Source organism: Malus domestica, chromosome 02 (assembly GCF_042453785.1).
Source record: "Malus domestica chromosome 02, GDT2T_hap1".
NCBI lineage: Eukaryota > Viridiplantae > Streptophyta > Magnoliopsida > Rosales > Rosaceae > Malus > Malus domestica.
In genome coordinates this window covers 26640950-26713038 of record NC_091662.1, presented here as the reverse complement: position 1 = coordinate 26713038, position 72089 = coordinate 26640950, and the positions used below count along the sequence as shown (strand labels likewise).

At 38.9% G+C, this 72089-nt stretch overlaps 5 protein-coding genes across 9 annotated transcripts in view; 3 read left to right on the top strand and 2 right to left on the bottom strand.

Annotated features, from left to right (window-relative positions):
- Positions 1–18649: 18649 nt before the first annotated feature.
- Positions 18650–21134, bottom strand: LOC103407083 (probable LRR receptor-like serine/threonine-protein kinase At3g47570). Its single transcript, XM_029098837.1, has 2 exons — positions 19870–21134; positions 18650–19691 (listed from the first exon to the last, which is right to left on the bottom strand). Exons 1-2 carry the CDS (start codon positions 21132–21134, stop codon positions 18650–18652), a joined length of 2307 nt encoding a protein of 768 aa, XP_028954670.1.
- Positions 21135–23671: 2537 nt separating this feature from the next.
- Positions 23672–26720, bottom strand: LOC103406773 (10 kDa chaperonin 1, chloroplastic-like). Of its 2 annotated transcripts, none has more exons than XM_008345774.4 (7): positions 26440–26720; positions 26244–26302; positions 26085–26135; positions 24659–24724; positions 24515–24562; positions 24348–24377; positions 23672–23908 (listed from the first exon to the last, which is right to left on the bottom strand). In XM_008345774.4, exons 1-7 carry the CDS (start codon positions 26525–26527, stop codon positions 23840–23842), a joined length of 411 nt encoding a protein of 136 aa, XP_008343996.2. In that variant the 5' UTR covers positions 26528–26720; the 3' UTR covers positions 23672–23839. The 2 variants fall into 2 exon arrangements, with proteins under 2 accessions (XP_008343996.2, XP_008343989.2); XM_008345767.4 differs by having other exon boundaries at positions 24339–24377; positions 26440–26695.
- Positions 26721–27610: 890 nt separating this feature from the next.
- LOC103406763 (uncharacterized) lies at positions 27611–29646 on the top strand. Its single transcript, XM_008345759.4, has 2 exons — positions 27611–28056; positions 28916–29646. The coding sequence occupies exons 1-2, from the start codon at positions 27969–27971 to the stop codon at positions 29515–29517; spliced, it is 690 nt and encodes a 229-aa protein (XP_008343981.2). The 5' UTR covers positions 27611–27968; the 3' UTR covers positions 29518–29646.
- Positions 29647–39683: 10037 nt separating this feature from the next.
- Positions 39684–41078, top strand: LOC103406751 (E3 ubiquitin-protein ligase ATL4). Its single transcript, XM_008345750.4, has one exon. It carries the CDS (start codon positions 39915–39917, stop codon positions 40893–40895), a length of 981 nt encoding a protein of 326 aa, XP_008343972.2. The 5' UTR covers positions 39684–39914; the 3' UTR covers positions 40896–41078.
- A 27297-nt stretch (positions 41079–68375) lies between these two features.
- The window catches only part of LOC103418432 (26S proteasome non-ATPase regulatory subunit 12 homolog A-like), a 7152-nt gene continuing 3438 nt past the window's right edge, over positions 68376–72089 (top strand). For 2 of the 4 annotated variants that reach the window (XM_070817360.1, XM_029093427.2), the window contains exons 1-7: positions 68376–68605; positions 69294–69361; positions 69464–69658; positions 71059–71166; positions 71268–71372; positions 71479–71535; positions 71659–71855. In XM_070817360.1, the coding sequence (XP_070673461.1) occupies positions 69359–69361; positions 69464–69658; positions 71059–71166; positions 71268–71372; positions 71479–71535; positions 71659–71855 (665 nt within the window). In that variant the 5' untranslated portion in view covers positions 68376–68605; positions 69294–69358. The remainder of the gene's footprint in view (positions 68606–69293; positions 69362–69463; positions 69659–71058; positions 71167–71267; positions 71373–71478; positions 71536–71658; positions 71856–72089) is intronic. The other 2 variants (XM_070817367.1, XM_029093430.2) reach the window with 1 other exon arrangement.

Genomic DNA, 72089 nt, shown 5'->3' with positions numbered 1-72089 from the left:
TTCTTTATCTTTTCCTTTGCCCTTGCTCTTACCTACAAAACAAGGAGAAAGAAAGCAATTAGTCGGAACCTGAAATCAAACTTCCGATCTGGAACTGATTGCCTGGAACCTTTACATGGTTGCTCACCTAGCATTGCTCTCGAGTACTCATCCTCAACTGTTGTCAAGGTTACAAATCCCTTCGGCAAATACCTCAGAACAGTTAATACGATACTGGCTATTTACATTGAAGCTGCCAAGCATGGATGAGTAGCTGAGAAGCAATGCTCTGAAAGACCATTTAAATGCAAAGGTTGCGCACTACTTCTACTATGCAAAAGATTGAAGCAGAAGGTTCAACATGAGCTGGAACATATCACCATAACACAATGCCCTTCCTATAGAACCACATAATCCAGACGGAGGAGGCTAAATCAAATCCAAGCTCGGCATCGCTACCCTATCTGAAGAGCTCAAGAAACTTTAACAACCTTTCGCTGGCAACATCACCAAAGAGCAAAGCCTCGCCATACCACATCCACTACTTTGTCAACAACAAAAGTATCCCATATCATCAAGGTCGAACGAACTCTTGATTTGATGGACTTGTTTTAACCCTCAAATTCTTGAGTAGGCCCTATACTCTGGAGGAAACCAGAAAACCCTTCATCCCAATTCAAGAATAAGCTTGTGGAAATTTACTTCTTCAAAAGCAAAAGTATCTCATATCATCTCTTCTCCATGTCATTTTCTTTTTCCTTGTTGATGTCTATAGAACAATCAGCCGGAACACGAGATCAAACTTTCGATCTGAGACTGACTGCTTGGAACTCTGATTGTTTACCTTGTCTGTCGCCTCTTTCGGCAGATCTCCTCGCTCAGAGACTTGGGGGACTCCTACTATAGGGTTTGTATCACGCTTGACCAAGCCTAAAACTACAAGTAAGCTTTAAGTGAAATTGATACATTGCCTTATGCATCTCCAACGGTTAAAGATACCACCCCTGGATTGAGGAAAAGTACTTCCAGAGAAGATGCCACATCTACCTATGAGACAGATAAGGCAAGTGAAAACGATACCACACTTCAGTAGTTGGAAGTTTCATGATTACTCAATGGCTTGGATCTTGCAAGTCCCCAACCGACGAGCTTCCCTCACTCGGGAACTTAGGGGAACACTGTTTATACCATACTTGACCAATCCTGAAACTACCAAGCACCGATCAACGTTATACCGTCAAGGACCCAGAAGAGTTTCCCTCCAAACAGGAGGCCAATCATAGCGCGACATGTGTCAACATCAGAGGCCAATCATAGCATGACACGTGTCAATGTCAGAACAAAGCTAGAAACTCTCTTCTATAAAAGGAGATCATTCTCCCACAATAATCCCTAATGTCATTTGTACTAAATCATTCACTAGTACTCACTAAAGGAGAGCTTGAACCTATGTACTTGTGTAAACCCTTCACAATTAATGAGAACTCCTCTACTCCGTGGACGTAACCAATCTGGGTGAACCACGTACATCTTGTGTTTGCTTTCCTGTCTCTATCCATTTACATACTTATCCACACTAGTGACCGGAGCAATCTAGCGAAGGTTACAAACTTGACACTTTCTGTTGTACCAAAGTCCTCACTGATTTTGTGCATCAACAGAGTACTCTCTAATAATGACTGTCAGATTATGGTCCCAATAGATGGTGGCAAAGAGACAGTGTTAATTATTATTATTATAAATACTAAATTATGCGAGATTATCTTTTCAGTGAAAGTCACAATATGCAAAATGTCCATTGTTAAATCTGAAGGAGCGAAACAACACTTTCGAAAACCCGCCCGCCCCCTATAAAAAGATGGCAAAGTAGATCCCAAGACTTGGACTTGGACTTCATATATAGCCTTTTTTTTCTCAACTTCATATATAGCCTTTTACATTGGTCAAATATTACGGGCCTACCGTTACTTTATACTTGGAATGTATGATAAATTCTCTTAACCAATTGAGCTACAAGTCTCTTACAATTTTACTAAATACATATGTATTAATTAAGGAATAACATAAATAAATCAATGTGTGCGCACAAGAGAAAACATTTCTATTAATCAATTTTGATACTTTATGACTTATTAAACCATGTGATTATTAGCATTATCTAATGGAATGTTTTGGTTACATTGTTTATGATCCTCTTTGTTTATGCGATGTTTGATCCTACGACTAATGTGGCAGTCCCATGCTTGATAACTCCTTCGATTGGTGCTCGGCCTCTGAATTTGTTTTCTTTGTTTTTATTTGAACAACATTCTAATCTAATCAAGACTACGAATACGAAATGATGCAAACAGGTGTAGAAGAAGGCACACTGCCCTCCAAGTTGTTTTAAGATAGACTTGATGATTACAGAAGTTGAAATAGAGGATAGAGGCTGAGAGGCACATTACCAAGCATTGAACCACGTTTGCTTAACGAATTAATTTGCTTTCTTGATAATCGAGGGTGATATAATATATATACACACATTTGCAAGCAATCTCAGCCGTTAATTTGTTTCTCCACTCTGACTCCTATCCATTGGGGAACAAATCCTTTTGAACCATAACCATTCATACACACCCCGAATCTTCAAAGTCTATTATTGTACAGACTTTTTTCTGTGTATTTATGAAATAAAATCAAAGTCTAGCATAACTTTGGGTTTTAGCAAAACCAATTTACTTGACTTATTCCTGTTTTAGTAGTGTTTTACTATGTAGTCTCATATGCAGATGATGTTTTACCACAGTAGTGGAAAGCAATCATGCCTATGCACACTGATGCTAGTTCGATCTTCACCGATACTTCTCCTTCTCTAACAACTAATTATTTAACCCACTAACGCTAACGCTCCACTAAAAAAAATGTAGTGCCTCATATCAAACCAAACTACAAGGAAAGTCCCTCTTCTTTACAAAACTTGCATAGACTAGAGATTTTGTTCTGATCACTTTCAACAATCTAGGAAAACCAAGTACTCGAGCTCTCTTCTTTGCAAAAATTTACTGGAATTATATTTTGGCTGGTTCGGGTGTTATTTGTAGTTCTCTGCTCAGTGCCTCAGCTAATAGGCTAAATCTGTTGACTTTTGTGTATATTTCTGTAATCTTGGGATTCTTAGCATAATATGATTTCATGTAATTATTTCTTTCCTTATTGATATGATTGTAACATCCTATAAATTCCTCCTTGAGAGATGAATAGACACACAATACTATTCTAAAAGCATTCTCTTCTTGGCACCAGAGCCTAGGTTAATAAAAAAATTATATAGAAATTGCGCTGTGCGCAGAACCGAGAACCACCAGTTGCGCAGCCAATTGTGCAACGCACCGTTAGATCAGCAAGGGATGCCGTCGTTGCTGATTCGAGTTCACCAAGCTGATCCTTGCAGCCACCCACCACTACCCGATGTTGCATCACGTGGTGATAAGCTCATATTTATATATATTTTACATAAAATTCACTTGTCTTTTCTTAGTTAGTTCCTTATATTTTTGAGCTATTTACTATGTTTTTGTGTTTTGTGTGATTTATCAAGCAAAGAAAAGAAAAGTAGCACAAGTGAGATATTAAGTAACAAATTCGTCAAAACTTCCTGTGCAGATTAGCTGACTTTGGAAGCATGTTACGAACAGGTCAGAATGAATGAGAGAATGAACCTTATATGCTTGGAAAGCTACGGATGTCTATTTTCTGGAGCAATTTACGGATTGTTAATATCATTTTTCTAGAAGAAGTTATGCGCATTGTAACATTGAAAGGTTCAGAAAAGGGCTAAGCAGATTTGGCTAATAAAATGAGAAAGTAAAGGCACTTGTTTTGTGTTTTGCTTTGTCATCAACACTCAGCAGCAAATGGGGTTATGATTGCACTCATTTGGCTTTGGAGCAAGTGGAAATGCACATGCAAAAGAGAAACATGGACAGCTACACACATGCAAACTGCACAGGTTGGAGGGCATACACACACTCTACATGGACAGCACACACACAACAAGAAAGGCACGGCATGGAGGGCTTGGCATGGGCAGAAAATGGGTGGATTGTTGGCTGAAATAATGAAGAACATGTGTGTGCAAATGCAAAGGAAAGACACACATGGGTAGAAAATGGGTTGATTTGTGGCTGAAATGATGGAGGTCATGTGTGTGCAAATGTAAAGGGAAACATGGACATCACACACACATACAAACTGCACATGCAAGGAATTGAAGTGGTCCTCTCCTTAGCCTATAAATACATCCACCATTCCCCTTCCTAGGGGAGATCTTGATCCATCAAAAGAGCTTCATTCACAAACACAATTTCCTTGCCGTGACCTCCATCCATTCATCTAGCCATACTACATCTCACCAATCCATACACTTTCATCTCTTAGCCGTGCAAATCCATTCCATCCATATATCCATACACATCCTAGATACTTGTGCTACAACAAGGTGGTGAAAACAAAGGTCCTTGGCGTTTCAAGCTTGGAACTTTGGAGCGTTTTAGGTGTACTTCGTTCTTGCTTTCAATGTCTACTTTGTTATTTTCTAATTTTGTTGCAATTATGAGTGGCTAAACCCCTATTTAGTTAGGGGGAAGTTTGAAGCCATGAACATGCTTGAGATATGAATTGATTTCCTCCAATTGTGATTTGATAAGTTGTGATTGCAATTCAATTATCTATTTAATTCATAATTGATTCTTGTATGTTTATTAAGGATGCATACTTAGTTTTCATGCATGAATTAGATGCTAGAATATAAATGAGTTTCACCTAATCGTTACAAGTTTATATTCATAAGTAGTGAAGGTTGTTTATCACAATCGCGTTAATTGAATTCTTGGCAATTGTATCATGCATTCATAGTTACAATTACCTCGTCAACACTTATGATTTTCATTGAACGTAATGATGTCTGATTGCATCTCTATTATGCATTCATATAGCGGACTTTTAGAGAATGATTTGGGTTGTTGCATGCATTCATCCAACTCAATGAGTAAAGGAAAATCTGAGGGTTAATTTGTGCATCACAGATAATCTAGGGTGTTGAGCATCATAGTTTATTGAAAAGCAATTGGAAATCGATTCATGTACAAGTGTGTCATGTGTGAAGAACGGACCTCTAACTAATCCATCCATCATCGCATTTCTTAAATTCGCTTTACAATCTGTCTAATTTTATAAGTTGTTTGTTTGTTTCGAATTCGTCAAAACCAAAATCCCCCTTTTACTTTGTTGTTTCAAAGTGTTAAATTTCTATTTCGTTAGTGTTTTTGAGTGTTTTGATTCAAACCAAAACACTAAATTCATCCAAAGTTATGTTAGAGTCAAATCTGCCCAGTAAGTGTTTTTAGGCAATTTTGAGTGTTTTTAAGTTGTTTTGCGTCTTTAGAATCTGTTTTGAATCCTTTGAGTCTATTCAAACATTTTTAACTTTGTTTTTATGTTTTTGAGTTAGTTTAGAGGTTTTAGCAAGCCCTCCTAATCCCCGGTTTAGAACGATCCCTACTTGCATTTTTACTACAATTTGACAACAAGAGGGTTTAATTTGAGTGCTTAACTTTCACCGCATCACGTGGCCACAAACTGAGGTCCAAAACCCAGAAATTACCACTGCAAATCCCGATTGAGAACCACCACATGTGTTGCCACTGCGATCAGGAACCCAGAACCTGACCCACTGATCTGTATTCATACCATCACCCAGATCCGACTGACCCAGGATTGCATGCCCGCTGCTCATCACATCCTTGTTGCATTGCTGCACAGACAACCATCGCACAGTCGCTATACCACAGATGTTACTGCACGCACGGTCAAATGGTCGCCTGATCAGAACCTTCTCCACACCCGACCCGCTTGTCGCCACCATTGCTCCACACCACCATTGTTGCACTGCTCCACACCACCATTGCTGCTCGACCCGAGAACACCAAACTCGGAACGAGTTCGTCCTCGCCTTATACTCTGCCGCAGACTATCATCACCAGAAGGAAAAAAAAAGTAAATAGAAAGGACCTTGCTGCTGTTGTTTGTTCGCACAGAAGAGAAAAAAAAAGAAAAAATAAGAAAAAAGAAAAAATAAGAAAAAAGAAAAAAGGAAAAAAGGAAAAGGAAAAAGAAAAGAGAAAAAAATAGTTTGTCTTTTTAATTTGGGGTTACTGTTTGTTTTTTCCAGGGTCTCATATTGGTTAACCTAGTTGGTTTGGAATCTTGGCCCTATCAATCACCTCAGATGTTTCACTCAACTCACGCGAAGCAATGACACGCTGGAGTCGTCATCCCCGCTGTAATGAGTCGTGTGCATTGATTGTCGAAGTTAAGGTAGATTCTGATCATCTAAGTAATGATGGTAAGGCTTTAAAAGTTTATCCATCTGTTCCGAATAATATATGAATAATTTATTCTGGTGCTACTGAACATATGACTTGTGATTCTTGACAGATACAAACATTAAACCCATCCACCAAAACTAACGTGAGTATTGCTAATGGTAATGTTGCCCCCATCATTAAGGAAGGTGTTATCTCTCTTTCTGATACCCTTAATCTTGATTTCGTACTTGTTGTTCCTTCTCTTGACCATAATTTATACTTTGTTGCTCAAATAACTGTCGCCCTACATTGCCTTGTGATTTTTTGGCCTTCCTTTTGTGTTTTTAAGGACATTCAGACTCGCAAGACGATTGGTTATGGTATTAGGAAGGGGAAGCTCTACTACTTAGAACTGACATCAAATAGTACCCAAATGTTGACTTAAGCTCTTACAGTGGAAGGATCTCAAGGGGAGAAGAATAAAGCTTCAGATGTTTGGTTGTGGCATCGTCGACTTGGACATGCTTCTTTCGGTTATCTACGAAGGTTGTTTCCTAGCTTATTTGTTCATAACGATGTTTCTAGCTTTAAATGTGGTGTTTATGAATTGGCTAAAAGTCACCGTACTTCGTTTCCGTCCAGTTTGAGTAAAAGTTCAGTTCCATTTATGATAATTCATTATGATATGTGGGGCCCTTTAAAACTGCTACATTTGGTGGTGCTCATTGGTTCGTTACTTTTATTGATGATTGCACACGTATGACTTGGGTTTGTTTAATGAAGTCCAAAAGTGAAGTTCCTTCTTTGTTTCAATGATTTCACAAAATGGTGCAAGTACAGTATAAGTCACAAATACAGGTTCTCAGGAGTGATAATGGTGGCGAGTATGTGAACTCTGAACTTCGTGCCTTTCTTGATCATCATGGTATTGTTCATCAAACTACAAGCCTATATACTCCACAACAAAATGGAGTTGCAGAACTTAAGAATAGTCAACTTCTGGAGGTTGTTCATGCTTCCTTGCTTGAGGCGCGTCTCCCGTTATCCTATTAGGGAGAAGCTCTCACTTCAGCTGCATATCTTATTAATCGTGTTCCATCTCGATCAGTTGATTTTTAGACACCACTTCAAGCTCTCTCTTCACATGTTGATGCTCCTACAATCCCCAATCTTCCACTTCACGTGTTTGGCTGTGTGGCCTTTGTTCATCTCCACAAACAGCAGAGGAATAAGCTTGAACCTCGGGCCTTACGGTGTGTGTTTGTAGGATATGCCTCCAGTCAAAAAGGATATCGATGTTATCACCCTCCAACAAAAAAAACTGTTTATTACTATAGATGTTGCATTTCATGAGCATGAGATGTATTTTGCCAATCTCGAGTATTCACTTCAGGGGGAGAATCAGATAGAAGTTCAAACTCTTGATTATACAATTCCAGATATAGATATTGTGAATGATGTGGAATTAAGTGGTAATGTTTTGGAGACAAGTGGTGATCATTCACATGGAAATAGTGATGTGAATGATGTGGAATTAAGTGGTAATGTCTTAGAGATAAGTGGTGACCATTCACACGAAAATGATGTTAAAAGCCTTGTAAGGGACGAGCCAATGCCACCAGACAACTTATTGCCTTCCTCACCACCGGACAATCCAATGTCACATGCTATCTCACAGTCAGTCTCGCCACTCTTGAGCCCTAATGACCATAACCAATCAGCTTCGATCCCGGATGCACCATCACCACGTCGTCTCCCTAACCGTGTCACCCGAGGTATTCCTAACTTACTTATGAAGCTGACCCTAAATGCAATACTAGATATTCAGTGAACAAATACAACCCTAAGTTTAATGTGTTATACCCGTTAAGCAATTATGTGTCTACCAGTTACCTGTCAAAATCAAACAAGTCATTTGTGCATCAATTATCTACTATATATATTACTAACAGTGTGCAGGAGGCTTTAGCTGATCTACGTTGGCAAGCAGCAATGAATGAATAATTGAAGTTTTTGAAGAAGAATGCTACCTGGAAGATCACAGACTTGCCAACTGGCAAGAAAACTGTAGGATGTAAATGGGTTTATACTGTGAAGCATAAGGTCGATGGGACGGTGGATCGCTTCAAGGAAAGAATGGTAGCAAAAAGATACACTCAAAAGTATGGAATTGATTATACGGATACTTTTGCTCTTATGGCCAAAATCAACACGGTCCGTGTTTTGTTGTCTTTGGCTGCAAATCTTTATTGACCCTAACAGCAATTCGATGTGAAGAATGCCTTCTTGCATGGAGATTTGACAGAAGAGATTTATATGGATCTTCCACCAGGATGTAATGCTCCAGATAAATACAAAAGAAAGGTTTGTAGGTTGAAGAAATCCTTATATGGTTTGAAGCAGTCCCCTTGAGCATGGTTTGGAAGATTCATAAGATCTATGAGAGCGTTTGGTTACAGGCAAAGTAACTCTGATCACACTCTGTTCCGGAAAAAGAAGAAATGGAAAGTTGACTGCACTATTGTGTATGTAGATGATATGGTGGTAACAGGGAATGATCCAGAAGAACGTGTGGCTTTGCAAAGATACTTGTCTACGGAATTTGAGATGAAAGATCTTGGATCCCTAAAATATTTTTTAGGGATTGAGGTATCGAGAAGTAGTTCTGGAATTTTCTTGTCACAGAGGAAGTATATTATTGATTTGTTGCACGAAACTGGCATGTCAGCTTGTCAGCCATTAGCTACACCATTAGATGAAGGATTGAAGCTTTCTATTGAGCCTAATCAAGTACCAGTTGACAAAGGGAGATACCAAAGGTTAGTAGGTCGTTTAATGTACTTGGCACACACAAGACCAGACCTTGCTTATGCCTTGAGTGTAATAAGTCAATATATGCATGACCCTGGAGAACAACATATGAATGCAATCATGAGGATTTTGCAATATTTGAAGGGAAGTCCGGGCAAATGAATCTTGTTTAAAAGGAATAACCATCTTAGAGTTGAAGGTTATACTGATGCAAATTGGGCAGGTTCAGTTGATGATAGACGCTCAACATCAGGTTACTTTACATTTGTTGGAGGTAACTTGGTTACATGGAGAAGTAAGAAACAGAATGTGGTTGCTCGTTCCAGTGTAGAAGCTGAATACAGAGGCATGGCCTTGGGGATTTGTGAAATTTTGTGGCTTAAGCTTCTGTTAAGTGATTTGGGTATAAAGCATGATCAGCCCATGAATTTATTTTGTGACAATAAAGTTGCCTGGGACATTGCACATAATCCGGTACAACATGACAGAACAAAGCATGTTGAAGTTGATCGATTCTTTATTAAAGAAAAATTGGAGGAGAAAATAATTGAGGTACTGACAATAAGAACAGAAGATCAATTGGCAGATGTCCTCACAAAGGCTGTTTCAAGTCAAAAGTTTTCAAGTTTCTTACACAAGTTGGGCATGTGTGACATATATGCACCAACTTGAGGGGGAGTGTTGACTTTTGTGTATATTCTTGTAATCTTGGGATTCTTAGCATAGTATGATTTCATGTAATTATTTCGTTCCTTATTGATATGATTGTAACATCCTATAAATTCCTCCTTGAGAGATGAATAGACACACAATACTATTCCAAAAGCATTCTCTTCTAAATCCTCTAATGCCCTCGTTTTGCCTTTACATTAAAAAATAAATATAAAACATTTTGGGCTAGCTGAGGGAGATTGAACCAAAATAAAATTAAAATAAAAGTTACACCAAGTAAGAGTGACGTAAACCTTACCTCATAATCAATAGAATTTGAAAAGAGGGGGACATAAATTTAACCCTTCTTGAAGAAAAAAATGAAAAAAAAGGAAGATAAAGAAGGGGAACATAGAGCCCATCTCTTCTAGAACAAAGCCTAAAAGGTATAAACTTGCAAACAAAGTTTTGAAACACCAAAAACAAGATGTAGGAAAAAGAAATCATGAAAGAGGGACTAACTTGTAAGTCAAGATGCACGCTAATTAAAAAAAAATCAAAAACCAGGGAAGCTAATAAAATTGGAATGCAAACAACCAAGGTTGAGGAAACAATGCACAGTTAACTTGTCTTTCCTATATTGGAAGTTTCTATATAACTATGTTGTGTTTATTGATAAAACAAAGACGGAAACTTCTTACATGTAAGGAAAACATATTTAAACACGCTATGCGAATATAACAGTATTCTTTTATTCACCTATGCTATTTTCCTAATGTTTGTTTCTGATCCGACACATCTTAGTGATAACTTCACTAATGTCCAACCTTTCTCTGGGTGACTCTGCAGAGCAAGCAACACCAATGGCTAATATTGCAATCAAGCTTTCTTCTACTCCTTCATGAGCAAGAAGGGGATCCACAATCTCTACCATTTGCTCCGGAGAAGCTGCCTTGACAAAGTTATGAAGGTTTAAAGATCCTTGAAACATTTCATCCGTTGGCCTTTTTCCTGTAAACATCTCGAATAGCATGATGCCGTAACTGTACACATCACCTCGTGTCGACACTTCATGTCCAATACCATACTCTGCAATATTCATGAATCGGAAAAAAAAAATTCTAATTAAAATTTCTTAAAGCCCAATTTCATTTGTCAATATCATCTACTAATGAGCAAAAATACTAAATAAAAAGATATTTGAAGAATATATATTCACCTGGAGGAGTATAACCTATTGTCCCTTTTACTCCGACGGAGCTTGAGTAATTACCATCACTACTCTGAGTAGTTTGTCGAAGAAACTTTACCAAACCAAAGTCCCCTACATGTCCAACCATATCATCATTGAGAAGAACATTGCTGGGTTTGAGGTCACAGTGGACTATTGGCGTCTCACAATGATGATGCAGATAATCTAACGCCATAGCAACATCAATTGCAATACTCAACAACAACAACAACAACAACAACAACAAAGTCTTTTCTCACTAAGTGGGGTCGACTATATGAATCCTAGAACGCCATTGCGCTCATTTGTGTCATGTCCTCTGTTAGATCCAAGTACTCAAGTCTTTTCTTAGGGTCTCTTCCAAAGTTTTCCTAGGTCTTCCTCTACTCCTTCGGCCCCGAACCTCTGTCCCGTAGTCACATTTTCGAACCGAAGCGTCAGTAGACCTTCTTTGCACATGTCCAAACCACCGGAACCGATTTTCTCTCATATTTTCTTCAATTTTGGCTACTCCTACTTTACCTCGGATATCCTAATTCCCAATCTTATCCTTTCTCGTGTGCCCATACATCCCACGAAGCATCCTCATCTCCGCTACACCCATTTTGTGTACGTTGATGCTTCACCGCCCAACATTATGTGCCATACAACATCGCTGGCCTTATTGCCGTCCTATAAAATTTTCCCTTGAGCTTCAGTGGCCTACGACGGTCACACAACACGCCGGATGCACTCTTACACTTCATCCATCCAGCTTGTATTCTATGGTTGAGATCTCCATCTAATTCTCTGTTCTCTTGCAAGATAGATCCTAGGTAGCAAAAACGGTCACTTTTTGTGATCTTTGCTAGATTGCTCTGGTCATTAGTGTGGATAAGTATATAAATGGATAGAGATAGGAAAGCAAACACAAGATGTACGTGGTTCACCCAGATTGGCTACGTCTACGGAATAGAGGAGTTCTCATTAATTGTGAAGGGTTTACACAAGTACATAGGTTCAAGCTCTCCTTTAGTGAGTACAAGTGAATGATTTAGTACAAATGACATTAGGAAATATTGTGGGAGAATGATCTCGTAGCCACGAAACTTCTAAGTACCGGAGTGTGGTATCGTCTTGACTTGCCTTATCTGTCTCATAGGTAGATGTGGCATCTTCTCTGAAAGTACTCTTCCTCCATCCAGGGGTGGTATCTGTAACTGGTGGAGATGCACAAGGTAATGTATCAATTTCACTTGAAGCTTACTTGTAGTTTCATGCTTGGTCAAGCGAGATACAAACCATGTAGTAGGAGTCCCCCAAGTCGCCGAGCTGGGGGATCTGCTGAAAGAGGTGACAGACAAGATAAGCAATCAGAGCTCCGGCTGATTGTTCACATTCTCCCTATCTTGCAGGCAGCATGAAGGATAAAGAGAAGAAAAATGAGGAGAGATGATATGGGATACTTTTGCTTTTGAAGAAGTAACTTTCCACATGCTTATTCTTGAACTGGGCTGGAGGGTTTTCTGGTTTCCTCCAGAGTATAAGGCCGACTGAAGAATTTGAGGGTCAAAACAAGTCCATCAAATCTAGAGTACGTTCGACCCTGCTGATATGGGATACTTTTGCTTTTGATAAAGTAGTGGATGTATCGGCACGTGTGCTGTTACGCTTGTCTCCACATGCTTCCTTGTATCCTTCTCACTTGCCCTATCTGTTCCTCAGGCAGATGCGGTATCTTCCCTGGAAGCATAAGATGTTGAAGATGAGTACTCGAGAGCAATGCCAGGTAAGTAATCAGGTAAGGGGTTCCAGGCAGTCAGTTCCTGGCTGGAAGCTTGATTCCAAGTGCTGACTGATTGCTCTCTTTCTCCTTGTCTTGCAGGTAAGAACAAGGCCAAAGGAAAAGACAGGGAAAAAGCATGATATGGGATACTCTTGCTTTTAACCCTGATGATATGAGATATTCTTGCTCTAGTATAGCTTGTTTACAGAAGTATTATCGGGGGGAAAGAAAGCTGAATATTTCGAAAGGCTTTGTTGGGAGTGCCCTCTCAGATAAGAGAAAGGGTTGAGCATTTTTGCAGGTCTGCCTGTCCGTTAGGGATGGAAGTCGACATATATAGGAGTCTCCCTAACATCAAGTAATAATGCTATTCCTTTACCCTGCTTGGTTATAGCACGGTAGTGGGAGCTGCCAACTTCACATGTTTTAACTCTGTCAGAGCACTTTGAAAAAGTGGTTTGTGGTATCTGGAAAGCTGATGTTGCGTGTGAAGATTACAGACCTGTCGGGGGTCTGGCTCTCGAGATTCGGAGAACGATGCCTCTTCGATTTTTGAGAAAGCAATCCTGCTGGGGGTCTGGCTCTCGAGATTCGGAGAGCGGTGTCTCTTCGATTTTTGAGAAAGTAATCATGTTGGGAGTCTGGCTCTCGAGATTCGGAGGGCCGTGCTTCTTCGATTTTGGAGCAAGCAATCTTGTTGGGAGTGTTTTCTCGAATGTGAGTAAAGGTTGGGCATGTTTGCTAGTCTACCTTGCCACGAAGCACAGAGGTTGACACACAGGGACTTTCCAATTATCCAGCAGTGGTACTGTTCCTTTACCCTCTCTTCGATTTTGAGAAAGTAATCATGTTGGGAGTCTAGCTCTCGAGATTCGGAGGGCGGTGCCTCTTCGATTTTGGAGCAAGCAATCTTGTTGGGAGTGTTTTCTCGAATGTGAGTAAAGGTTGGGCATGTTTGCTAGTCTACCTTGCCACGAAGCACAAAGGTTGACACACAGGGACTTTCCAATTATCCAACAGTGGTACTGTTCCTTTACCCTCTCTTCGATTTTTGAGAAAGTAATCATGTTGGGAGTCTGGCTCTCGAGATTCGGAGGGCGGTGCCTCTTCGATTTTGGAGCAAGCAATCTTGTTAGGAGTGTTTTCTCGAATGTGAGTAAAGGTTGGGCATGTTTGCTAGTCTACCTTGCCACGAAGCACAGAGGTTGACACACCGGGACTTTCCAATTATCCAGCAGTGGTACTGTTCCTTTACCCTTGTGGGTAATAATATGGTAGCTAGACCTTCAAAATTTATGTGTCTAAACTTTGTTAGTGTTGTTTCTTTGCAATTCTTTTACCCTTCTTGGTCAGAGCGATGTAGTGGGAGCTGCAAGTTTCACGTGTCTCAACTTTGTCAGAGAACTTTGGTAAAGTTATCTGTGGTACCCATGAGCTACTGTTGCGTGTGAGAAGTGGGTGATTGAACAGTACGATTAATGTGCTTTCTACTTCGCCAGAAATCTTCGACAGAATGCCCATAATTTCCGCAAAGCTGAGTGTGCGTGTGACAGGTGCTGACAAGGCTGGAAAAGTAGGTGCCTCTTCGATTTCTGAAATCGGCCCTCGTGGTCTCTGAGCAGCCCAGCTTTTGAGAAAGCAAGCCTCTTCGATTTCTGAGATCGGCCTTTGTGGTCTTTGAGCAGGCCAGCTTTTGAGAAAGCAAACACCTCTTCGATTTCTGAGATCGACCCCCGTGGTCTCTGAGCAGCCCAGCTTTTGAGAAAGCAAACGCCTCTTCGATTTCTGAGCAGGCGCCTCTTCGATTTCTGAAGCTTCGTCGAGTGCAGATTTTTATAGGGGCTGACATTAAGTTCCAAAGCACACTTGAATATCCACCAGTAGAAGCTCCATTCTTGCACTTCTAAGATCTTGATTTGTCCGACCTCTTCTCTCTTCAACACCTTTGAAAATGTCTGGCCCCTCCGACCGTCGTTTTGACTTGAACCTTGTTGAAGAGGCAGCCCCGCCTTCTCCAGACAACATATGGCGCCCATCCTTCGTCTCCCCTACTGGTCCTCTTACCGTTGGGGATTCCGTGATGAAGAATGATATGACCGCTGCGGTAGTGGCCAGGAACCTTCTCACTCCCAAAGATAACAGACTACTTTCCAAACGGTCTGATGAGTTGTCTGTTAAGGATTCTCTGGCTCTCAGTGTTCAGTGTGCAGGTTCTGTGTCTAATATGGCCCAACGCCTATTTGCTCGAACCCGCCAAGTTGAATCATTGGCGGCTGAAGTGATGAGTCTCAAACAGGAGATTAGAGGGCTCAAGCATGAGAATAAACAGTTGCACCGGCTCACACATGACTATGCTACAAACATGAAGAGGAAGCTTGACCAGATGAAGGAATCTGATGGTCAGGTTTTACTTGATCATCAGAGATTTGTTGGTTTGTTCCAAAGGCATTTATTGCCTTTCTGGGGCTGTACCGCGTAATGAAGCTCCAAATGATCAATCTCTTATGCCTCCTCCTTCTAGGGTTTTGTCCAGTACTGAGGCTCCGAATGATCCCCCTCCGGTGCCTTCTCTTTCTGGGGCTCTACCAACTGCTGAGACTTCTCCTAAGCAACCTTTGTGAAGGCTCCCTCTTGTTTGTTTATTTTGACTCAAGTATATGTACATATTTGTAACTTATCGGGGATATCAATAAATAAGCTTTCCTTCATTTCAACGTATTGTGTTAAATACACCAAAGCCTTCTTCGCTAAGTTCTTTGAATTTTCTTTTGTTGAAGCTTGTATGTTGAAGCTTTGTGAGTGGAGCATATAGGTTGAGGTAGTGTTCCCTTAATTTCCCGAGTGAGGAAAACTTCTCGGTTGGAGACTTGGAAAATCCAAGTCACTGAGTGGGATCGGCTATATGAATCTTAGAACGCCATTGTGTTCTATCCTGTGTCATGTCCTCCGTTAGATCCAAGTACTCTAAGTCTTTTCTTAGGGTCTCTTCCAAAGTTTTCCTAGGTCTTCCTCTGCTCCTTCGGCCCTGAACCTCTGTCCCATAGTCGCATCTTCTAATCGGAGCGTCAGTAGGCCTTCTTTGCACATGTCCAAACCACCGTAACCGATTTTCTCTCATCTTTCCTTCAATTTCGGCTACTCCTACTTTACCCCGGATATCCTCATTCCTAATCTTATCCTTTCTCGTGTGCCCACACATCCAACGAAGCATCCTCATCTCCGCTACACCCATTTTGTGTACGTGTTGATGCTTCACCGCCCAACATTCTGTGCCATACAGCATCGCCGGCCTTATTGCCGTCCTATAAAATTTTCCCTTGAGCTTCAGTGGCATACGGCGGTCACACAACACGCCGGATGCACTCTTTCACTTCATCCATCCAGCTTGTATTCTATGGTTGAGATCTCCATCTAATTCTCCGTTCTTTTGCAAGATAGATCCTAGGTAACGAAAACGGTCGCTCTTTGGTATTTCTTGATCTCCGATCCTCACCCCTAACTCGTTTTGGCCTCCATTTGCACTGAACTTGCACTCCATATATTCTGTCTTTGATCGGCTTAGGCGAAGACCTTTAGATTCCAACACTTCTCTCCAAAGGTTAAGCTTTGCATTTACCCCTTCCTGAGTTTCATCTATCAACACTATATCGTCTGCGAAAAGCATACACCAAGGAATATCACCTTGAATATGTCCTGTTAACTCATCCATTACCAACGCAAAAAGGTAAGGACTTAAGGATGAGCCTTGATGTAATCCTACAGTTATGGGGAAGCTTTCGGTTTGTCCTTCATGAGTTCTTACGGCAGTCTTTGCTCCTTCATACATATCCTGTATAGCTTGGATATATGCTACTCGTACTCCTTTCTTCTCTAAAATCCTCCAAAGAATGTCTCTTGGGACCCTATCATACGCTTTTTCCAAATCTATAAAGACCATGTGTAAATCCTTTTTCCCATCTCTATATCTTTCCATCAATCTTCGTAAGAGATAGATTGCCTCCATGGTTGAGCGCCCTGGCATGAACCCGAATTGGTTGTCCGAAACCCGTGTCTCTTGCCTCAATCTATGCTCAATGACTCTCTCCCAGAGCTTCATTGTATGACTCATTAGCTTAATTCCCCTATAGTTCATGCAATTTTGTACATCGCCCTTATTCTTGTAGATAGGCACCAAAGTGCTCATTCGCCACTCATTCGGCATCTTCTTCGTTTTCAAAATCCTATTGAAAAGGTCAGTGAGCCATGTTATACCTGTCTCTCCCAAAACTTTCCACACTTCGATTGGTATATCGTCTGGGCCTACTGCTTTTCTATGCTTCATCTTCTTCAAAGCTACACCCACTTCTTCCTTCCGGATTCTACGATAAAAAGAGTAGTTTCTACACTCTTCTGAGTTACTCAACTCCCCTAAAGAAGCACTCCTTTCATGTCCTTCATTGAAAAGATTATGAAAATAACCTTTCCATCTGTCTTTAACCGCGTTCTCTGTAGCAAGAACTTTTCCATCCTCATCCTTGATGCACCTCACTTGGTTTAGGTCCTTTGTCTTCTTTTCCCTTGCTCTAGCTAGTTTATAGATATCCAACTCTCCTTCTTTGGTATCTAGTCGCTTATACATATCGTCATAAGCCGCTAACTTAGCTTCTCTCACAGCTTTCTTCGCCTCTTGCTTCGCTTTTCTATACCTTTCACCATTTTCATCGGTCCTATCCTTGTATAAGGATTTACAACATTCCTTCTTAGCCTTCACCTTTGCTTGTACCTCCTCATTCCACCACCAAGATTCCTTTTGGTGTGGGGCAAAGCCCTTGGACTCTCCTAATACCTCTTTTGCTACTTTTCGGATACAACTAGCCATGGAATCCCACATTTGGTTAGCTTCCCCCTCTCTATCCCACACACACTGGGTGATTACTTTCTCTTTGAAAATGGCTTGTTTTTCTTCTTTTAGATTCCACCATCTAGTCCTTGGGCACTTCCAAGTCTTGTTCTTTTTTCTCACTCTTTTGATATGTACATCCATCACCAACAAGCGATGTTGATTAGTCACGCTCTCTCCTGGTATAACTTTGCAATCCTTACAAGTTATACGATCCCCTTTCCTCATTAGAAGAAAATCTATTTGTGTTTTTGACGACCCACTCTTGTAGGTGATCACATGTTCTTCTCTCTTCTTAAAGAAGGTGTTGGCTAAGAAGAGATCATATGCCATTGCAAAATCCAAGATAGCTTCCCCATCCTCGTTTCTCTCCCCAAAACCATGGCCACCATGAAAACCTCCATAATTGCCTGTCTCCCTGCCCACGTGTCCATTTAAATCTCCTCCTATAAATAACTTCTCCATCTGAGCAATTCCTTGCACCAAGTCTCCAAGGTCTTCCCAAAATTTCTCCTTCGAACTCGTATCCAACCCTACTTGAGGTGCGTACGCACTAATCACATTGATAAGTTCTTGTCCTATTACAATCTTGATTGCCATGATTCTATCTCCTACCCTCTTGACATCTACAACATCTTGTGTCAAGGTCTTGTCCACGATGATGCCAACACCGTTTCTCGTTCTATTTGTGCCCGAATACCATAGTTTAAACCCTGAGTTTTCTAGATCCTTTGCCTTACGACCAACCCACTTAGTTTCTTGTAGGCACATAATATTTATCCTTCTCCTCACCATAACTTCTACTACTTCCATAGATTTTCCCGTCAAGGTTCCTATATTCCACGTTCCTAAACGCATTTTGCTCTCTTGAACTCTACCCTTCTGTCCTAGCTTCTTCACCCTTCCCCGTCTAATAGGATCAAAGTACTTCTTTTGTGTGTCCCGTGTAAAGTTGATAGGCTTGGGACCGGCAATGTAAGATAAACTTACACGGCGGAGTTAATTGCAATACTCAACCTTTGAGAAAAATTCAAGCTCCTTGGTCTCTCAATGTTTTCACCAATTGCTTCAGTTGGATGCAACCATTCCTCTAAGCTCCCATTAACCATAAACTCATATACTAAGGCCTTGAACTCACAACCACGATAGTCAATCCCCGAACATACAGAGAGTACCTTCATAAGATTACGGTGTCTGATATTTCTCAAAGCTTCACACTCAGCAATGAAACTTTTGGAAGCGCCACGACGAACGAGATTGATTACCTTGATGGCAACTGTTTCACCTTGTTCGAGTACTCCTTTATAAACAGACCCAAAACTTCCCACACCAATCAAGTTGGAAATGGAGAATCCATTTGTTGCATTTAGAAGACTTCGGTAAGATAGCCTGAGAAATTCTTCTGAATCACTTGAAGTGTGCTCCTTTCTTTCTCTCCTTACGCTACAAAGGTACCAAAACACGATGGCAAACGTGATTCCAAGAAGACCAAAAATAAGAGAGATTACCCATTTGACGGTTAGACTCAATCCTCCCTTCTTGGAACGTTGTAACTTGCATTCTGGCAAATGCAAGTCAGGTATTCCACCGCAAAGTTTACTATTTCCTTCAACTGATATGGCACTTGCATTACTGAAAATCCCTTTCATTGGTAGCATGCCCTCAAAATTATTATAGGAGAGGTCCAAAGATTGCATAAATTCAAACCGCTCCAAGAATTCTGGAATCATGCCTGACAAGTTGTTGTGAGATAGATATAGCCCTATTAAACCTCTTAGTGAACCCAAAGAAGATGGAATATCCCCTTGGATGAAGTTCCCCTCCATGTCTAGAAACTCTAATTTAATACAACTCCCAAGATTTGGAGGAATTTCACCAAAGAACATGTTATTTGAGATATCAAAGGCCTCCAGATTTGGGAAATGTCCTATTTCTTTTGGTAGGAATCCAGTCAAATGGTTTTCAGATAAATCCAATACAGACAATGAAGATGACAGACGACCGACGACTTCAGGGGACATGACACCACTGAAATTGTTAGCACCAAGAGATAACACCCTCAAATTTTCACTCTGCCAAAGTACTCAAAGGGATCTTGCCTTGAAGGTTGTTTTCATGTAAATATAATTTATGTAATCTACTTAAATTTCCAAAAGAGGATGGAACATTCCCTGAAAGAGAGTTCAAACTCATATTTAGTTGATACAAGTTATGAAGCCTTCCAACATCTGGCGGAATGTGACCTGAAAGTCGGTTCCCAGACAGCCAAAGGGTCTCCAACTTAACCAAATTTCCAAACCCGTTCGGTATACTTCCTACTAATTTATTTTCACTCATGCCGATTTGTAAAATAGAAGAAGATAAGTTGGCTATACATTGAGGCAAGGCACCCCCGAAATTGTTAAAATGAATTGCTACCATTTCTAAACCGGTGGCATTAGTCAAATCGCAAAGAAAGCTCAAATCGCCAACTCCCCCACTTCCAAGATTGTTATCAGCAAGAACTATCCACCCAAGCCTACGTAAATTTTCTAACGAAGGGACTTTTCCATGTAGTTTGTTTCTTTCCATTGCAAGATGAAACAGATTTGAAGCGTTAGAAATTGACACAGGAATAGGTCCGCTAAATTGGTTGTTGCCAACAGAAAAATGTTCGAGGCTTGGAAAGGCAATACCTAAGTTTGAGGGCAAAGTCCCCTGGATTTTGTTGAGTGTCACGGCAAAGGTTGTGATAGAAGAGAGATTGAAGATTGAGGGGGGGATCGTTCCGGACAGGTCATTTGCGTCGAAAGAAAGGAACGTAAGATTGGTCATTTGGCCAAATATATCAGGAATGCTCCCATATAAATTGTTAGCAGCTGCAGAAATAAGTTCAAGTGATGATATGTTGGAAAAGGAGTTGGGAAAATTTCCTGTGAGCTGGTTGTCATGAAATGCAAAATCTGTTAGCTTGGACAAGGTGCCAAGCTCCTTAGGAATGTTTCCTACGAGAACATTAAAATTAAGAGACAATCTTAGGAGTTGAGAGCACCTGGATAGGTTGGAGGGTATTTCACCACTCAGTGAATTATTCTGCAATAGTAAATGTTGCAATCTGCGCAGACGGCCAAAATCTGGAGGTATTTGATTGCTGAAGCTGTTGTTGTGGAGATGAATCCGTCTCAAGAAACTCAAGTTTCCGACATGGGGTGATATAGAGCCCGAAAGTTTCGAGGACCGCAGGTCCAACCTCGTGACCCTCTGGTGACGACGACCGCATGAAACTCCATACCAATGGCAGAAGTGGATGGTTTCGTTCCACGAAGTCATGACTCCAAAAGGGTCATTGGTTATGCTAGCCTTGAACTCTAGCAAGGCCAGTCGATCTGTCTCGTTTCCCCTCAGTCTCAAACCAAGGCAGGAGTGAATAACAAGAGCATGCATACAAAAATGTGAGAAAAACACAGTTGGAAAGAACCTGTAAAGCTTCATGGTATCAGTTTGTGCGAACTTAATTTGGTGGCTAGAGATATGAGGGGAGAGCGCAATTTATAAGCAGCAGCAGGCATGGAGAATACATAACTTTGAGTACGAGCTGGTTTATTCAAAGTTCTACAAATGCATGCACAAATGAATAAGGACTTTTGGGATCAAAAATTAGTTTTGTTTTCATATTGTACTTCTTCGTTGGAAATAATGAAAAAAATAAATTAAGGCTGATATGGGGGTTTTTGCTTCTTTTTAATTAACTTTGGTTTTTATTAGTCTTTGAAATAACTAATTGGCCTCAAGTTTGAATTTCGATCCTCCATAGTTTAGATAGATTAATTAGAATTTCGTTCTGATAAAAAAAAATTCAAATGTAGTACACATTCATTTTAACTTCCAAGTGGTTTCATTTTAACTTCCAAGTGGTACATTCACTACTTTGATCATATCGTATGGTCATAATTACTTTTTATTCGTAAGTAGAATATATGTTAGAGAAGTTAGTCGAAAATATCATATTTCAAAGGCTTAATTGATTACTAGTTCCGTGATGATAGAGTAATTGGAAAATAACCCATGTGGTAAAAAATTAGAATTTAAACCTTGGTGGTGAAATCTTTTAGGATTTAAGCTCAAAATTGAAAATGTCGTCAACTCTTCGTTAATTATTAGCACATGAGACTAACATATGAGACTAAAAATATAAAGTTAGTCTCACATTTAAGCATCACGTGCTCACAATTAACTTAGAGTTCCATTTTAGCCTAATATGTGTGGCTCACGTGCTAATAATTAAGGAAGAGTTGACAAAATTTTCAATTTTGGCCATAAATCTAAACAGACTTCATCACAAGGGCTTAAATCTTAATTTTTTTTTACCACAATGACTACTCTTCCAACTACCCTATCACCACGGGAATTAATAATCCAATCACGCCATTTTCAAACCTCTATTGCTGATATTTGCTGGTGATACTGTTGATATTTATGTCATCACAATACAAACAATATGTTATTGATCTTTAATTCAACCAATTAAGAAATTGGGATATGATTTATGATCCTTAATTTTAGCCAACTTCTCTATTTGTTATATAAGCTGATGTGAATTTAGAATGGAAGAAAAAAAAACAGTTAATCCCTCTTATACTTTCTTTGAAAATGAATTAGTTTGGAAAATGCACTGACTTCGTACGATGCGAAAAGGAGGAGGAATATGAGATCATTTTTGCTTATAATCATAAACTATAATGTATGCTCACCCAAAACCTAATTATCTATCACGTGTCGTTTCACGTAACTTTGGTTAATTTTTTTTTTAAATTAAAAAACTAATATTTAATGTGAAAGTAAACCAGAGTCACGTAAAAGAACACGTATTAAATAATTAAGTATATAGTGAACGTACAACATATTTTCTTGTGGTGAGTAAAAACGATCCGAGGAACATTCAACTTCCCAACTTTTAATTATTTGTTGGTGGGTGGAAAATTCAATTGAGATGGGTATGCTTTGCATTTGTCGAGCATGACTCTGTATCTAGTCCCTCCCAACTTCCTAAGTTAGAAAATTATATGCTATACGTCTCTCTAAAACCTTTGACACGCCAAGATCATTGCAACCCCACATTAGGGCCATTCGTTCTCCAACGTAGACTCTCAAACCTTCTTGGGAGCTGGCTGGTCACTTACTCTCTTAGACAAAACCAAGGGGAAGATATGTAGATTGACCCCATGAAACAATCTGCTTCAGCTAAGTTACGACCTTTTCCTTCATGGTTTTTTATGTAACGGAATTTGTGCAAATGTGTTTATAAACGAGAGTAAATTGCCGATCTCCTTTTGAACTTTCACCTAACTTTCAATTTACCACGTAAACTTTTAAATTGAAAAATCAAGGACTTCAACTAATTTTTTTGGCTAATTTTCTCCTACCATTAGTTTTTCATTCATTGCATCTAAATTTCTGTTAAATGAAAATACGTGCACAACATGTGAGAGCTATTTGATCGTTTCATTCTTTAAAATAATTGAAAAACCCTAAATTTTTTAAATGTTGACCTGTATCTATGTGATTCTATAAATTTTGTATACAAAGGTCTAACGAAGTGACCTTTTTGTTCTCAAAAGAGAGTAGCATGGTGTGTACATAGAGTTATCGTTAATTTAGATGAAATCTATAAAAAGAACTACCAATAGGGGGGGAAATCAGCTAAAAAAAATAGTTTTTAAGTCCTTGATTTTTCAATTTAAAAAGTTTAGGAGGTAAATTAAAAGTTAGATGAAAATTCATCAGAAAAATCGGGAGCTTACTTTTATAAACAAACAATAACCAATGTACACAAATCGTTCCTTCCCCACCATCCTTACGATACGGCCTCCATCTTTACGACATGCCCTCTACGTCATTTTTGCATCATTATGTTCGGATTATCATAGCTTGCATTTCACAAAGGAGGTTAAATACGGATAGTGCTATCCACACACCTCTTTTTACCTTTAGCACACTCCTATCAATTTTCGGTCATCGGAGCGAATAAATTGAAGAGTATCAAATGACATAAATTAATGCAAAAAAGTGTTGTCTACAAATTTGAGTTGAATATATAGTTTTGGGAATTGAGAGACACTACAAGGAAAAACATCCTGACAACGAAAAGTCTCATGAAACAATCATGTAAACCATTGTACCTATTCGGAGCTGAAACTTTATTCGACTACGGCCAATAATTCACTCTCTTTGCAGAAGCAATGCCTCCCATCTACTCCCAAATCCACCTGAAACAAAATTTTGAAGACAATGTCAATTCGTTGTGTAAGCATCAATATGCAGCCATTACATGGATCACAGCAGAACATTTCCACAACAGACTTCAGTTTACAACGAATATATTACGTCTCTACTCCGTTCCATATTTTACAGTCGGCAGTTATTGGCTTACACAGCAAGGTGTGGCAATTTTCTGTCAGCTGTGCTCAACACTAAAATTGTGCATGTAAAGAACTAGAAACTAAAGACACTTGAGCTTTACCTAGAAAACTAATGGAAGAAAGGTGGCCCGGCAACATAGGTGTGGAGGGGGAGCGGGAAATTGAAAACCACTAATAATGCTAGACGGCCGGGATTAGGTTAACAGTGTCGTCATTGTCATGGAATAAAGTCACAGGAAAACCAAAAGATAAGTGGAATAACTCAACATGAACTTACTCTATTTACCTCATATGCATTTATGTCTGAAAAAAGAACCTGCAAAATGAATAAGCATTTCCGTTATGATGACATGTTAAGCACCTAACTCAGTACTTCTAAACAACAGAAAACTTCAGTTGGTCAGAACCAACAGAAAATTGTTATCATTATTTGGGAACCTTATAATTACTCACCTTCTTTCCAGCCTTCACTTCCCCAACGTCAGCACCAACAGAAAGAATCTGAGAATAACAATGCTTGTTAAATTATCCTGAGATTCAACTACTTATTTCAAAATAAAGAACAAGAACCATGCAAAAAAGAAAGTGTAGGCATACTTCTCCCATAAGATAGCGTTCAAATTTAACAGCTGACTTGGGCAGCAAAACTCCTCCAGCTGATTTCTGCGGCATAGGGCAATTTATCGTAAGCTAGTGTCCTCTAGTAGACAAGGTATGTACACAACTACAAATATATTTTTCCATTTGATATAATAACTACAAAGGAAAAGTAAACAATTAAGTCCGTTTTAAAACCACCTGCTTTCAAAGCAACTAAATGCCAGCAATTAACATGAAATCTGTTCATGAAATCTGTTTTGAGGTATTCTATGAGACAAACATATTAAATGCTAACCAAAAATACAAACCATTTTCATTTTGAAAGCATCTCATGCGAACTTGGATATAGAAGACTATACCTAAACCCTACAACCAACCCTTAAACTCCAAAGGTTATATCTAATTACAATGCCTCTAATGCGAACTTGGCTTTTAAACCTGATCGAGTTCAAGATTGTTAGTATGGTTTGCACTTTGCAACCCTACTGAAGGTTTACTCCTGGTCGATCTCAAGATCCTCGGTCAAGTTTGACACCTATTATCAAACTACTTGAATTTGAACATCACACGTAAAAAAGAATACACTCAGCTCAAGTGTCATTAGTATGAATCAACCTAATACAATCCGAGACATATCCTGCCAGAATATAAAATTAAGACAGGGGACCTAGTTAGGTGATGCTGTCCCATAAAAAGCTATTGCTTAACTGAAAATCTGTTCATTAAAGTTAGAAAGAAGACCTACGAGACCGCAAAGAAGAATTATACCATAAATATGTCTTCAAGCCATGAAAAATCATTCAAAATTCTACTGCTATCGCACTGTATTCCCAATGAATTATATAAAACCCTATGACCAGGTACCATTCCACTGTCAAGTTTCCTCCAATGACACTCTTCCCATTTCACAGGCCCTCATACAATAGCTTAACTTCATAGAAAATTTCTACATAGTACATACACAAGGATAACATACAACAACCATGATAACATAGGATCGATTATATCTACACTATTTAACATAATGTGTTATTGAATGCATCATGGTATAATATCACAATGATATGATAAGTGGGAGGACACTGTAGAGATGATATACAAATATAATCATTTTCTTAGTTTTTTTTAGGGTGATCTCCACCACATAAACATGAAATGAACCAACAAAAACATACATATTTATATTTAAAAGGAAATGATTAAGCCATTTGACAATATTACGGGTCTTCACAACTGTCATAGGAATGCAATTGGTAGCAGTAAATTAAGCCATTTGATAATGTCACGGATCTTCAAAAAGCTCAAATACTCAACTAAATAGCCATTGACACAGATGTTTCGGAATCTGACTAATAAAAGATAATTGCATAAAGTTGCCACTCCAGACTTCCAAACACAATGGTAAGACCAAAAACCAGCATACCTGAGGGAGCACCTCGAGACGAATAAGCACTCTATCAGCTTGTGGAACCACCTGCCACCCACAAATCACCACCACAAAAATCAAAAACTCCGATAATGCAATTCGTCGCCAAAATAAAAGAAGACATCAAACATTAAAATGTGCAGAACCCCAACAAACCTTGGTGGGTTCCCATTTCGTGGCAATTGCGTTGACTCTCAAACACTTCCTTCGCAGACCTGAGAGCGAAACCCATTTCACAATTCATCAAAATTAACAACATTTCATAAATAAATAAAATTTAAAAAGTAGAGAAATTTAACAGAGATACGAGAAACTAAGAAAAGGGTTTGGAAATGAGGTAAATTCAACACACCTGGGAGTAGCTTCTGGCTGTTGGACAGAGAAGCAGTGTTGGGTGTGTACAGAAAAGGGGTTGGTAGTGTGACGAAAGTGGAAGCCATGGCAGAGCTCTAACAAAGGTAAAGGGGTTTTCGAGGAGCTGCACAGACAATGAAGAAATGCTGGGGTTGGAGAAGTGGCGGAGATATCTTAAACCCTGGTGCCTGGTGGTGTGAGATAAGGAGAGAGTCACTGAACCGGCAGAATTCTCGGTCTGTTTAAAGCCCGTTTATGCTTTCTTGGGCTGGGCTAGTTAACTTTTTTGTGGGCTATAGAAGCATATCAAACTTTGTTCCGCAATGCAAAAAGTGGTCCGACCCGATGACCCGACCTGACAATCACGAAGTCACTTTCGAGAGATAGGACTTAGATAATTTGGGTACATTGTTACAGTGACATCCGTTTAAGAACAAATGTCATATGGAATTAGATTAACACATGACATTGTCTTGTTGTACTGAGATGTTACTTTGGCTTAATATCGGTCCATCTAAGTTGTTATCCAATTTCAGAGGTTATACTAACATGTTCGACAGTTGCCAAATTGATTTGAGAATCTTCATGTTGGGAGTTCAACATCAACGATTTGGGCTTGGCAGCCATCACGTTTGTCTAAATGACACCTAGATGAACCCGACGGTCACCGAGTTAGGTCAAAATAATGTCGGACCGAACCCGAGTGGTCACCTAATTGGGTTACATGATGACGCGATCATTGACTCTCGTATTTCTAACAAATGGTTTGGTGTTGCAACAATTGGCCCAAAAACCTTCTCTCCCCTTCGTTAGGACAAGGATTGTCTGCCCTCCTTGTTTATGTGCCCTCATGTTTTGTGTGGTCACGGTTAAGCCACGTCAACATTTTATATCATTTTTTTTATAGAGATAATAAGACAAAAATGAATAGTACTATAAAATGTTGACGTGGCTTAACCGTGACCACACAAACAGGAAGGCATAGGAGGGCACGAGAACAAGGAGGGCAGACAATCATTGTCCCCTTCGTTAATCCATCACCCAATTCCAATTTTTCTTTTTTCAAACGATATATTTTGTTAAATTAGATATTAAATTAATTACCAAGAGAGTTCGAGTTCACATCATCATACAAGCACTCAACTTATGTGGTAAAATGTGACTTGCCCACATCCAATCTTTTCAAATCCTCTGCATTTTCTAAACCAAAAGAAATCCACCCACAGAACCTACAACGGCTACAAGGGTCCACCACCACCCATCTTTTTGTCCGTGAACTCTGCAACTCTTCATCAGTATTCAAACACTTTCCTCCCCCACACTTTTTTCCCTATCCTCCTCCTGGAAAATCTCTCTGCTTTCTCACTCGCATTTTCCCACTAGCCAAACACATCTCTCCCGTATTTTTCATGAAAAAATAATCAATACCCTTTTCATATTATTCCCTACTTTCCTTTCTCTCTCTCTTCTTTTCCCTAGTTTATTTCTTGGTAGAGCAAAACCCAAATTTTTCTCACAAGTGAGATTATGGTGAAGAAGCAGCTTTGTTGCTGGGGGTGCCTCATAATCTTCAGTCATCTACTACTAGCATCTCTTGTTTGCTCCAAAATCCACGGTACTATTACTATATAATCTCAGCTTGCAGATTCTTTTTTATCTTTCCTCTAAAATTATAATTCGTTTGAGCTTTTACGTTTTACAGCTAGGAAGTAGGAACTGTGCTGAAATTTCCTAGCTAGGGTTGACTAGTTACCTCAAACGGTGGTCGTAGAGATGAACACATTTTTAATCAGTACTTTTACTATTGTGTCTGAGAAGTATTGTCAGCGTATTTGGCGTGAGTAACTGCACGCGAGGGGGCGTGTTGAGAGTGTGAATCCCACGTCAGGAAAGTAAAGCGGTTGAATTGTAACATTATAGTAATTATTAGAGTGTTTGGTGCACTTTGGCCATCGATGCAGGGCTAATTATAGTTGAATTTTTAAGGAGCTTACCTCGATGAGTATTTGCATAAACATTAATCCATCCAAAACCCGCAATGTCAAAACCAATTCATCTGCCTCAGTCTTAGCGTTGTTCATCAGGGTACTCTTTGTGATTTCCTTTCCACATTTATTAACATAACATTCCGGCCTCTACGTTTGATGAACACCAGTTGGTTATTGTGATGTTTCATACCTTGCTTCTTACACTGGGAACCATAGCATCACGTTGCCCTTTGCCTTTACAATCTGAAGTTTGAAGTTGAACGGAATGTATTAACTTGTACGACTTCTTGGTGAGAGTTGGAAAGAGTGGCATAGTTGGTGGCTTTGTCCCATCCGGCATATGATTCCTGAACTATCAAATCAATGTAATTGGATAACTTATAAAACGTGGTCATCATTTTGGAGCACTTGTTTGTTAAGAGTATATCGTGTTTTGAAGATAGTGATTGTGCATTTTATGACATTGTGTGCGGTTTGTCCCCTCAGGAAACCCTGCAAATGACCTTGTTGAGATAATCAACAACAATCGAACAGCTCATAAACTTCCAAAACTTAATGACAGTCCTGGACTCGGGTGCATTGCCCTGCAATATGCTGAGTTGTGCAAGGGAAACTGCACTAGCAACAACACCGTGAACTGTAAACCATCTGAAGAGGACTTCACCCAAGTTTTTGCCCCGAATTGTGGTGTGGAACTACCCACTTTCGGCACCATAACTGCCCATATTGTGGGTTGCCAATCCAAGTATCTTGAGCCCTCACTAGCTTTTGCACATGTTCTTGTTCGAGACAACAAGGCCTTATCAATTCTGAGAAATAAATCACATACCGAGGTGGGAGTAGGAATGGTTCGGGTTCACAAAGGGCCATTCTTCTGGAGTGTTCTCTTCAGCACTGGGAAGACAAACTCCACGTTTGTACTGGAAAATCGCGGTGAAGGGATCCATCAAAAGAAAGGTTGCTACAGTGGAAGCAGCTTACCATGTAGTGCAGGTCAAGGGAATGGTTCCTCGCTGTTGAGCAATGTTACGATCATCGCTTTTCTATGTGCTGTTTATCTTTCGCAACAGTTGAATGTCAATTTATGATTCGTTACCACTCTGAGATATTTCACTAGGGAATGCTCGAAAATTTTGTTACTGATTGACTTGAGAAGAGCATGATACGCAGACAGACAGACCAAAAACTTTGGATTCCAATTTATTTCTTTGCTTTTATCTCCCTTGATTCTCGTTAGGTTCTTCCTTCAAGAATTTTCTTGGTATAAAACATTGGCACTCTCTAATTAGGTTGTCCTGGTGATTGAACAGTCACATTTTATCTGTGTATTGTGACCTTGCAAAACTGATATCGTCTCCTTTGTACGATACAAAGTGAGAGATAAAGCTACCCTATACAATGGGTCAGACATAAGAAATATCACTCAAACGTAGTACTAGTTTCACCCACGTATTGTTCATTTTAATCAAGATTATGTTTCCTGGACAGAAAAAGAGTGGCATTGTTCAAAGTTGAGTATGGGCCTGACATCTAAAGTCTTAACAAGACTTCAGCTCAGGTTGTAATTTGGGCCTCTTATTATTCCGGTGGGTACTCACTACTCAGTTTAAACTGAAATTTGACATTAAGGAGCACCCGACAATCATTTCATAGGTACTCAAACTCTTCTTGTATTGGCATTCTTCTTCAACTCAGTACGTCTTCTGTTCAAATTCTTCCTCATTTTCCCTACTGTAGACTAGTGTAAAATTTTAAAATTTTTGTGAAAATATGAATTAGTTGTAGAGCTCACTCCACGTTAAATTTCAATGACCCAAATTGTCTATTTTGTAAGTCTCGATTCATAGATCACCCTTGCAAAAATTCAATTTAATCTGAAATCATTGCCTATTTAATTATCACGATGAATTTCATTGTTTGTTATGGAACAAAATGTTCATCAATTTCTTTGAATTCAATTAGATGTCTCCAATACTTTCAATTTGGCTAATATTTTACAAGGATAATCTATGAGATCGAACTTGAAATATAGACGGTTCAAATCGTTAAAGTTCGATATGGTAGGAACCCCACAACTAATCTCCATTAAAAAATAAATGGGAATCCCTTTCCTTAAATGTCTCTTATATATGCATGTGTGCATGTGTGTGTGTGTGTGTGTGTGTGTGTGTGTGTGAATGTCACTAAAGTTGTAAATGACAACATATATGCATGGTAGCAAATGTATGACAAGGATGATGACTCTGAATTCAAGCCAACATAGAGAAAGTTCATGAATCAGGATCCCCCCGAGGACCCAAAAAGACAACGACACATAAGATTATAGACTCCCCTTTTCTTTTCTGTCGAACCAGTACGTGACGAATTCGGTACCACATTGCTATGACAATTGATAGCAGATTCATTGCATGACTTATTCTAAATTTGCTCACCCCTTCAGTGTAAATATATTGTTAAATTCAAATCTGGTTGTGCATAATCACTTAGTACTACGGTCTACTGATATTTCTTTTCACTTGTGTAAGTGAGATGTTTTATGTTCAATTATCGCTAAAAGAAAATTTAAACCATATTATTATTTGCTTATTATAAGCCAAACCCATCCCCAAGTCTATTAGTTATCAACTAGCTGTTCGTTTGATGGTAATTTTCTTTTAAATATATTTTAACTGATGAGAAACAGATTGGGGATAGTTGTTTTCACTGATCAAGAAAATTAGGTTATACATAATTTGGAAAGAAAAAAAAAGGTTATACATAATGCGTATAATTAATTTCAGCGGCATAAAAAGTAGATAAATAATAGATTTGAAAGGGCAGTTCAAATTCCATTCAAGAACACTCTAAATTGGTTGGTCATATACCGCCGACAAATATAACAAACCTTCAAGAACCAACCACTTAAAAAGTTATTTTATTTTGAAAAGAATTTATATGATATGGGTACACAATTAATAAGTCATTCGGTGTCAACAGTACATCGTCATGTACCAAAAAAAAAAAAAAAAACCTTATATATGTTGTTGCACTATTAGTATAGGAGCATTTTTGCTCACTATCATAAACCATGGTGTATGCACACCATACTTCTAATTAATTTACACGTATCCTTTCACCTAATTTTGGTTAATTTTTTTTTAAATTAAAAAACTAACATTCAGTGTGAAATTTAACTAGAGTTAGGTGAATGAGATGTATCAATTGATAAGGTGAACAATAAGCATACACCATAGTTATAATAGTGAACAAAAATACTCTCATTAGTATCAGACGTCACAGTGACAATATACTCGTATTTTACAAGTACTTATCCTAATTTGGGCCGTTTTATTAATATTCCTTCTTACACTATTTATTTATGTCTCTTCATCATTCAATTTTTTAGTCCAAGATATATAGAAAATGTGATCATATTTATGATGAAATCAACCACCAATTAGAAAAATGAGCTAATTAATGTACGTTAAACATCTTATCTACCACCTCAGGGCTACGAGTACACAAACTTAACTAAATCTCAGGTCATAGAGTATATCATATTTATGATGATATCAACCACCAAGAGCTTTAATAATACAATCTTAGGCACAACCAAAGTCTGGCCATATATGATCTAACGGTCCAATATATAGTGGACCTAAAACACTCACCTAGGACACACATGCATATTTGGCCATCAATAGTGCTTCAATTAAATTTCAATCGCCACGCATCGGATTCTATTTGGAGGTTACAAGTAATAAAAATAGTAAAGACTAAAAACTAATGTAACCACATCAAGTGGTCCAGTCCAATGGAAATGTAGTAGATTTTCAAGTCAGGTTGCTCCTTAGTTTTGGATTCAAGGCACGAAGCTGGTAAGAATACAGGTGATTCCTTGGTTGAGAGCATTTGGATGACATGTATCATTTGAATGTGGTTAGAGGTGTGTTGAAATGTCTTTAGCCTTTTCAGACCCCACTGAAAATTAATATCACCCTTCGCAATGTGGGATACCTCAAGCCTCGGTAGGAAAAAAAAAAAAAAATATATATATATATATATACACACACACATATATCTTGATATTCCATTTCCCATTTAGTATTTAAATTGAGGTTTATTTATAAACTAAAATTTTCTTTCATAATTCAGGAGTATATCAATAACATCTATAATATAAGGGCCTGTTTGATATTCAACTAATTTTTTTTTTTTAATAATTCTTAAAAACAACTTGGATGGACTTCTCTTAATAATAATTTTTATTACAACCCAAAAACTTGTTTATCATATAACCTGGAAACTATTTTAAATCTTAAAACGTTGAAAACTTAGTTTGTTACCAACACAAACAGAACAACCATCCCAACCTCAAAGAGTTGCGTCGCCATTACCACCAAGACCCAAGATCTTGGATACTTGATATGTAACTCTGAATTTCACGTCATACTATGAATCTTGTTGTTTTCAAGTGGGTTTTGTTTCATAACAACTCTGAGAAAGTACAGCCATGGATGCTTCGAAACTAAGAAGAAAAGCTTACAGAGAGATTTGAGAGAGAGAGAGAGAGAGAGAGAGAGAGAGAGAGGAAGATAGAGAGAAAGTATATATTTGATTAGCTGTCGAAAGATACTACAATCCTGCTCCCCCTCACTATTTATACTTACTAGTTTGCTTAATGACTAAGCTAACCATCTAACTAACTACCCTTCTAGGATTGTGAGGAAGATAGAGAGAAAGTATATATTTGATTAGCTGTCGAAAGATACTACAATCCTGCTCCCCCTCACTATTTATACTTACTAGTTTGCTTAATGACTAAGCTAACCATCTAACTAACTACCCTTCTAGGATTGTGACACTTGTCATAACAAGATCATTTCATACAATAAACCCTCCTAGGTACACATCACTCAATATTCTTCACATATGACGGTGAGTTGCTAATTTCCAAATTTTTTTCATAGACATAGAGCAAATTAAGCTTGAACGTAGGCCTTGATGTTAGCGGGGTCGGGGCTTTGGATGATATTCGCTAGTAATCTCAAATTTTAGGTTTTTATTTTAGTTATTTTTTAGTCCAGGTTTTGTAAAATAGACTTACCAAACAAATATTTGAGTTAGGAATTGAAAACAGTATTTGAGTTATAAAAAAAATTGAACTAAAATAGAGTACCAAACAGACTCTTAGGGTTTTTTCCAAACACAGCTACAAAAAGCCAGTGCAAACCCAACAAGCCTCTCTCTCTCTCTCTCTCTCTCCCCTTCCTCTTACCAAACCCTAAATCTACAAATTTAATAACCGTCAGCCCTTACTCTAGCTTAGGACCGATGGCAACCCCTCGCACCAATTTCTAGCATTCCTCCTTTATCTTCTCATGGATTATTGCATATCTACTTTTCGTCTTAGTATTTTCATCGATAAGTGTCTTCATGGTGAGGTTATTTGTGAATATTTAATTTTGTGTTGGTTGTTATTGAGTCCTCTTGGGTCTACTTTGTTGGAATCGGTATCTTCGTTGATGTTGTTGCACACCAAATTCATGTTGGTTTGGACACTAGTTGGTTCGTTGTTAGTTCCTCTTTAGAGTTGGGGTTCCACAATGTTAATGAGTGTCCTCATGTTCGTTATATTCAAGGTTTTGTGCGTATAAGTTTTCATATGCTAATTCACAAAGTGCTTGACCTTTTCATTAAGAGAATGAAGTTTCTTAGGCTTTGAGTGCCATCTTAGACCCGCAAGTTTGAGTGTGGTTGATTTCAAGACTTGGATGCATATATTTGCTTATTCTCAAGCATGTCTCACCCTTAAATCCACCAGTCCAGTGGCAATTAGTTTGACCAAGTTGGTCATTTATGTTTTATTAAAGTTTCTTTGGGTTGAGGACCTTTTGGTTGTGTTGAGGCCTAAAAATGTCACATGTAAGCCCAATCAAGTCCCGAAGCCTAATTGTCATACAAGTTCCAAGCCAAGTCCAAACACATGCAAAGGTACGAAATTTAGAAAGAAAAATTTTCACAATCATACCAAGCTACGGTATTAAACCAGACATTTGTATAAATCACGCCACGCTCATGCGAATCCATGCATATTCATCGCGTTGAGTTTTGTCATGCTAACCACTATTCACGCTAAAGTAAGCCCAAGCCGCATGGCCAGGGCTTGCCAAGTGAATTGTGGTGTTGATGGTTACAGAAGTTTATTTGGGCCTATGCGGAGTCAAGATTATGGAAGACCTTCGGCTACTTAGAGCCCAAAGATCCAAGCCCATAATCTTTGAAGTCTACGTAAGTAAGCTTAAGAGAGAACAAACCCAATTTCCTTATTTCCCGAGCAAGCCAACCAATCTAGTTATGAAGGAACCAAGTCCCAGGCCTTAAGTTCACGTGATAATCCCACCAAACATGCATTTAATGAAGACAAAGGCTTACTTTCCCTTCCTAACTAACGTAGAAAAACAAGCATGAAAGTCAGGAAACGTGTTACTAGAAGTAACGTCTGTGGAAGCTGACTAGGGAAAGCAACGCCTTAGGAATGAGGTGTAGCGCAATCTTCATGAGTGCAACAATACTCAGCTGTCTTACACCAAAAAAGAAGGTTGCAGCTACGCCAGGAGAAAGAATGAGGAGAATTTAGCCACAACTAAAGATTCCTTAGGAAGCCTAGAAAGGAACCATTCACCTACAAAGGGGAGGTCAGAAACCTTAGAAAGGTGATCCAAGAGGGAGGATAGACAATGGAACCCAGAAGGAGATGAGATACAATATTAGGAAAGGCTGAAGGATTGTGCTGCACCAAGCTAGGAAGATGACTCCCTAACTGCAAACAGCCTTAAACCTCTGGAGGATTCACCCCTGCAACCCTCGTGTTTTTTAGAACCTTCTTCTGAGCATCCCAACTTTTAGAAGCCCTGTTGTCATCCTACGAAGCCCAGATTACCCAACCTAGAATATCACACAACCATGCAAACTCTTTTTCTCATGGTAAACTAACAAACTTCTAGCTTCCACACCATGCCTCACTTGAGCAAGCCATTATTTGCTTAATCATGTTGTCTTTGAGTCATTTATTCAACCGGGGTATTTCCTAAGACGTGCTACTTCTTTCCGGGATTTGGTAGGAAAGCAAACCAAGGAAGGCCAGAGGACATTCACAAAGCGCAAGTCCACTTCGACCTAAAATTCTCCCAACATGTTGTTATCTCGAATGTGCTCTTTTATATATGTAACAATTGTTAATATTATATTAAAATCGCTACCTCTTTATTTAAACAAAAAAAAAATGTCATTGGCACTTCAAAAAGGTCAATTTGCCCTCCTCTTTAGTGTATTTTTATTTCTAAGTAGGATTATTTTTAGCTACGCCTCATGAATTCTATGTTGACTTACTTTATCCCCTGTAAAAAACCATCACTTAACTCCCTAAAACTCAAAATTCATTCCACTTTGACTTATGGACTCTCTCTTCTCTCTAAAACTTATATGTCGCCTCCTGAAACATACGTGGGACCAACACTCAATAAGACTATGCCACATGTGGAATAAATTTGATTACGAATCTCCATTATGCATTCACAATCAACAATCAGATAATATTACGTTAAAAGAAATTGAAGAGATGAAAAAATAAAAAATAAATTGATTAGCTTGGCGCACTCAAATCAAATCTACATAAGAAATTAACAAATTTAAGGCAATGTTGAGCAAATTTTAAGTTTTAAAGAGATGCCTTTCAAGTTTCAGATGGCAAAATGAAACTAAAATCGAGTTCTAAGAGGTAAAGTGGAGCAAATGTTGAGTTTCAAAAAGTAAAATAACGATTTTAAAGTTATAGAGAATAAAATGAAATTAAAACTGAATTGCAAGACGCGTAGCTAAAAATAAATCTTTTAATATATTGCGTATAAAAATTTAAAATGCGAATTAAACTTTTTGGAATGTATTTAACAATTCAGAAAACAAAAAAAAGCTAAAACAAGCCGAGTAACTTCCCACCTTGGAAAATACACATATTTGGTAGGAATTTGAGTCCCAGTGACGGGATGCGAAAAGAACAGGAATGAAAGGTACAAGTGTCCACACTCGGGACGTGGTTCCGAACCTTTGGTAAAAACATTATCCAGTTTTGTTTTGTCGTCACTCTGGGGATTTGTAGTGCCGTTGGTTGTTTTAGTCAAGGTCAGTCGAGCCATATTTGCTGTCGCACGCAGACGCATCAGCCTGGAGGCCAAAAACGACAACAAATCAGAGCTTGACTTTGGTTAATTACGGTCGTCAATTCTTATATATTATTACTTTAACTTACAAGTAACCAAAGATTTGGATGTGCACTCCACGTAACCAAATAATCAAACACCTAATCTATCCATGCTATATCAGCCATTACATTACATGGAATTTTAGTGTAAATTTCTATGCAATTTCATGATTAATTTACCACTTTATTTAATTAATATTCTTATCATTGACTGATTAATTAAAGAAAATGATATATTAATCCCCCATGCTGTTCTTATCTTGGTTTTATTTTCTCCGTGTGACGAGTGATAGATGGTGTATAGCTTTAATTCATTGCATCATCCGTTGCTCATTTCATGCGACCCGAAATTTCGAAATTTTACTAGAACCATCTTTTATCAATCAATGTGCCCTCGTTAATCTAAAAAATTTAAATAAAAACATAATTTTGTTTATTTATGTCGAAGAGGAGACAATCGAGCTGTCGTGGACTCGTGGTTCTGGAACCTGGGTTCTTTGGGATGTCGTCGAGGAGGATGGCTGATGAGTGGTGCCGTTGTGTTGGTTGCGACGGCTGTATTGGATGATAGGTTGGTTGGTTTGGAGAGCACTGTCGTTGAGGAGGAGAAGTTGGAGTCGAGGGAGTCGACGGATGGTGGAGAGGCAGAGTGAGTGTGAGACTGATTCTGGAACCTGTGACTAGGGTACTAATTAAAAGTTAAGATTGGATGATAGGTTATCATTCAATCTCGACCGTTCATTATAATTAGAAACGGATCGGTCTAAGACCCCCTTTTTCTAAGTGTATGGGCCCGACCCGCCCCGTTTACCAACACCTCCTTTTCCAAAGAATAATGCTTTTTCATCGGGAAGACAATTATATACCCTTTTTTTTTTATCAAAAACAATTGTATATTTTATATTTCAGAAACATGCATGCCAAGAGTGTGAAACAAGTAATTCCATACCAGAGAGAGAGAGAGAGATGGATTCGAGGTGTTCCATAATATGCAATGGGTTAATGGATAGTGCTATAGTTAATTAGGTGTAGGACAATTATGTATAATGTATACTATTATTATTAAAAAGAATAATACAGGTCTCTTGTAGCATAGTTGGTTAAAAAATATTTACCATGGTATATGAGAAAAACTTTTTAGTGTACACGGTCTGATAGACCAAGTGTCCAAATACAAGTGTTTATAGCTTAATTAATTAAGAAAATTTACCTTTACTTCTGAAAAATCTCTCGCACCCAAAGTCTTTTGTTCGATCTTCCCTTTGCATCTGAAAAATCTCTCACCTGAAGTCTTTTATTAAAATGAGTAATGCTATCGTTATGCTGTTACATTTAATACAATATAGTAGCATAGTTTTATGAACGGTATTTGCATCATTCTATATCAGAAAGCACAGCACTTCATGTCTCTGCAAATCTCAGTATTTAATAAATTAATATGATATGTTTTCCATTTTCCATCTTCTTATTAATTTTCAAGTACCCAAAAGAATTTCTGGAAATAATAACAAACAAAGTACCAAAAAGAATGTCAAATACTAATTTAATTAGTCCATTAGCGCCGTGATTAAAGTACTAATACGAACATGCTCCATCAGATCTATCAATGATTAACTAGTACCAGAAAAACTGATCTAAACAAGTACACGTGTCCAGTGGTTGGAAAAGTATCCGGCGTCGTTTTGTTGCTACCTCGTCCAACTTTTTGCATAGGAGCTCCTCTCAGATCGAATGGTTGAGATTCCAAGTACCATGTAACAGTGTTCCGTACATGGAAGTAATTGGCTTTAGTCGGTTTTTTTCTTTTTGGGTGAACTTTATTTGGAAAACAAAAGAAATATGCAATTGTTGAAATTCACGAAGAAAAAAAGACACGTGGCGCATGAGCACACGAAGAGTACCGGTTACTCAATAGAGTGATTTCCAACCGAGTTAGCTTGATCAGTGCAGCTCTTACACTAGACAAAATCAAATTGAGATCTAATAAGCTAAAATACGGAGTTTTTGACTTTTGCGTGAGGTGTTTTGCAAATGGATGTGGGTCTCACGCTCTCACCTAATTTTTCTCATAGCTAGAATTTTTTTCATTTCTAAAATTAAAAAGAATAATACTTGGCTTACAATTCTTATCTTGTATTTGAGTTCTAGCGTTCTAATCTCTCCTCATTAATCGTGTGTATCAAACCAAAAGGAGGGTCATTTATTGAAGATAATTAATTGCAGCTGGCACTTTATCGCAGTCGTGATAAGTTACTATGACTATGCACCATAAGGCTGATTCGATCCTCACTAATCTCCCTCCTTCTAACAACTAACAGTTTCTCACTAACACTATTGTTCGTAAAAAAAAAAAAAAAAAAAAAAAATTGAAGATAATTAAACATAATAGGGGGTGTACCTCTCCAAATCTAATGTAATGCTGTGTAATAAAACCTTTTAAATGTGGAAAATTTAATCTTGAGTGAAACTTCCATATGGGTTTGACTAAAACCCTTCATGGTAATTAATTAATGATTATAAATTTATAATAATCACTAGTACAAGTCAAATTTAATTAGAAAAATAGAAAGAAATGAATTGAGAAAAATGGCTGAGCAAAATTCTGGGTAACCATCCCAGTTAAAATAATCCAATGAAAAAACCAACAAGTAAACACGCACACAAAGCCTTTTTTTTAATATTTTTTTTTCGAGTTCGGCTAACTCACACATTTGAGTAACCTAATTTAGTATCGAATTTGTCATTCATGATATTTAAATCTATGATATTTCATTTACAAATGAAGAGAAATATTACCAGATCGTAGTATGAACGCCCATACAAAAGCCAAATTAAATCACCAAGTTTGTCCAAAATAAAAAGCCAAATTGTCAAGTCAAATTTCCCACATTCTCATCTCATCTAAACAGAGGGGGCACAATCGTAACTTCCTGGACAACAAGAGGGGGATTATGTAATTTCAGAACCTTCATCCTACGTCTAATCTTTCTCTTCAAAAACCTGCGCGCATTTACTCTCGAGTGCCAGAATTCAATTCCACACCAGCCAGCACCTCCACCTCCACCTCCACCTCCACCTTCACCATAATCAAATTCCCTCCACATCACGTGTTAGGCACGTGCCATCTCCCTCCCAATCCCCGCTATTTTCCCTCTTTCCGAAATAAAAACCGAAAACAAACAAGGGATTTATTCACCCTCTCTCTCTCTCTCTCACTCTCTCTCTCTCTCTCTCTCTCTCTCTAAAATGTCGGAAACAGCAGCAGCACCGCCGCCGCCTCTGCCAATACTACCTCACCGCCAATCCTCCTCCTCCTTCAAAACCCTAACCCCGAGCCTCTTCATCATCATTGTCATCCTCACAGCCACACTCGTGGCCTCAATCTGCCTCTGTCTCATCCTCCGCCACCTCAACCGCCGATGCATCCGTCGCCTAGCGCCTTCCCCCGCCATCTCATCCTCCGATTCTCGCCGCATATCCACTCGCCGAGTCAATCCGGTGACCTTGCCTACCCTCCCTCTCTTCACCTTCTCCTCCATCACTCGCCGATCCTCCACCACCATATCCGCCGACTGCGCCGTCTGCCTGTCGAAATTCGAGCCCAGCGACGAGCTCCGTCTCCTCCCGCTCTGCTGCCACGCCTTCCACGCCGTCTGCATCGACACGTGGCTCCAGTCGCAGCAGACTTGCCCACTCTGTCGCTCCTCGATCGCCGCTTCCGACGCCGAGCTCATGACGCTCGCCTCCTCCAATGAAGGCGCAGCCACCACAAACGGTGGCAGCTTCCGCCTCGAAATCGGAAACGTCAGCCGCCGCAACAACAACCAGACGACGACGACGACGACTGCGGCTTCGTCCAATCGGCACTCCTACTCCGTCGGCTCCTTCGATTACATCGTGGACGAGGAGGCGTCGGAAGTGAGGCTGAGCAATGCTGAGCGAGAGAAAGACGAAGTCATCTTGCCGGTGACAGAGCCGGAGCCGCCGATTCCGGCTCCGTTCCTCGCCGCGGAGGTGGGCTCAGGGAGGTCGAGCTGGCTCAAGGACTACATTGATCGGCTGTCCAGCACCCTCTCGTCCCGAGATATCTCATTTCGGAGCTCTGGACGATTCTTCACCGGAAGCAGCCGTCGGAGCGAGGTGTCCGTGGCCGGCGATTGGAGCTTGGAAACAGAGCGCGTCGGAGAAGAGATATCGGAGATGTTCCGGTGGCTTGCAGGGGTATGAATTGGTAAATTCGTATGTGTATATAAGCTAGAAGCATATGGTGGAGTAGAGTTTTACACAAATTTTTGCAGTGGAGTAATATTTTTTTTTACTGTTCTTGGTAATAAATGGTGCACTTCAGAGTTAAATCATACTGTCATGCATCTTTTAATGAAAAGAACCCAACACTCGTGAGTTATGTCATTTCACACATTCTACCTGTGATTATAGTATTGAGCAACAAAGTATGGTTCGAACTCGGATGCAAGTATGATTATGAGTTAATGTTTTTTTGTTACGACAATATCATGCATATTTTAATTGTTATGATTAAGAACGATGGTGATTTAAATTCAAATGCAACGGGATAGACACACTGATCTAACCTGAGTCGGAAATTATGAGTTGATATTTGTGTGATTATTCTTGCATTGCTCTTCACTCTTCTTCTTGTTTAACATTTTGACTTTGTTCCTCTTCGCCAATTGTTTGTTTATACTTTATTGGGATTGAATGTACAAAAGCAAAAAAGGGCAAACCAAAACAGCAAAAGAAACTTAGCATTTGTTTCTTACTTGTTTTAGAATTCTTGCTTTGTACTTGCTTCACATTTGTCACCCGAAAAAGAAGAAACAAATGAATTGACAAGAAATTTGTGAAACCAAATAGCTAGGCCAAAAGAGATTTTGGGTCCAATTTCCATGGATTCTAAGGATAGGCAATGAGTGTTTTGAAACCTTTTTGGGTTGGTTTTGCTTCTTCCTATCCTTTTATGTGCAAAACTTAAATCTTCCCCACCCTATTCACAGGAAACTATCCAAATGATTGTGGACCATCTGGGATTGGATCTTTTGTGCTAAATTATTGAGAGTTATGGTTTTTTTTTATTTTTTTTTATTGTGGATTTATCAAAATTGGGTGGTCCAAATGAAAGCTCCTTGACCGGTTGATCCAATAAGAAACTTTTAACTGTCATATATGTGGTTGGTTGTATGAGACTATGAGTGAGGAGGTTGTAACCTTACACTAGTTTTGACTTGTATATTTGTTTTCTTTGTATTGTCTTATGTATGAATACAAAAGACATTGGTTTTAATGTGGGGGATGGGACCTTAGTTTTTAGTGAAGCACCTCTTCTCACATCTACTACAAGAGTTCAATTCTAATTTATTTCTGATGAATTTCGCAGAAGGGTGTTGCAAATATTCAACTGTCGAGATTGATTATTTTCATCTTATTTTTAAAATTGAAAATCTCTTAGTTTACGGAATAACCAATCAATAATATGTTATCATATTTCATTCTCGGGTCTTGATTTTTAATTTGATTTGAGTGACAGAGACTTGACTTTTATCAATGCGACTTTAAATCGTATAATAAACATACTCAAAATTATCATACACCGAAAAACTCTGCTGTTTAGCTCTAGAAAATTTAGGAATCTCAAGTAGTATTTCGAGTAAGTAATGCAATTTAGTAATTTCAAAATGATCAAGCTATATATAGTGTTGACTCCTACTTCTCAATTTTGTTTCATAGAGATTATACATTATTTTATGATTTGGATTCTTGTTGGTTTGAGAAATCTTCGAATTTAATCCGTAAAGTTACCCGAAACGATCGCATATCCGCTCACTCATTCATTAGTTCGTGTTGTGCTACAAGAAGGATAGCTCAGCAACCTTCTAACTCACTCCACCCACTTTCTAATTCGAGCAGAAGGCAAAGGCTTTTAGTTATGAATTCATGTCGTTGAAATGAATATTTAATTCTAGGTTGAAGTTTGAAAGGTCTTATTCAAGTTACAAGAATAGAACAGAAAAATTCTTCTTAAATTTCTTTTTGTGAAAAGAAAGGAAAGGAATAAATGTGTTTAGTGTAAATGTAACTAAATCTATGAAATTGTATACAGATATTCTAGAGAGAGAGATAACAATTCAGAGAGAAGAGAGAGAATGAATGTTCTTGATATATTTCTTAACCACTAAGTAATACAAGAGGTTGAGATATTTATACACTTCTAACAACAAGACTAACTGCCTTAACTAACTCCTCTTCTAATCTAATTACACATGTCATCATCCTACACATCAAGCTATACTCTATCATCCCCCCGCAAACTCATGCTGGGAGGCACGAAGCATGAGATTGGAACAGTGAATATGAAACAAAGGAGAACTCAATCCTTTAGTCAAAATGTCAGCAAACTGCTCTTTGGACGACACAAACTGCACAGAGAGTTGCTCCTTTGCCACCCGTTCCCGCACAAAATGAACATCAATCTCAATGTGTTTAGTGCGTTGATGTTGAACGGGATTAAAGGACAACGCAATGGCAGACAGATTATCACAAAACAACACAGGTGGGGAGGATAAAGGAACCTGCAAGAATACTAAGAGTTGCTGGATCCAGTCCAATTCTGCTGATGTGGATGACAGGGCACGATATTCGGCCTCTGTAGACGACCGGGATACTGTCAGTTGCTTCTTGGATGACCAGGAAATAGGACTATTCCCTAAAAACACAACCAAGCCAGTAGTCGACCGGCGGTCATTAGGATCCCCTGCCCAGTCAGCATCACAGAAGGCCTTTAATTGAAGGGAGCCACGAGAATAACCAATGCCATGACTAATGGTGCCTTTTAAGTACCGCAAGATGCGTTTGACTGCTGTGAAGTGAGCAACCATAGGAGATTGCATGAACTGAGCCACTTGATGAACAGAGAAAGCTATATCCGGCCTTGTAAACGTAAGGTACTGCAAGGCACCTACCACACTTCTGTACAAAGTGGGATTGGTATATGGATCACCATCATCCTTGAGAAGCCTGGTATACGGCAAACAAGGAGTGTCACAAGGTTTGGCATCGATCATCTCTGTTTTGGTGAGAAGATCCAACACATATTTCGATTGGGACAAGAATAAACCAGTGGCAGTCCGGGAAATTTGAATGCCAAGAAAATAATGCAAATCCCCTAAATCCTTGATGTCAAACTCAGTGTGTAAAGCAGTAATAACCTGTTGTATGGATGCAGATGCACTCCCTGTGATGATAATATCATCCACATAGAGGAGAAGAATGACTATACCAGAATCCACCGTTTTGACAAACAAAGAGGAATCGGCATAAGTAGTTTTAAACCCCAACTGAGGCAGGAACTTGGTGAATCTATCATTCCAAGCTCGGGGAGCTTGCTTAAGGCCATATAGAGATTTCTGCAGTTTGCAAACGAGGTGAGGATGATGCACATCTTCAAACCCAGGAGGCTGAGCCATGTACACTTCGTCTTCTAAAATGCCATGTAAAAAAGCATTTTTGACATCGAGTTGGCGAAGGGACCAACCAAACTGAGCTGCAAGAGCCAATACTAATCGAACAATGGTAGGTTTAACCACCGGACTGAATGTTTCCCCATAGTCAATACCAGGTTCTTGACTGAACCCTTTAGCCACTAACCGAGCTTTATGACGGGCAATAGTACCATCAGAATGTCTCTTGATCTTGAAGATCCACTTGCACTCCACCAAATTCTTCGAAGAAGGAAGGACCACCAGATTCCAGGTACCTTGTGTATGTAAAACACTGATTTCCTCTTTCATAGCCTTAAACCAAATTGGATCCTTAAGGGCAGATTTGTAGGAAGAAGGTTCAATAAGAGACAAATCAGTACCCTCAGCCTCCTGAACAGTAGCTAATAAAACCCTCTTCTTGATAATTCCACTCTTGCTCCGAGTTTGCATAGGATGTAAATTGATGGGTGGAACCTCCAGTACCACTGACAAAGTATCAGGGTGAAAGTGGACCTCTGAACCTTGAGACGGAGGAGAACCATTGACAAGGGCCACAGGAGGTTGGGAAGTATTAGAGGCAGTAATGGACTGAGAGGATAGTGGTGATGATGTAATCGAAGAGAGTGACATAGGAGGAGAACCAGGCAAGTCTGAAGAGACAGAATGGGATTGTGATGTTATGGGGACAGTAGGCATAGGGATCACAACATTATCAGTGGAAACAGATATTGGACTGTGGGTGGTAGAACTAAGGTGTGATGAGGTATGATGGACCAACAAGTCTTTGTATAGGAATTGAGACTCATCAAATACTACATGCCGGGATATGTATAGTCTTTGTTTAGAAACCTCATAACATATATATCCTTTATAATTTGTAGCATACCCCAGGAAAATACACTTGGTGGTCTTTGGTTGTAGCTTAGAGTCATTATAAGGCCTTAATAGCGGATAACAAGCACAACCAAATGATCTTAGATGGGAAATGACAGGGAGAAGACCAAACAATAGTTCAAATGGAGAATGATTGCCTAGAACAGGAGTGGGCATTCTATTTATGAGGTAGATGGCTGTTTGACAAGCATAGGACCAAAACATGGCAGGTAATCTAGCAGTTTGCAAAAGGGTCACAGTTGTTTCAATGATATGCCGATGCTTTCGCTCAGCGAGGTCATTTTGCTCTGGGGTATATGGACATGATTTATGATGTGTAATGCCTTTTTCAAGAAGAAAGGACTGAAATGCTTTACTAACATACTCTCCCCCTCCATCACTTTGAAGAGTTTGAATAGAAGTTGCAAACTGAGTATTAACAAAGGAATAGAATGCAACAAATTTGGCAAAAACATCAGATTTATTTATTAATGGGAAAATCCAGCAGTATCGTGTACACTCATCAATAAAGGTCACATAATACTTGTAACCATCAATAGAAACAGAAGGAGCTGGACCCCAAAGGTCACTGTGAACTATAGCAAAGGGTTTTACAGACTTATGTGGACTGAGAGAAAAAGGAAGTTTACAAAACTTCCCCTCCAAACAACTAGAGCACAGGACAGGTAAGGATAGTTTGGGACATGGAATATGAGTTTGTTTTAACATCAAAGAAGCAATAGAATTGGATGGATGACCTAGTCTATGGTGCCAAGTAGTAGAGTGAATGTGCTAACCGAGAAGAGCTTTAGCTTGGAACGGGACTGAATTGGATCCATGAGAATTGGTTGAAAGACAGGGAATCGGGTATAGACCATTACTGCATACTCCTTTGTAAATGATCCTCCCTGTGGCCTTGTCCTGAATCCAGAAGCAAAAAGCATAAAAAATTAGCCAGCAATTGTTATCCAAACAGATCCGATGCACAGACAATAAATTTTGGGTTAACTTCGGAACATATAGCACAGAATTGAGCTTTATTGGAGGAACAAAATTAACTGTAGAAAGATTAAGAACAGTACTGCCAATATGAGATACAGGCAAACCTTCACCATTGGCAGTTTGTACAATCTCAGATGTAGGATATGGAGATGCCAGAGATAAGTTGCTGAGATCAGAAGTCATGTGATTTGTAGCACCAGAGTCAGTGAGCCACACTTGAGGATTAGAGGAAGAAGGAGATGCCACGGAAGGAGACGGAGGCATCACAGTATGCATAGCCTGAGGAGAGAATTGGTGTCCATTCATGGCAGAAGGCTGACTAGAAACATTGTACCCGGGAACACCAAAGGTTGAGGAATGCAGCTGAGACGGATAAAACTGACTGGGATTACCAACAAAATTAGGACCTTTATCATTATAAAAACAATACCATGTGGTGTGATTTTGCTTGCCACAGATTTGACAATTAACTCTGTCAGAAGTTTTAGACCAGCAGAATGGTGCGGTGTGTCCTTCAGCATGACACAGTTGACAGGTTTGCACCAAGGCAACACTTGAATGGCCATAAGACTGCAAAGGAGAGTGACCAAGGATGCCCGGATTCGGTGTTGGTAGCACATGTGTTTGAGTGGAAAAAGACGGTTTGGGTGGATAAGACCGAAACCCTTGATTAAACTTGCCTTTTCCTTTGTTTCTGTTGCCATTGAACTGCTTATAACCACCAGAAAAGAACTGAGACTGACCAGAAGCACCCTTTCCGGAATGCGGAACATTATTTGCAACCATTGCAGTAAATGGTGCAGTGATAAAATTCTCAACCATAGTCTCTTCAGCAAGCAACTGAGACCGAAACTCTTTAAGAGATATCACATTCTCCTGACCTCTAATGACACACCGAAAAGTATTATATTCAGAGGGTAATCCATTGAGAGCAAGGATAACAATATCTTCATCAGCAAAATGAACTCCAGCAGCAGATAAGTAATCCCGAGCCTCTTTTATCCTATGAAGATACTGGGACACCGAATCAGAACCCTTCTTAATAGTTTGGAGATTAGATTTCATTTGAAAGATGCTAGTCTTAGACACAGTAGAGAATTGTTCTTTCAAACGAATCCATATATCCTGAGAGCTCTTACTATCAATAGCACAAGATAGAGCCGCAGGCGAAAGGGTAGCAGTGAGCAGTTGCATTACAGCCTTATCATGCATTTTCCAAATCATAAACTCATCCGTTGCAATAGAAGCATTAGAGCTAGAGTTCATACCAGAGCCACCAGATTGATCGGAAAATTGAGGAGGACAGGGATGTGAACCATCAACAAACCCCATAATGCCATTGCTTTCCAACAAGAGTTGGATCTGAAAATGCCAATTAAGGTAGTTGGAGTCATCCAATTTGACATTCACCGAAGTCGAAATGGAGGAGATTAGGGCAGTAATCGGAGATTGTACAATTTGAAGTTGCAAGGCAGTCACCATTGAAATTGCTTCAGACAAACTCAGTGAGACCTTTTTGCAAACAGGTGGAAGGCACTGACCAAAAGAGCAGAGAAAATGATCGACGCAGGAAGACGATCAACCAAGAACACAAAATAAAACCCTAGAAATCAGGATTTTGAGAAGACGAAGAGAATTGAAGATACCGAGGACAAATTCCAAGAACAATTACAACGTCGAGGCGAGCGGAAGCAGAGACGGAGGATCGAAGATCAAGCGCAGGCAACAAAGGCGAGTGATACCATGTAAATGTAACTAAATCTATGAAATTGTATACAGATATTCTAGAGAGAGAGATAACAATTCAGAGAGAAGAGAGAGAGAATGAATGTTCTTGATATATTTCTTAACCACTAAGTAATACAAGAGGTTGAGATATTTATACACTTCTAACAACAAGACTAACCGCCTTAACTAACTCCTCTTCTAATCTAATTACACATGTCATCATCCTATACATCAAGCTATACTCTATCATTTAGGAGGTTTTTGGTTAACTAACGAAGAAAACAAAGTGATTTCCCCATGACAATGATTTGTTTGGGGGTATTTTTGTTTACTCATAAATGATTTTATCATAAGCATTTTATTAGAAGTATATTCAACTTTTAATTTTTTCTGTCAAACTCTATCAACAAAACACTTTTAGTTTTCTATACTCCCAAAATGCCCTGACAAACTTTAAGTGAAATACAACAATCAGATACAATTTAGTCTTCAATTTAAAAGTTACATTTTCTAAGACATGTTTGATAACTAGTTCGTTTTGATTATCAAGTAGGTTCTTAATAAGGATAATGCTTGTGTCCTCCATGGGGGACTTACTTATCCCACCACTCACGATTAAGGAACTTTTACCGTTCGGACATTATAATTGAAATCAATCATTCTCTTTATCTTCATTTAAAGATCATATCTGCAAGGCTTTTTAGCCAAAATGGTTATTGAGATTTGCATAACTCATCACTTTAGTTCATGAGATTTGAAATCAATAGAAGTGGTCTCTGAGTTTGTCCACCATCAATCATTTTGGTTATTCCTTGAAAAATTATGTTAAATAAGGATCAAATGACAAAAATACGCTCAATGTAATAACCAATGGGCCAAAATGATTTGACAAAAAATGAGGGTCTTTTTATCATTTTATCCTTATTTAATGGAGATTTTTCAAGGAATGAAAAAAATGACCACTTCTATTGATTTCAAATCTTACGGACCAAAGTAAGGAGTTATGCAAATCTCATGGACCATTTTGGCTAAAAAGCCTATTTGCAAAAAAAACTTTTAATTTGGAGATCATTTAGCTATCCATACGTGTAAACCAATCAACAATTTTGATAATAAGTAGCATCCTTATGATGAACCGTCCATTTATTTTATGCATATGAATGACTAAAAGATCTCAAAATTAAATAATTTTTACATATATGATTTTTAGATGATGATAAGGAAAATAAACGATTCCGATTATAATGTTCGGACAATAAATGTTCATTAATTATAAGTTGAGGGACGAGTGTGTCCTCCATGAGAAGACACAAGCATTATCCTTTTAATAATAGTCAATTTATGTCAACGAACCATGACCATCAAATGAGTGTAGAATTTTTTTTTTCCTTATACAAGTAATAATTGGGGGGAAGAGGGGACAGGGTGTGAATCGATAAATGTAAGTAGGTTAATTATTTGAGCTACAAGCCTTAAGACACAACGAACATTTAGTAATATTAGTCATCGGATTCAAATATATACGACGGTAAAAAATTATTGAGGGTTAACTTTAAACTCCAACAGCCTTAAGCACAACAATTTTGTGAACAATCTTAAATATTGCATTACATATTGAGATGACTAACAAGTTTCGGAGTAATTACATATTGAGGTAGCCTTAAGCTAATTACTTTTTTGTGGCAGTGGTGATGTAATACTAAACTTTCTTATATTTTTTTTTTGTCAAATTATAGATTTATTAGATTAGATGTTAGATTAGGGAGTCGACATGGTTTAAACTTACGCCGTAGTGCAAGGGCAACACTTCTCTCTACTACTATGGTGGAGGACCACTTGCAAACTTTCTTAAATATTGAGATAACTAACAAGTTTAGGAGTAATTACAAATTAAGAAGAGAACTTAAAGTTTACTCCAAGTATATATGCCAAGTTATAACTTTTTTATCAACTAGATAACCGTACAATTATATTTATGAAAGGAAAAAAAAAAATGTGTTTCAGACTTTTGGTCGCCACCCTACTTTCACTGTTTCATTAATCTATCAAGGAGCTTAATCTGAAAGCAAACAAGGATAAAAGGGACTGCACTGATCTGATTGCCTTCGCAGAACTCAGGTTTTGGCAGTGTGTGAAGAGAAATTAAAGCATATAGTCTTGAGAATTTCCTCAGGCTGTTAGAAATTTATAGCACAAATAACTAAGATTGTCTTGTATAGTTTTGAGCTGCTACGTGCAGACTTAAGTTTAGTTAAGTTGGTTAAATTAGGGTGTGTGTACGTTCTGTTCTCTATAATAAAATTTGAATCCTCATTTTGGTAGTATAGATGAATTTACTGAAATTCTTCATAAATATTATATCTTTGAATACTCTATTTAAGTTATAAACTCATCCTTCACTTATATCATAATACTCGAATTAGTTACATTGTGTGACAATGTTATAGTACATACAATAATTGGTCGTAATTGCGGAGATGAAATTCTGGATATAAAGGCAATAATGAAAATCTATGCTCAGTCGTTGCTGGTCAATTAACATTCAGGCTGTTGAGAGAGAGAGAGAGAGAGAGAGAGTAATTGAAATCTGGTGTATTGCACCCTCCAGGCCAGCATAACATTAAAGTTTTGGAGATTGAAAGCCTGCAACCACCACATTTAATCCAACATTTAAATGCTGTAGAAGCTCTGTCCATCTTGACCTGGGCATGGAATAGAAAATAGGGTGAAAAGTTAAATCCAATATTTATATATGATATAGCAACTCTGTCCACAAATAAGATATGGAAATAACAGTCCTGTCCTTACTTTCACTTTCTATATATCTTTGCTTGAATGGCACTCCTGGCATGGGAAGGCATGCTTCTCAAAACCATGATGTTGCCCTAAAGGGGATATATATCAAACGAGAAGCTTCTGCAACTGTCATATGTTTAGAAATTGTTTCATGTCTCTGAAAGTCAAGCTTTTGATCTCCCTCTGTACAGGTAAAATAAAAACCTTGTGTACAAAGCTACCCCCTTAATGATATATATATAAATTTGAGAAAAATTTTAGGCCCAACAAAAGGCATTGATGGTATTAGCAATAAACCTTCCACCTAAAACTTGTATATTATTTTGTTACATCTCTGAATACGAAAATATATATGCGCAACGGGAGTAATTTTTTCAATTCCATTTTCACCTCTTGCACTCCCCTCTTTTTTTAGCCAATTAAATTGAATAAATTGAAGAGTGATTAATTGATAAAATTAAACAGACTAGTGCATAATGATCTAACGGAAGAGCGGAAATCACTTCCCTGTGTGCAAATTGAACCACCTGCCAAGGCAGTTATTGTTGAATTTCCATGCACCCTTTTCTGTGGCCCTGTGGGTGTTTATTCGCTTGAGGAAGAATGATTATGTGCAGGATAGTTGCATGAATGCTTCACATTTCAGTAAACAAGCTAGGATGAATCACACAGCAAGTATGCATGGAAGCTAGCCAGCCTGCTGGACTGGATGCACAGAACGACCTTCCCGGAACTCGTTCGCTCGCAAACAAGACCACCATGCATGCATGTAGCCTTTTCTGAAAGCTGTAACAACATTATATGCAAGTGAAAACTGGAATTACAGCAAAATATGTCACGACTTGTGAAGAAGTCTGTAAAAAATACTAAGAAAAAGTCCAAGAAACAAACCCTTGCCAATGTTTCCGGACAAAACAATTTGTAGATTTTTAAAGCAATAAGTGGTTCCTTAAGGCTCCTGCTTACCATAGTAAAGAGCTGTGGTACTTAACATTCAAAGGGGTTTGGAAGAACACTTTTCAAGTACGGGACATTTGCAATGAATGGTTGGATGAAATATGGATGATATAATAATAGTGCACATCATGCTGCTAGCTAAAGAGTTGTGGAACATTTATACTATGAAATAATAATTAAGTTTGACATGGTTTGATATTTTTGAAATTGACTGATTAGATTAGGGTTCTGTGATAAGGAATAGCCTGCATGTACGAGATACTACGCGATCAGCTTTGTTAAATTAGTGTTTATTTCTAATGGTTTATCTACCAGAGAGGCATATAAAAAGGGGTTTAGTTGTTGCTGATTGTTTTCTGTAGAGTAGATCGAGCAGCTATCGATAACAAGCATTGCGCATACAGAAGGACTTTAGGCTTTCTTGTTGCATTGACAAAGGTGGTACAAGAAATCCCACGACACATGACACAAGAAGAGGAAAAGAGGAAACCAAAAGGCCTTCCAAGGAGTGAAAGATAAGAATGGTGTTGCCAAACATGAAACAGCAGTTCAGCAAATCACAGATATTGGTTGGAGTTGCAAATACTAGATACACACACATCATAAAACGAGAAGCCTCATCATCTTCCAAGTGAATTGCTCTGCACACATGGAATACAAGTGCAGTATATATCCATCAACAAATCCTCCTTATTACATAAATATATGTATATATATTTGTATATACATTGTTGGCTAATTCTCTATAAACTTAAAAAAGTGGTTCTGTGGTTGTCTAACTTCAAAACTTCAAAATTCAGTTCCCCACTTTTGTGTTGATTTGCAAAGTGCAGGATGGGACTGCACGGTACTTGACCTATCTATACTTGGATGAGGAATTTGCATGTAACAAAGGATTTAGATTAAACTAGTTAGAAATGAACCACAAAAAGAATTAGTGGAGGAGGAATTTGAAATATTATAAAGCAGCTGGTAAAGCATACATTCAATATCACAACACAATAATCTCTTAGATTATTATAAAAATCATCCTACCACAATCTATCAAATAACAATTTTCTTAACTTTATTAAATCCGTTAGTCAACCTAACACAGATTATATAATCCAATCTAAGTTACCAATAACTATCTTAGTCAGCAGTTCGGTTTATTTTATGTTATTGTTGTGTCGAGTGAGCATGACTATGTGCACATATCTATTTACGAGTTAAGAGGTACATGTAGCATGTGCATATAAGTGAGATATTGTTGACCCTAAAAACTACCAAGCTTACGTGGCGCGCAGGCCGAGTAATTAATAAGCTAACTACGTCATTCGGTTGTGTGCGAGGCATGCCAACTCGACGGCCGAGCTTGGCTAGTGAGTAAAATTTGTTGATGTTGCGTTGGGCGCGCTGCTGACTTCTAAATCCCGCGACTCCGGCCGAGGAAGTAACACGCCTCGGCTTTCGGGTTCTAGAGCCTAAAGACAAGGTTGCTAGTTCTGCGAAGTTCAATATCAAATTCGGCTCTCAAGGTGCCGAATGTAGTAACCTGGTAACACCTCACTTCGTCGAGAAGGCTAATGAGATGACCTCTGCCAATAAGGATTTGAAAATCCTTCTCGACCAAGACTTGGATAGATAACCAATCAGCCTCGTCGCAGTGCTGTTTATCCAAACTGAAGGTGCTTCGCAGTCAGCTGATTCTACGGCAACAATGTTGTTTATCCAAATTGAAGATGTTCGCCAGTTGCCTTCACAGTGTTGTTTATCCAAACTGAAGATGTGTTGGCGGAAAAGAAAATAAAAAAACTCAAAGTATTTGAGAGGTTTCGCGTAGAGCGAGAGTTTGTGCAGTGCAGTTTGTGTGTTGAGTTGAAGGGGGCCCCTCTTAGTCATCTGCCACTCGGTATTTATAGAATCAAAACTCTTAGACGTGTTGTAAAATCCAAGCCGTGAACATCCAACCATCTTTGATGATAAATCACAACCATCCTTTATCCTAATCTCAATTGCCGCGCCATCAGGTGAAATCACAACTGGATAAAATGGCATATGCCATCTTTTATCCCATATTTCCATATGCATGGATTCATAAAATAATCATCACATTTATTGGCTAATTATCCAAGTAAGTTACCTCGTATTGGATGAGTAACCCAATCTCCTCCACCTCGTTGACCAACCAACGATGGTCATCAGATCATCTTTATCTAAACCAGCTAACTTTGATCAAATTCCAATGATGATACAATCCCATCTTTATCCCCATTGTGTTTGTATAAATGCATGGAAGATAGGCTGCCATACTCTAAGTCCATTCATGATAGTTATGATATCTATCCACGAGATTGCAGCAGTATTAATTCACACAACATCATAACAAATCACCACGACTTTATCACCTAGCTGTGCTCTAGATAATTCAATATTTTATTAAGAGATAATTATTATGATAAAAATCACAATATTATCCCTTAACAATTAAATTATCCTCACTCAGTAACCTAACGGCTTAGAACTTCGTTCACTCAACAGCCTCGATCGTTTGGGCCGATTATGTAATTTTGGGTCCAAATAGATATGTGACAAGTAATAAAAGACTTTCAACACAAGAAGTTTTTGGTTGGAAAAACCACATATGGGTTAAAAAACCGGGGACTCTCCACTGAGTCCAATCCACTAGTACAAATAAGGTTCTTACAAAGTACCACGCAAAGCTCAATTCCTAAACCTAGTCTACAGAGCAGCTTTACTTGTGCAACCTTACTTTGCGAGAGATGAGGATCCCTTCGGTCTCACAAGGAGGCAGCTCCAACCTTGAATAACTTGACTACAAATTTAATGCAAAATCATGAAGACAATGCAACCCTATTCTACAATGATTGGGTGTTTGATGCATGAAAATGGTTTTGCAACTAGGATGTTCTAAAATGAAGAACAAAGAGGAAGGTGAAGCCGTAAATCTTTTTCCCCTCTCTCTAGGAAAATACATCTGAAAACCCCCAAAAACAAAACAAACTAGCTAGGGATCTTAATCCCAAAAGCATTAGTTTGTTTTTCATCCAACATAGACACGTATCGGGCTATAAAACAATATGAAAAGATCAAGGATGAGGAACAAACATTCAGAAAAAGGTGTTAATCATCCTATGTGGGCAGGTCTTAAATTGCATGCCCAACTTGCTAGAAATCCGCGCGTAAAACTAACAAGACAACTGAGCTAGCTAGGATGAAATAGGAATGAAGACATGAAATGCACATGTATGAACAAACATTTTGAAGTGAGATGTGCCACAACCTTAAACGTTTGTTCCCAGCATAACAACCCATAATCAGAGTATAGCCTAAAGCAAGATTGTGCATGTGGTACAATTACAATATTTGACAATAAAAGCCAAACATAAAATTCTAGACTTCACTTCCTCAGCTACATTTCCACCTCCTCTTCATCCCCATCATTATCAACCCATTAGAAAGATGGTGATGGTGCAACCGGGTTGAAAAACCCATCGAAAATATTCGATTTGAGAGAGAGAAAGGTGATGAATCAATCAATTTGATCATTGCAATTTCTGCAAGGAGCATGAGGTATGCGGATCATGGTCTTAAATGATTGAATTCAAGCTCAACTTCTACTATTAAAGCCCTACCCCAATTTTAGAAAGTTGCAATTTTTATTGTGGGACGAGGTTGTGGAATCTGGGTGATTTTTTTTTGAAACTTTTCGGATATTATGAGAAGTTAGAGTTAATCATGACAACATAATGATCAATTTAATGCCTTAAGGATGAGATAATGAGGATATAATACAACATAATGATCAATTTTCTAAATTGTTTTGAGTATTATGACAACTAGTTAGAGCTAATGACGACATAATGATGAAATAATGACGATATAATAATAAATTTTGGCTGATGTTCAATGAACCAATAATTAGTGGGCATTGCAAATTGTGTTTTACAAAATAGGCTTTTTAGAATTTGATTGGAAATGGTTATATGTTACAATCAAATCCTCAAAACACAAAGTGATTATAAACAAATTCTACTCGTTTGGTATAAGGGATTTGATTGGAACATATAACCATTTAACTTCAAGTTATTGAATGAGGTAGAGGAGAATGATTTCTCATTTAAGATACTTAGGGGGGTGTAGTCAAATTAATATATGATAGGATTTTAATAGACTTTAAAATTAGGTCTAGTCAACTAGAATTTTTAAACACTTTGAAATCATGATGTAGTCAATTTAGGATTTAAGAAGATTTTAAGTATACATCCAGATCCAAGAATAGTCAACTAAGATTTTTAGAAAAGTCCACACAAATCTAGGCGTAGTGAAAATGTTAAAGATTTGCTAGGATTTTAATGAGTGAGGGGTTATGATGGATTTAAAGGTAGGTGGTATAAGCACCAAATGCCATAAAAAATCCAACACTCCCCCCTCTGATTTCTTTTCACGCCCCATAAGCTCAGACATAGAACATGCCAACCTCTTCGTCGTCCTCATTTTTAAAACATATCTCATCATCCTCTTCGACTTCATCTTCTTCATCCTCATCCATCATGGCTTTGTAAAACTTTAGGAACTAGGGATTTTCACTTCAATTGCATATCTTCTCAATGATGAGTTGCATGTATTTATTAATACGTCAAGGTTTTGAAAACCCTATTTACAAGGCTCATTTGAAATTAAAAAATCACAACGAAAACTATCTGAATGTACAAACGTTGAAACCATAAAACAAAGATTTGAAAAAGTCATATTATTAAATGTAAATCTCAGAATGGTTAAAATATTCAAGATCAGGCAATATGGTAAGGTTTAATTAGAACATCTGAAATTGCTTGCTATTGTTTTTGGAATTATTGATTAATTTTGGTCTTAATTTTTATAGAACACCTGAATTGCTTGCTATTGTTTTGGTTATCATATGTTGGGATTTAAAATGTCATTTGATTCAAAGTTTGCTCATTTGTACAAAATAAATTAAAAGAACTGCAAGTTTGCTTTCAATTAGTTTCTTATATTAAGTGCAAATGCGCTGCTAATATACTTGAATTGATTCTGAGTTGGTATTTTTCTAGAGTTGTTTTACACAAGAATTTCCCCTTCCTTTGGATTGAGATTTTTGTCAATTTTTTTATGTACTTCACGATATATGTTTTGGAATGGTGCAATTTTCCTGATGGTTCCATTTTCTATGGTGTTTTCAATGCACCATAAAAATTATTTTAGGACTGCTACCATTTACATATGATTTGTTAAGACGTCCCATCATCAACAATTTATGTGACTTTCTGTCAAAATGGTTCATGCACTACATTACGGTTTCAAAACCCGTAGCAGTGCACATACAGTTTTCTAGTAGAAATCTATAATAAAAATCCATATAAATATGCCAAAATCCATCTAGACTTTAAAGTCTTTAAAATATGTCAATTAAAAAAAGGTTGATTAAAACTCTCTGAAATCTAAATTGCCCACACCCCTCTGAGAAAGTGATTAAACATGAAAGAAACTTCTCCCTTGTAATCCTTTCCATTTTAAGGAGGATTGGAATGTATAAATTTTTTCATAATATTCTATCTCCTACCTCGAGTGGCCATATTTATTTCACTTGTTCGGTCAACATGTCTTAATGTATACCAAAAATGCTGCATAGAGTTGTAATCTACAAAACATTTTCCTCTTTTACTTGTATTTTTTATTTTAAATAATTAATATCTACATCAAATTTATCTAAACTACATATTAATATAAATCTACTTATAATTTGTTCTTTCCTTCTAAGAATTTTCCTAATTCTCCTTGGCTTCTAGTTTGGAAGCTGCACATACCACCAAAATTAAAGGTCTTTGCTTGGTTGGTCACTCGTGATAATTGTGGAGTAAGAAAGACAAGATTGCTCTTATTAAATAGGTATGCTTCTTAGATACTCCCACACGCAGCTCAGGACCCCTAAAGGTTCATGCAGTTGAATATGACTGCCAACAGCTCACCTGCCCATGGCAAGAAAAAGTCAAAACATTAAAGATAAGGACTAATTTATCAAATCCTATATTTAATACATTCTCAATTAAAGATTGACTTCATTTAAGTAAGTAATCTTTATTTAAATTAATTAGGGATATTTGCACCATTATATCAAGATATTATTTCTGATTTAATATCTTGAGAATATTCTCTCCATAACCCACCATGACCGGCCACCTTCATCTCTACCGAATTTTGGTAAGCTTTTGCTACCAGTAAATGCCCTAAACACACTATTTTCAAAGAAACTAAATTAGGCATCAGAGATCCATTGGCCCAACCTCCCCACCTCATGGGCACGTGAGGCTTAGGTATTTTTTTATCAAATGTGTTGATTGTTTTGCAAGTGCATTTTCATCAAAGCAAGAGACGGCGGAAATTTGCATTGACAATAATATTCTAACCAACCAACAAAGATTTAAGAGGAATATGACTTTAGATACTAGTTATCCTATATGTGGTGGTCTTGTTGAAAATTTAATTCACCTTTAAAGGGAGTGCTCTAAAGCTAAAATTGTTTGGAACTTTGAAATTCGTTGAAGGTTCCTAGTAATATTCTGTCTACTTTCAATTTAGACCTAGAAGGATGGATTGTTGCTAACATACATTGTAAACTCTTAGTCACCGAGGGTTGGAATGGTATAATCTTTTTTGGTTTGCATGCTGGCATATTTGGAAGTTGAGAAACTATATTGTCTTCAATCCATCCTATTAAACTCCCTTTAACCTTATGAATGCTATTTTAAAGTATGCTTGGGAGTGGACCGCTGTTAATAAGGTTAGTTATTCTAAGCCCTTCAGAATTCTTGAAAAGTTGGCTTGGTTTCTTCAAATGAGGAATGGTTGAAATTGAATATTGATGGTTCTTGCCAAGGGAAAAACCATACTATTGGTTTGGGAGTACTTAGAGATCATAAAGGCTTTTGGATCAGGGGTTTTTTAGATAATCTGGGAGTAGGAAAAGTCCTTGAAGCTAAGTTGTGGGGTCTCATTTTAGGTTTGAAAATGGTTTTGGATAAGGTTGCTAGAAGAATACTTGTGGAATCTGACTTTGATGTTTTAGTGTCACTCGGAAAATGTACTAGGCATGAGTTGCATCCCTTGGCCTCTTTGTTATATGGTTGTAATCACTTTATTTCTCAATTTGATCAATCTGATTTAAGTCATATTTATAGGGAAAGGAATATGGTGGCTGATGGTTTGCCAAAGTTGAGTTTTTCTTTAGACCTGAGCTATGTTATGTTGGGTGACCCTCATCCTTTAATCATTTGTTTGCTTCTAAATGATATTTCCGGAGTTGCTAGGACTCGAGCTATTTGTGTAAGCCTTTGGGATATATATATATAACTATGTTTGTCAAACAAAAACAAATGAAATTACTATTATACATAATTGAAAAGAAATATTAGAAAAGAAAAAAACCATAGGCATTAAAGTAAGTTTGCACAAACATCTTTTTGTTTGTTTTTCTTTTTCCTCACCCACATGTAACTATAGTACTCCTCCATTTTCTCTCTCTCACTTCCTATATTTTTCCTTTTTTTAATTTAATTCCAATTTCTTTTTTAGATTGTCATATATTTAACACGCACATTGTGTGTGACTTTTATTTAGTCTAAATTGTAGAAGGGGCAGTGATTGAATTCAGGATGCAATGCATAAAAGAGAAAAACTCTGTCTACTGGTTGTTGGGGGGAGGGCGAGGAGGGGGTTTGTGTCAAATGCTATGATGGGCTTATGTTGTAAGGAGGCTAGCCGAAACCTTCACGTCCTCCGTTTCTGATCTAGCGAGGATTAGGCCTAAAGCATCCCGAAGAAAAAGTAAGTCCTAGGGAATGCTTTGTTGTTCTTTTGAGCAACTCTTGGGTGTTTGGTCTGGTGATATGTTCAGTGCTTCTAACACTGATGAATTACTTCTAGTGCTGATGAGATGCTTCTTGTGGTAATTGAAGTTCCTTCGATGATTGTGAATGTTTTTCTTGACAGTCGAATGATTCCCTAGTAGACGAAGTGTTTCCCTTGGTGCTGAAGAAGTGTTTCCCTTACCATTGATGAAGTGTTTCCCTCGCTAACGAAGTGTTTCCCTTGCTGGTGAAGTGTTTTCTTCAATGATGTCGAAATGTTACCTTGGGCGCTAATTAAGTGTTTCCCTCACTACTTTCAGCGGCTTTGAGGAGTATTTTTTAAACTAACAAACACTAGGAACAAATGAATAATCTTATAAGTTAAACTTGCACGAATGATGTACGGTGTGAAAGCTAAAAACCACTAATTTGGCATGAAAGAGAGATTATTCTTGGATGTATAGTTCTGAAGTAGCTAATCTAAGGTTTCTAATGGTTTGGTGGTTTTGCATGAGCTAAGGAAGCTTATTGGAAGGCTTAGGATGAAAGGAAAGCTTTTCCCTAAAGAACTAGGGTTTTCTACACTTAGACAAAGCTTGCTATGCTTAATGATTTCTTGCCCTTGTCATTCTTCTTCCCTCTGCATAGTTGTGTCTTTAGAGCATATTGATTCCTTGCATAGCTGGTGTGGAGCCAAAAATATTCACAAGGCGACATGTGGATTTTTGACAAAAGAAGACAAAACTACACTTGGGGCATACCGGGATTCCTACGCGCAAGTAGCGGGCAGTTATCCCTTAACCAAATCAGAAGTGGCCAAAATAGGTATCAACTTAAAACCTAATTTATTCATATATTTCCTATTTCATTATTTAGCTAATCAATTAGCTAAATATTATACTTATTCCATAATTCCTAAAACATTCCTTCTAAAATAATGATAAATAGCTAATTAATGGGTTAATTAGCTAATTATTCCCTTAATTAGCATTTAGACCTTTCACTTTACCCTAACTCCCACAAAAGGGCCGGCTATTCCCATTTCAAAACCTCATCCATCACCTTTTCTACCTTTTTCACCATTTCCTTTTATGTTTAAGTAGCCAATAAATTCCATAACCACAAAAGCATTTCCTTTTATGTTTAATTAGCCAATTAATTGGCTAATTAAACCAAAAAAAAACCTAAACCAACCTAGCCCTATAAATAGGCTCATATTTTCACCAAATATTCATTCCAACACTTTGGCAAAAATCCCAAAATTCTCTAAACATTCTTTCTCTCTAAATTCTAACTTTGGCATCGGAGGTTCTTCGGCCAAAGCCCCCCCATTCATCGTGGGCGCGTGAGGCTCTTGGCCTTAACCTAAAGTGTTAATTGTTTTGTAGGTGCAAAATTGTCCAAGATCAAAGAGGAAGAAATTTGCATCCACAAATTGGTGCTTTCATTGAGAGTTGAAATCCATACTCGTAGAAGACTCTCGCACAAAAAGGTTTTTTCTTTATTTTCTAGTCCATTTGAATATTTTTCATACGTTCTTATTATTAGAATTTTTTACTTACAAAGGTTCTTTGATAAAACGTATAAGCAAAATATAATGGCTAGAAATTTAGAAAATTCCATAAGTGAAAATTCTAATGTTTAAGAAATGGGATTGCGGAGATCCGTGAGGCTAAATGCGACAATAAGTGGAGCAGCACCACCACCACGATGGCTACCTCGGTAGCCACCCGTGGCGAGGTCCATGGTGCCTTCACCACGGCTCGAGCCGTGCCATCCAAGGCTCACGACACCAAGGCCACGGCTCAAGTCGTTCCATCCAAGTTTGCACGGGCCCGGGCCCAAGCATCGCATTCGCTAGCATTACATTCTAAGCAGCCTGCTCCCGCCAAGCAACCAGCTCTCACAGCCCAACCTGCTCCCGCCAAGCAACCTGCTCTCGCGGCCCAGCCTGCTCTCGTGACCCAGCCTGCTCCCGACGAGCAGCCCACTCCCGTGGCCCAGCCTGCTCCCGCCAAGCAACCTGCTATCGCGGCCCAACCTACTCTCGTGACCCAGCCTGCTCTCGACGAGCAGCCCACTCCCGTGGTCCAGCTTGCTTCTGTCAAGTAGCCCACTCCCGTGGCCCAACTTGCTCATCCGAAGCAGCCTGCTCTCGTGACCCAGCATGCTCCCGACGAGCAGCCCATTCCCGTGGTCCAGCCAACTCCAGTCGAGCAACCCATTCTCGTGGCCCAGCCAGCTCCAGTCAAGCAGCCCACTCTCACGGCCCAGCCTGCTTTCGTGGCTTTCCAAGCAGCCCAAGTCGGCCCAAGACTATCTCAACCATCTGGACCTAGCATCGAGCCGGGGGCATTCTCACCACATTTTTTCGCGGATTTGACATTTCCCAACTCAAATCTCGCACCCGGAGTCTACCACAATTCCACTGCCCAAGGAGGCGCATTCCTTCCAAGCTCTTCCAATCCAAATGGCGAACAACATTTGTCTCGACAAGTCATAGAGTTGACGAGCGCCCTTGCACAACATACAACCTTGGTGAATCAACTTTTGCAACGCATCGAGATCCAACGTGCCCCGGACGAGGTATCCCGAAGTAGGACAAGGGCAGACAGACCTTTCCAGCAGCGTCCCGGCAAGCAGCCACTCGACCAGCCACGAGCCAAACGTTTAGGCAGTGTACATTCCCGTCTTAGCGCGCGGATGAGCATGCACTCTCGATTAGGGCCACAGATGAACATACATTCACGTTTGGGGTCATACTTCGATAGTCAACATGAGCAACCTTCCGGGCAAAGTGTCAATTCGTGGCTAAGCCCACAATGAGCATCATCCACCTTACATCAGAGTATGCAGCACGATGGACGAAGAGAAGCAGTCACTCAATCCAGTTCAAGTTCAACCAGCACCCTGCGAAGAACTCGCTCGCCTGCGAGGAACGCACACCATGCACTGCATCCGCGACATAGATGAGCCAAACACATGGAAGAGCAGCCTAGACCAGCAAGTCATGGCTGGGGGCAACCGAGAGCTCCGCTACCCCAACAAAGGCAAATTCAGGAAGAAGTAGAGAGACTATTGACTAAGCGATTGCATGATTTCCAACGCAACGAGGTCACCGACGAGGCACTACCACGGAACATGACCAACATAAGCAGGTCACCCTTCACGGACAAGATCGAGCAGGCAGAGCCTCCACGCGAGTTCAGCATACCACATTTCACATCTTTCAAAGGGGATGAAGACCCGGAGAGACACTTAAAGTGCTACCGAACCGCAATGATCCTTTATCGAAACAACGATGATCTTATGTGCAAGATATTCGCCACCACTCTACAAGGCGAGGCGCAAGATTGGTTCTACACCCTGCCGCCACAATCCATCCGAAATTTTTACGAACTTTCTTTGGTTTTCACCAAAGAATATTCATCTTATCGTTCGATCAAAAAGAAGTCTGACCATTTGTTCGACGTCAAGAAGAACCCAAAGGAGTCGCTTCGCGACTATGTGAGGAGGTTCAAAGTAGAGAAGGCAAAAATAGTCGGATGCAACGACTTGATAGCTAGAGCATCCTTCCAAAAAGGACTTCCAGCAGACCACCCGCTATTCGGAAAATTGATCATGAAAGAAGATCTAACTCTGGCAGACTCTTTTGCTTTGGCAGAGAAGCATGCACTTTGGGATAAGGCTCGCCACTGCACATTCAAGGACTTGAAGAAGTACCCGACATCACCTCCCTAGAAGCAGCGGAGGACTCATTCACATGTTTGACGGTATCTAAAGTAGCAATAAGCTCTACCATCATGCGAGAAGAGATGGGGGCCCGACTACCTGTATTCTACAGTTCATAAGCTCTCATCGATGCTATTAAAAATTCAAAAGCTAACTTTGGCGATAATTGTTGTAACCCAAAAGCTTAAGTTTTACCTTCAAACGCAAGCAGTCATCATCATGACGCACTATTCTGCCGAATCCAAACCGGCGACGATAAAGGCGTAGACCCTGACAGATGTAAAGTTTTCTGACGAACGCAATAACTCGGCCCAACGACGCCCCAAAGGCAGCCGAGCACACTTTAGCCACACTTGCTCCCTCAATGGAGATTTCTGGCGTTTGCATGTCGACGGCGCATCCAACTACGAAGGCTCGTGAGCAGCCGTGGTTCTTGCCACCCCAAACGTTTCAATGCTCAAGCAGGCGATCACTCTAAGCTTCAAAGCATCTAACAACGAAGCAGAGTACGAAGCCCCACTAGCAGGCCTTCGAATGACAAAAGACTTGGTGGTGAAAAAGCTTTCCATTCATTCCGAGTCCTAGCTAATCACCAGCCAGACTACCAGGGGCAAAGGCATGATGATCGTGGTAACCGACTACTTCACCAATAAGAAAAGAAAATGGCCAGACAAACTCCAAGGATGTCTAAGGGCATATCGCACAACCAAAAGACGAGCAACCGAAAAGAGATGGCCACAAGCTTAGATCTGGAAGAAGAGAAGCGCGCACAGACTATCACTCGCATCGCAGCCTACCAGCATCAGCTCCTCTTCAGCTACAACAAAAGGGCCAAGATCCAGCAGTTCCAGCTTGGAGAACTGGTCATAAGAAAAACCTTCATCACTGTCAGCAGAAAAGGCTCCAAAAATATGGATCCCATCTCGGAAAGTCCGTACAAGATTAGCAGAGTAGGTGGCAAGAACAATTACACCCTCGCCACCATAAAATGACAAAAAGATTGAAAAACAGTGGAACGCCTACAATCTGAGGAAGTACCATGTGTGACCTCTCGCTACATCAAAGCCCGAAGACTCAAGCAGCTCGACGGGCATTACCTCACCAGCCGAGGATTATCCAGTTGTTATGCAGTTCTTACCTTACATCTAAGTTCTCGTTCGTTTAACTTGTTTTTCAATGAGGAATTCAGAAGTAATCACGACTTGGCTTGGCTGCATGCTTACAACAACTGATCACTCTTGACTTCAAAAGAAAACCGCGCCCTTCTTAGGGACTTACCGCAGGAATTGCGCCCCCCGAGGGACCAACCATGCTCTCCAGTGCGAGAGGGTAAACTAATTGCTCTCCAACGCGAAAGGGTAAACCAATTCCCCGACACCCATATGGGTCAACTCTCCAAGAACGGGAGGATAAACTCTACACTCCGAATATCCAGACGTGGATGAGCCGGGCTGCCCTAGTATAACTAGATGCACGATGGCTTGCGTCGGGATTCCTAGAAGTAACCGCAATGGTCTTTTTCAAGGCTTAGCTAACTGAAGGATTTTGGGTCTCTTGGCCTAATCCGTGGGGAACCGGGCCCTAGAGACGGAGAGGGCACATTACGCAGTACATCCGATGGACGGCTGCCCTGGAATCCTAAAGTTGCTACTGAATGCACTAAGGTAGCCTATGGACTCCGGAAGACTGCCTACGGCTTACCCTTCGAGCAGTAAAGCCGCTCTAGACTTTTACAACCGCACATTCTTGTGAAAGGTTAAACAAGCTAGCACGCATGTTCGAAGTTTTTTCCACTGCCGACATGCTACGTAGTCAATAAGCTTCACCTCTGCCAAGCGCGGAACAACCTACACCAAGTCCTAAAGTGTTGTGATACTTGCTACGCAACCTACGGAATTGGAGAAACTCAAGGTTAACAGCCTAGTGGTTACGCGAACTTGTCTGCTTCTGTAATTAAGGCATCCGGCTGCCAACCCAATTGCTAACAACTTTGCAAAGTTCTATACCAACACCTATGGCTGCATAGGCTACGCGAGCTTGTCTGCTTATAAAAAAATTAAAAAAAAAAAAAAGTAGCATGCTTGCCACTGGTCTATCAAGTCTAAAGGTTAGGGCATGAACAAAAGAAGCAAAAATGAAGAAAAGCTAAGGAAAACATGTTTATAAACAACTAGCAAAGGCCGAAGGAGTTTAAGCAAAACAAGAGCTACAAGGAAAAACAAAGAAAATCTTAAAGGCTACCTAGATGACTACATTTTAGCAGCCTGGACATCCCACGACTATTCGGTCGCCACACCTTCAACATCCGCGAAGCTTTTAGCAGCGGCATCACCCCCGACTGCTCCAGCCTGGGCACCAACTTCTCCAACTACTTCACCAATACCAACATGGACGCGCTGCAGCTCATCCACTTCTTTCTTCAAACTTTCATTGATCTTCAGTACACCTTGAAGTTCCAACACTTGGGGTTCAAGCCTATCGACGATTCTCTTGAAGTGGATCACTTGATTATAAGCAGCAATCAACTTTTCATCCTTTGCATAAGCAGCGAAAAAAGTCTTTGGTTTTTTCTCAGTCGGCATCTCTTGAGCAGGCAGGGAAGATCCCTTTTTTCCACCTTCACTTGTAGCAGGATCCACAACGGTGATTGGACGAGCCAATGCATCCGCCTTGATCCTATTCACCTCTTATTTTGGGAGCAGCCCACGTTTCTCCTGACAAAGAAAGTTAAAGTAGCCAACGCCATTCGTGGTACCCAACAGGGGAGTTCAACCCAACATTCCAGCAGCTCATGAGGCCCGCAACCTCTTCATTTCTCTTAATCACCTACCTAGCTCGCGTCATGTCCAAAAGCCCAAAAAGACATGAGTTATGTGACTCGCCTAGCACTGCGCCACATCGCCGTGGCCCCAACCATACAAGTTGCCCTTGGTTCTAGCCAAGTCGAGCAGCTTAAAGCAGTGGTCCCTACCACAATACCTCCTCGGCCCATGCCGAGCCGACTCCTGGCCTATGCCAGCCGACGTGCCGCACCACCCCGACGGCTGCCCCGAGGTAGCACCATCCAAGAAGAAGACAAGGAAAATTAATTTTTTCTTACCTCAGTGCGGCACAAAAAAGGCAAAGAAAGCAACGAAAGACGGTCCTTTGCACGAGCAAGATGTAGAAAATTGCTAGAGGAGGGGGAACAAATATCCTCTAAGCTATCTCTCTCTTGTAGGATAGAATAAATCGCTCTCCAAAGTTGATTTAATAACCCACTTAAGGTGGACTTAAATAGGCTTTGAGAGAAATTTATTTCCCTTTCCTAGAAGGATCTAATTTCCTATTAAAGAGAATCTACATCAAAATAAGAAGCAGTCCTAAGTTTCCTAAAGCAAGAAGATCTCTACACCTGCTGCCCTTTTCTGCGAGCAGCCCAACAGGTGTGGGGGCATTTGTGGAGCCAAAAATATTCACAAGGCGACATGTGGATTTTTGACAAAAGAAGACAAAACTACCCTTGGGGCATACCGGGATTCCTACGCGCAAGTAGCGAGCAGTTATCCCTCAACCAAATCAGAAGTGGCCAAAATAGGTATCAACTTAAAACCTAATTTATTCATATATTTCCTATTTCATTATTTAGCTAATCAATTAGCTAAATATTATACTTAATCCATAATTCCTAAAACATTCCTTCTAAAATAATGATAAATAGCTAATTAATAGGTTAATTAGCTAATTATTCCCTTAATTAGCATTTAGACCTTTCACTTTACCCTAACTCCCACAAAAGGGCCGGCTATTCCCATTTCAAAACCTCATCCATCACCTTTTCTACCTTTTTCACCATTTCCTTTTATGTTTAAGTAGCCAATAAATTCCATAACCACAAAAGCATTTCCTTTTATGTTTAATTAGCCAATTAATTGGCTAATTAAACAAAAAAAAAAACCTAAACCAACCTAGCCCTATAAATAGGCTCATATTTTCACCAAATATTCATTCCAACACTTTGGCAAAAATCCCAAAATTCTCTAAACATTCTTTCTCTCTAAATTCTAACTTTGGCATCTGAGGTTCTTCGGCCAAAGCCCCCCCATTCATCGTGGGCGCGTGAGGCTCTTGGCCTTAACCTAAGGTGTTAATTGTTTTGTAGGTGCAAAATTGTCCAAGATCAAGGAGGAAGAAATTTGCATCCACAGCTGGGAAATCTCTTGGTTTCTTCTCCTGTTCCAAATCAGCTAAGTCTTCCATTCACCTTTCCATTGCTGTAGCTACAGGTTTCCTTTTAGGTATAACGCTGTAGAGGCTAGGAGTACCGTGAAGCTTGTTTGAGCACACTGCCCAGAGTCTCTTATTTCCTAGACCAAGTCTCATAACACCTTTCGTGGACCATGTCCACAACACCTTTCTTAGACTAAGTCCCACAACACGACTCTATCTTTGGTAGCGCTCCTCCATGCTTTCTTTCATCTTTTTCCTATGTGAGCTTGGAAAGGAAATATTTTTTTTTTCTGCACAATAAAAGGGGTGCGTGACTTTAGGTTAGCATGTGATTTGGTTAGCTTGACTTTGGGTTTTGGAAACATATGTGAGCTTGGAAAGGAAATATTTCTTTTTTGCACAATAAAATGGGCACATGACTCAAGGTAAACATGTGATTTTGCTAGCTCGACTTTGAGTTTTAGTTATTTTCTAAGTATCCTAGTTAGTTTGCAAGGGAAGGGGTAAGGATAAATTTGTTTTCTCTTAAGCCTTCCCACGTGAAGCCAAAATCAAGGGGGAACTTTTGGTGCTCCCAAGCGGCCCAAAAATCTTCCACAAGTTTAATTTTACGTAAGTCTAGTAAACTTTGTAACCATCCACAGAACGAACCACTCGACAAGACACGTTACATGACTTGGGCTCATTTAAGCATGTCACATGCTTAGCGTGACTCGAATTAATGTATTAATATTATAATACAGCTTGACATGATAAATATGCATGATTTGCAACGTCTAATAGACTATTGTTTTATTGGCGAGATATGATCATAATTTGCACACTCTTCATTTCGTATTTTATATGAATTTAAGCTAGACTTGTAACCCTTCCACAATAATCGGCGTTTGAGACATGATTGAGCTTGTAAGTTGGAGCCCAACACCACTAGTTGAGAACAATCCAGGCACTGTCAGAAAGTTAATCCTAGCCGTTCAAAACTATCCTATGGCTAATAGTATACCACTTATTGGCGTATTTAAACAAATCAATTTTACATGGCCATAGGATGATTTTCAAGGGCCAAGATCAAATACCTTGTATTGTATTATACAGATAGGTTCATACACGACCCAGATTCCTTTTACTTATCCCTCAATCAATCCAACATTTTCAAGTAAAAGACGAAAAAAATCGGCCTCTCAAATTCTTTCTTATATCATTCACTCTCTGGACGCTCTCTCTCTCTCCTCCGCCTGTTTCTCCATCTCTCTCTAAAATCTCAAGTATTCGCAAGGTATGCTTAAGTTTATCTCTTTTAGGGTTCTCTGTTTGCTGCATCATATATATCATACATTGAGAAATCTGCTTGGCTTTCAATTTGGGGCTTTTTTCGAATTTAGATTCGTGAATTAGAGATTGGGTTTGTTTGCTAACGATTCAGGTGTTTAATTTTGTACTTATTAATATGATTTTGTGACCTCTGATTCCTTCAGTCAGATGCTCTTTTGTTATCTTCCCATGAAAACTAAGATTTAGGGTTTCAGGCCTGTGATTGTTTATATTTGAAGTGATTGTTTTGGTACTTCAGTTGATTTTTGTAATGGGTTTTACTTGTGATTGTATTTCTAATGGATCTGGGCTTGTTTTTAGCTTAATTTTATGTTTGCTTTTGAATTTGGGGCTATGAGTTTCTAGGATTTTTTTTTGGGGGGGTTTTATTTTTTTTTATTTTTTATTTTTTTTAAGGAATTTAGATTAGATTAATTCAGTTCCTTAGGGGATATGTTTGGACTAGAGGAGGGACGGACTGACCAGTGTGTGAGGGATATCCTTGGAAACGAAAGGGATGAAGGGGGGGAGGGTTGTGTGGCTCAGATTTTGGTTTTTTTCTGTGCCCCTTTAATATGTTGAACTAAAACAGTAAAACTAATATGATTATGTAATGTGTTTGCTTCATTAGTCATGATCTTATCGTCGTGTAGTATTTCAGGTAGCTTTCATCGTACGAGGACATTGCTAGGGGTTTCATTTCTACTCGAACTTTACAATGGTAAGCCATTTCTTCTTCCCAGATCTAAAACTCTAATCTGTTAACAGTTATCTTTGTTGACCCTGAATTGTTATGTTTTATGTGGAATTTATTGAATTTCAGGGAGGAGGAGGCGATTTGGATACCCAAATAGAGAAGTTGCTGAATGTAGAGAAGCAAATGAGGCTTGCTGGTGATGTAGCGGGAACCAAGAAGGCAGCCACTGACATTCTTGAACTCTGCTTTAAAGCGGGTGCTTGGAAGACTCTCAATGATCAGATTGTTGTATTATCCAAACGTCGTGGTCAGCTCAAGCAGGTAACCTGTAGTGACTCGTAGATTCTTTGGCATCTTTGTTTGTGATTGTGTATTTTTAAGTTTGCGAATGAAACCATCCAATAAAAATGTTGAGTTTTTGTTTAAATGGTACTAGTACAGTGCTCAATTAGTTACTGTTGTCCCATACATTAATTTTTTGTGCTTTGAGCATTTATTTGTTTTTTTGTGTTTTTTTTCTTGTTTTAAAGAAATAGAGTTTTGATCATGTATGTACATGTGTATGTAGCTATCTTTATCTTATGAGTTGTTATATATATGCATATATTTGGCTTAAATGGTTCATGAGATTAACATAATTCCTCACTTGAGTCCCTGACATTGAAAATTGATAGAAGTGAGTCCCCGAGTTTGTTTACCGTCAATCATTTTGGTCATTTCATGAAAAATCTCTGTTAAATGGAAAAGCAAGTGGAGGGGTTGATTGTACAAAAATGCCCTCAATTTAACGGAGGTTTTTCACAGAAAGACCAAAATGATTGACTTGCACCAATTCCTTTGTTTGGATTCATAGACATAGAAATTTAGAATTTATGCGTGTAAATAAAAAACTTCGGAATTTGGGACCTCCAATTCCCAAGTTTAAATTCCATGTAAATAGTTGTTATTTCCAAATTTCCTTGAGTGAGAATTTAAAATAAAATATACATAAAAACTCAACAATGAGCGGTCACTACCACCACATGTCACACATCATCACCATCACGACTGCCGCCACCACCACATACCGTTGTCTCCCTTGCTCCTACTGCCACCACTACCCACCATCATCACCACCGTCTCCACCACCTCTACTAGCACATTTTCTAACTACTGTCTCATTATATATTATTGACTTTATACACATTTAATTCCGTATTTAAATTCCATTGTTCTTTTAGGTTAATAAAACAAGAAAATTCACAAATTCTAGATAATAAAATTCTATCGTTTCAATTTCTGTTATTTATACATCCTTAGTATTCTTAAGTTTTCTCATCCAAACGCAATTTAAGTGTTACTGGTATCTATTTTCTTTTCAGAGGAACAAATTCACTGCTGCGGTTGGGATATCTATGATTGTGGGTTTTTTTTTTTAAATTCAGAAGAAGCAAAAAACTAAAAAATAAAAAGTTCATTTTATATATATGTATTTGTTTTTGTGAATATGTATCTTTCATCATTTCTTGGTTGGAGAATATTGAATATTGGTTTTATTGCTGAAGACTGCTTTCCAATGCACATTTATCTGTGTTTGTCTTGGTCATAATTAAGTATTATCGGCATATCCTATATTAGTCACTTTCTTAGATAATATGTTGTTCCAAGTTGCAATTGATTGCATTCCCAGAAGTAATTTTCTTTTATTGTTATTGCTCATTCAGTTGTTTGTTTCCATGCAGGCTGTGACTGCAATGGTCCAGCAAGCGATGCAATATATTGATCAGACACCAGATATTGAAACTCGTGTAGAGCTTATTAAAACACTGAATAATGTTTCTGCTGGGAAGGTAAACTTAATAGTAAAAAGCTTCAATTTCCTCCAGTTCAAATTATGTAATTTCAACTTTATAATTTTTTGTTTAAAATTCTCATGAACACTGTTCTTTAGATATATGTTGAAATTGAGAGAGCCCGGTTAATCAAGAGACTTGCAAAGATTAAGGAAGAGCAAGGGCTTATTGCTGAAGCTGCTGATTTGATGCAAGAAATTGCGGTCAGTATGGAATTATTATCTTCCCTCTCCCTCCATGCTCTCTGGAAAAAAAAAAGAAAGGACAATGCATTTTTTAGCACTCGTTTTTAATCATTAATCTTTGCAGGTGGAAACTTTTGGTGCCATGGCAAAAACTGAGAAGATTGCTTTCATTCTTGAACAAGTATGGGTCTAATTCTTTTCAGATTACTCTTTATATTCACTACTCATTCATTACAGTCATAACTTTTTATTACTTAGTTCTGGTTCTCATTATGAGCCATGCTGCGTATATTTATTTTTGCAGGTTCGGTTGTGTTTAGACCGTCAAGATTATGTTCGTGCTCAAATACTCTCGAGGAAGATCAGTCCAAGAGTTTTTGATATTGATGCTTCAAAAGAAAAGAAAAAACCAAAAGAAGGTGACAATGTTGTTGAAGAAGCTCCTGCTGATATACCATCGCTCTTGGAGTTGAAGCGGATATACTATGAATTAATGATACGGTATTGAGTGTTTTTATCCTATTCTATGTTTTTGTTCTGTATTTGTTTAAATGTTTATATTATCTTCACACGGTTTGCTATGGCTTGACTACCACTTTAGATTTTTTGAGGCTACACTTGACTCATACATTTGTAGACTTGTATTCAGACAAACATCTTAATATGCATGAAATTACATATCATGTACATAATGAAATGCTGTTATTAGGTAGTATTTGTTGGGTTTTTGGCTCA

Bases quoted from the DNA above. Each gene is read 5' to 3' on its own strand.
- LOC103406773 (XM_008345767.4), bottom strand. From the start codon at position 26,527: ATGGCTTCCACTTTCGTCACACTACCAACCCCTTTTCTGTACACACCC. The intron at 24,725-26,084 runs GTATGCTGGTTT...CCTATGCCGCAG, and splicing joins GTCTCGAGGTGCTCCCTCAG to AAATCAGCTGGAGGAGTTTT. The intron at 23,909-24,338 runs GTAAGTTCATGT...ATTTTGTTTCAG, and splicing joins ATGCATATGAGGTAAATAGA to GTGGATTTGGGAGTAGATGG.
- LOC103407083 (XM_029098837.1), bottom strand. From the start codon at position 21,134: ATGAAGCTTTACAGGTTCTTTCCAACTGTGTTTTTCTCACATTTTTGT. The intron at 19,692-19,869 runs GTATCAACTAAA...TAACAATTTCAG, and splicing joins GTTGGAAGGCTTCATAACTT to TGGTGTCATGTCCCCTGAAG.
- LOC103406751 (XM_008345750.4), top strand. From the start codon at position 39,915: ATGTCGGAAACAGCAGCAGCACCGCCGCCGCCTCTGCCAATACTACCT.
- LOC103406763 (XM_008345759.4), top strand. From the start codon at position 27,969: ATGGTGAAGAAGCAGCTTTGTTGCTGGGGGTGCCTCATAATCTTCAGT. The intron at 28,057-28,915 runs GTACTATTACTA...TTGTCCCCTCAG, and splicing joins TGTTTGCTCCAAAATCCACG to GAAACCCTGCAAATGACCTT.